General features: G+C 49.0%; 6 protein-coding genes across 11 annotated transcripts; 3 read left to right on the top strand and 3 right to left on the bottom strand.

Moving 5' to 3' along the window:
- Positions 1-3,028: 3,028 nt before the first annotated feature.
- sstr2a (somatostatin receptor 2a) lies at positions 3,029-5,695 on the bottom strand. The gene is made up of 5 exons (XM_061265090.1): positions 5,574-5,695; positions 4,783-4,892; positions 3,978-4,441; positions 3,529-3,854; positions 3,029-3,460 (listed from the first exon to the last, which is right to left on the bottom strand). Exons 3-5 carry the CDS (start codon positions 4,378-4,380, stop codon positions 3,029-3,031), a joined length of 1,161 nt encoding a protein of 386 aa, XP_061121074.1. The 5' UTR covers positions 4,381-4,441; positions 4,783-4,892; positions 5,574-5,695.
- Positions 5,696-11,995: 6,300 nt separating this feature from the next.
- Positions 11,996-14,329, bottom strand: LOC133143238 (somatostatin receptor type 5). Its single transcript, XM_061265081.1, has one exon. It carries the CDS (start codon positions 13,860-13,862, stop codon positions 12,855-12,857), a length of 1,008 nt encoding a protein of 335 aa, XP_061121065.1. The 5' UTR covers positions 13,863-14,329; the 3' UTR covers positions 11,996-12,854.
- Positions 14,330-17,484: 3,155 nt separating this feature from the next.
- Positions 17,485-32,198, top strand: slc39a11 (solute carrier family 39, member 11). Of its 3 annotated transcripts, none has more exons than XM_061304358.1 (10): positions 17,485-17,591; positions 18,119-18,244; positions 18,328-18,366; positions 22,062-22,220; positions 25,682-25,814; positions 28,701-28,859; positions 29,972-30,041; positions 30,657-30,755; positions 30,830-30,988; positions 32,060-32,198. In XM_061304358.1, exons 2-10 carry the CDS (start codon positions 18,137-18,139, stop codon positions 32,061-32,063), a joined length of 930 nt encoding a protein of 309 aa, XP_061160342.1. In that variant the 5' UTR covers positions 17,485-17,591; positions 18,119-18,136; the 3' UTR covers positions 32,064-32,198. The 3 variants fall into 3 exon arrangements, with proteins under 3 accessions (XP_061160342.1, XP_061160340.1, XP_061160339.1); XM_061304356.1 differs by lacking the exon at positions 32,060-32,198 and adding an exon at positions 31,217-32,013 and having other exon boundaries at positions 25,682-25,793; XM_061304355.1 differs by lacking the exon at positions 32,060-32,198 and adding an exon at positions 31,217-32,013.
- Positions 32,199-32,258: 60 nt separating this feature from the next.
- Positions 32,259-33,464, bottom strand: LOC133171211 (ankyrin repeat and SOCS box protein 12-like). Its single transcript, XM_061304359.1, has 2 exons — positions 32,687-33,464; positions 32,259-32,599 (listed from the first exon to the last, which is right to left on the bottom strand). Exons 1-2 carry the CDS (start codon positions 33,462-33,464, stop codon positions 32,448-32,450), a joined length of 930 nt encoding a protein of 309 aa, XP_061160343.1. The 3' UTR covers positions 32,259-32,447.
- Positions 33,465-34,038: 574 nt separating this feature from the next.
- Positions 34,039-49,372, top strand: pkd1b (polycystic kidney disease 1b). 2 transcript variants are annotated; one of them, XM_061304351.1, is made up of 42 exons: positions 34,039-34,725; positions 34,790-34,973; positions 35,046-35,260; positions 35,330-35,448; positions 35,534-35,681; positions 35,761-36,029; positions 36,118-36,540; positions 36,599-36,730; positions 36,793-36,968; positions 37,356-37,465; positions 37,548-40,000; positions 40,113-40,247; positions 40,396-40,509; positions 40,571-40,853; positions 40,917-41,013; positions 41,083-41,211; positions 41,283-41,424; positions 41,562-41,699; positions 41,792-41,946; positions 42,043-42,698; positions 42,922-43,060; positions 43,159-43,411; positions 43,497-43,692; positions 43,762-43,929; positions 44,006-44,146; positions 44,214-44,424; positions 44,501-44,624; positions 44,698-44,841; positions 44,917-45,208; positions 45,276-45,393; positions 45,457-45,671; positions 45,740-45,942; positions 46,001-46,228; positions 46,314-46,468; positions 46,542-46,739; positions 46,831-46,999; positions 47,070-47,252; positions 47,335-47,439; positions 47,502-47,636; positions 47,703-47,911; positions 47,997-48,108; positions 48,248-49,372. In XM_061304351.1, the coding sequence occupies exons 1-42, from the start codon at positions 34,629-34,631 to the stop codon at positions 49,079-49,081; spliced, it is 10,707 nt and encodes a 3,568-aa protein (XP_061160335.1). In that variant the 5' UTR covers positions 34,039-34,628; the 3' UTR covers positions 49,082-49,372. The 2 variants fall into 2 exon arrangements, with proteins under 2 accessions (XP_061160335.1, XP_061160334.1); XM_061304350.1 differs by lacking the exons at positions 34,039-34,725; positions 34,790-34,973; positions 35,046-35,260; ... (3 more) ...; positions 36,118-36,540; positions 36,599-36,730 and having other exon boundaries at positions 36,771-36,968; positions 42,043-42,662.
- A 345-nt stretch (positions 49,373-49,717) lies between these two features.
- On the top strand, positions 49,718-59,951 carry spata20 (spermatogenesis associated 20). Of its 3 annotated transcripts, none has more exons than XM_061304352.1 (16): positions 49,718-49,930; positions 50,375-50,485; positions 50,552-50,616; positions 50,723-50,877; positions 50,948-51,091; positions 51,168-51,369; positions 51,436-51,566; positions 51,631-51,735; positions 52,057-52,131; positions 52,513-52,728; positions 52,813-53,032; positions 53,188-53,356; positions 54,795-55,003; positions 55,944-56,143; positions 56,572-56,652; positions 59,445-59,951. In XM_061304352.1, the coding sequence occupies exons 1-16, from the start codon at positions 49,797-49,799 to the stop codon at positions 59,637-59,639; spliced, it is 2,412 nt and encodes an 803-aa protein (XP_061160336.1). In that variant the 5' UTR covers positions 49,718-49,796; the 3' UTR covers positions 59,640-59,951. The 3 variants fall into 3 exon arrangements, with proteins under 3 accessions (XP_061160336.1, XP_061160337.1, XP_061160338.1); XM_061304353.1 differs by having other exon boundaries at positions 49,719-49,930; positions 52,840-53,032; XM_061304354.1 differs by lacking the exon at positions 50,552-50,616 and having other exon boundaries at positions 49,784-49,930.
- Positions 59,952-60,880: the final 929 nt, after the last annotated feature.

Raw genomic sequence — 60,880 nt, 5'->3', positions numbered from 1 at the left:
AGCTTGTCTTTTTTTCTTCTTTTTTTCCCCCTCCCTCCCTCCCTCCTTCCCACGTGAAGTGAAGTGAGACACCAATGTGGGCGACATAAGTGTCGCTGGTCAGCGCAGTGTCGATTTTGATGCTAATGAGAACGCTCGAGGTTATTGGCAGTCGCAAAGACGAGCCAGAGTTGCATCACTGGTCGGATTAAGTTCAGACTGGACAGTCCGGCCGGAAAATGAATGGCGAGAGTGCACTTTGATTACCACTGAGACCACTTTGATGACAGTGGACATGTTATGCGCACTCAAAGGTAGCGTTGAGTCAAAGTGGCCACTGCAAAGCAACATTGCCACTCAATTTGCGTCAAGTGTTGTGGCTTTTTGGACATTTGTCATTCATCACGGTATTCATGATTGGCCGTGGGGGCAAGTGCGTCGTTGCTGAGTCCTGTTCAGGCCGCAGTTTGCCTGCCTGCCTGCCATGCATTGTGGAGCACCTTTGTGGTCCTGCAGACATCCCTACGTATGTGGCATTTCATTTAGCTTTCCAACTGACAAGTAGTATGTGAATGTCTGCTTCCATCGGCCTCATGTCATTGATTGCAGCTCATCTGCTTGCTGATGGCTGGCCCAACCCTATCTGCTTTTCCATGGAGTGACATGTGCCACTTTCATCTCATCTCCATCCCTCACCTGCTACAATGGAATAGCATGACCGCATCGTTTGCGGCAGGAAGAGTCGTGAGTCATATTCGTCGGGGCAGTGACCCAGCAGGCGAGGAAAGAGAACGAGGTTCACTCGTGCATGTAAAGCGTCAAAGCGACTCGACTTCACGTCGGCCGATGAGACCATCTTAAGCGTGCGTGCGTGCGTCGAAGCGTGCATAACATCTGATGTTTATCATTTCATTCATCTCGTGTCTCTTATGGTGTCCAATAGAATCACTTTGTACAAACGAATGTCATAATATGACATGTGAGTTTCAGTAATTAGGATATTTTAGAAAATGAACGTATTTCATTCAATTGGAAAAAAAAATGTCTGTGCGTTAAGCTGATTTATTATTCATAGTGCCCGTGACACGTGAATGGACCGGAAAGTAAATCAAATACACCACGAGAAGAGTAAATGGCCTTCTTTTAATCGCAGAACAGGACATTCCATTGTCCAACACGTACAATCAATAACTTGCTCACATATTTTAGGGCAACAATGTGATCACAAATACTTACATGAATTCACCAACAGAAGCAATGGAGGAAAAGGAGGTGGCACACCGATCGATGTTTTGCTCATCAGGCCTTTGGTTGGGAACACGCCGGCCGGCCCTTGCTTGCTTGATGTACACGCATACGTTAGGATGAGTTACAAGGCACGCTGCGTGGAAAATGACGGTGGAAAGTTGATCCGTTTGTTCTGCGACGCTGGTTGACCTTTTGTCATTTCCAAACCGATTCTTGCCACAGCAAATCAATGAAGGAGACATCATTGACACGAACGAGGCTGGTATCCAAAGGATCACCACCGACCCCGTTCATGTGATGGCAAAATCACCTATTTACAAATATCACCAGCGTAACACTTGACAAGCTTCACAAACGATATAAATAAATATTTAGTTGCGTGTGTGTGTGTGCGTGGTCCGAGCAGGCGTATTGTCCGCTTGCTCCGAGACCGTTCTGCACTGCGAGCAATGCGCTGACACCAAATGGGAATCTGCCGCCGTCTATGAAAATGGAGCTCATAGGGCTCCCTCCATCTTCTCCCCCTTCCCATGCAAGATTCAGCCACCCCCCCCCCCACATAGAATACAGACTTAACATTAAACAGTGCATCCTCTGTGCACATTGTAGCCCTTCGCAAATCATCTTTATTAAAGAAAAGAAACAATTGCGGGTGAGCGAGATGGCCTTTAGCTCACGTTTGTACATCGCTAAGCAGCAGACATCTCCACAAACAACCCTTGACATGATGTTGAATTGTGCAAGCGTGAGCCACATGTAGATGGAATGGCATGCACGCAACACGACTTGACCCCCCAAAAAAGAAAAAGCCCTAGGTGTCTACGAGCAACATACGTACGTATATCATTGCGCTACATTCACATTGGTTTTGGTTCCAAGTGCCTTGTGAAAGTCCTTCATAATTGAGATCCAAGAGATGCAAAGGTGCGGCAAAGAATACTTTGCGAGTATCTGGCCATTTTGTTTTGGACAAAACGTAGATTACAGGTGTCAGGAAGGGCATCCGGCTGTAAAAGGTTTTGCTCCAAAAATTCTCAGTATGGCTAGCACTGCATAAAAATGCGACATGTGCAACATGATAAGAAGCAGGATTTTGCAAAATGCCAAGTACGTAGTGAGAGCTACCGTCAAATATTTGACTCGGCCATGTTTGCGGCCATGTTTGCACCGTCCGCCACCTTTGTATTTACAAGTACGAGCTGTTTTGAATGGGGCAAGTTTGCCAACAATTTCTTTGGCCATCAGAGCGTTTACAGATGAGTGCGGTGTTCCTCGGCAAGCCGCCGCCGGCGTCCTTCATCATTGTGCCATTTGTTTCTCTCATCGTCTTTTCAAGTCAGGCAGGGAACGGATCATGACTCCTTTTTTCTGGGCTCGACTTTTGTCTTGAGGGTGGCTCCACTCAATTGTTTGCCTGCCTGCCTGCCTGCCTTCCCTTTTCTGAAAACAGTGCTTAATGGCATCTTGTTTCCTAAGCCACAAGAACGGGGTCTCTTCCTCCCACGTAGCCCTGGCAGATCCTCCCTCCAAGCGGGCCTAGTGACGTAAGCGTCCAACTTGTGTTTGATGTTAGTCAGGGGGCTTATTGAGTGTTCAGGGTCACTGAGAGCAGGTTGCCTCAAAGAGTTGGGTCAATGTACCTACCGTCTCTGTTGCGAAACTGCTCAGACCGGCTTACTTCATAGAGCAGAGTCCATAGAACGGCGGGTGGCCTATTGCATCAGTAGCCAACAGTTGCTTGGTTGACTTGTGTTCCTCAGCCAGCCCTGTCCCTCCATCCCTCCCTCCCTCCCTCCCTCCCTCAAATGCTGGTCTGAAGCTCTCCGTTGAGCAGCGCCGCATTATGCGCCTCCAAGTTGGCGTTGATGATGAGCGCGTGATTGGCCATCCTGCTCCTGTCCGCCCGGCTGTCACTGCGGTCCATTTCATCCAGGCCCGTCACCTTTTTGAGACACAGCACCTTCTGGAAACTCTTCTTGAAGTTGTCCGACAGGAAGGCGTAGAGAACGGGGTTAGCGCAGCTGTTGGCGTAGCCCAGCACCACCACAAAGTCAAAGGTGCTTTTCACCGCCGACGTGGGGTTGATGGAGCCGGTGACCGAGGTGACGTTGAAAACGTAGAAGGGCAGCCAGCAGAGGACGAAGACGGCCACCACCACCGAGACCATGCGGGTCACTTTACGTTCCGATCGTTTGCGTTTGCTCGAGCCCACTCGCATGCCTGACGATTTGACCTGCAAAAAGGCCACAAGTTCACAAGCAAAGCGGAATTGGACCGCTCGTCCACTAAGCCGCTTCTCACCTTGACTATGATGAACAGGTAACACAGGCAGATGACGGCCAGGGGAAGGAAGAATCCAATGAAGAAGGTGTAAAAGATGAAGGCGGTGTAATAGGCGTCCTGGGGCTCGGGCCAAACGATCCCGCAGACCGGTACCTTGTCCAGACCGCTGAAGATCATCGTCGGCAGGATGACTAACAGCGACACGCCCCACACTGTCAAGTTGATGAACTTGGCAACCCGGGGCTTCCGCCATTTTGTCGACTTAATAGGGTGAACCACGGCCAGGTAGCGATCGACGCTCATCACCGTGAGGCAAAATATGCTGGTGAACTGATTGAGAGAGTCTGGGGGGGAGCAGATAGAGGGGTGGGGGGGAGAAGCAGATAGAGTCAGGAGTTGCTTTTGATCAAGTGATTCTACAAATTAGAGATGGCAGATCATGACTCTTAGAGTCGTTGTCTACCTACCCACAGTCAAAATGACTTTGCACAGCGCCTCGCCAAAGGGCCAATGCACCAATGCCAGCTGTAAGGCGATGAACGGCAGGCTCATCATGCACAGCACGTCGGCCACGGCCAGGTTGAGGATGTAGATGTTGGTCACCGTCTTCATTTTGGCGTAGCGTAAGATGACGTAAATGACCAGGGCGTTGCCGCAGAGCCCCACCGCGCACACCAGGAAGTAAATCAAAGAGATGACCACTGAGCTGGTCTTGTCCTGGTGGGGTTCCTTGCTTTCTCCCGTCAGGTTCAGGTCCAGGTCCAGGCCCAGGCCCGACCCGTTCCCTTGAAGGTAGCTGTCGTACAGGAGCGGCTCGGGGATAGTCATGTTTGGTGGAGGCGAGAGGAATGACCATTGATCCAGCGCCATCGTCACAAAGTTAGCTCAAACGGGTGTCGCCGTCACATCGCAGATGACCACAAGAACGCATCTAGGAGGACATGGGGAGAGAAGGCTATTAGGAGTGACGCTATGGCAACAGTTAGCGGATATAGTAACTACTACTTTCAGGGCGAAGGTCAGATCTCGGTGAACATTGGAGCTGCCATTTGGTGGCATTTTCCAACCACTTAGGTATGTCCCAAATCATTGAGTGATTTCTTTCCGCCGTCAATGTTCTTGACCTACGTCCATCCGTCCCGCCGTCCCTCCCCCCCTCCCTCCCTCCCCCCCTCCCTCCCTCCCTCCCTCCCTCCCTCCCTCCCTCCCTCCCTCCCTCCCTCCCTCCCTCCATCCATCCATCCAACCAACCAACCAAAAGCATCAACTCACCACCGTGGGTCAAATGATGTAGGCGGGGAGGGCAGGCTCCATGTCGTCCGTCGTGTGCATACATGCAATAAGCCAGTTTCGAGAGATGATCGAGGGAGGGCATTGTGCCGCTAGCGGAGACAAATGTTTATTCAATCGATCTTGGGAACAAACAGCTCGGACGCTGTCGAGAGGGAGGGAGGGAGGGAGGATCTGTCATTTGAGTTGAGGGACAAGTCCCAATTTTGCTCACGTCTATTGAATAGTCACCTCACCTTTGGTTAACTCATTTATAACAGATTTCATATTGATGGACAGCTCAGTTCAAAACATCATGACCTACAGCTGTTTGAGAATATATATATATATTTTTTCTTCATGTCAATAATGAATGACCTTTGCGAGAAGGTAAAAGTAGAGTTGCAAAATAAAAGCATGTGGGAATGTGCAATGTGACATAACATGACTCAACCTAACCTCACCTTGGCAGACATGAATCCATTCTTCATGCAAATTTAGGGGGACATTTCAATGATCCCTTTTTTAGCTCATAGTACGTTGTATATGAAATCTGTGCTTCTATATTTTCAAAGCCGGCCAGTGGTAGTGCGCTGTAACTGGGACCTCAGCCCATTCCTTCGACATCGTTAAATGAACAGTCGAGCCATAATGTTATTTTCATCTTTTCTAACCCACAAAGCATTGGAATCGTGTCACATTTGAGTCCGTGTAAATGTCCATGAAAATCTGTCCAGCACTTCCTTTCAACTCAAAAGACTTTTAAGACCTGTTTTGTATATTTGAAGACTTACTTTTCAATAGAAAATGTCCTCCTTGTGTCAAATCCATCGTGCCGATTGCCAAGATGTCTTTACAGAGTGCGCGGGTCCATCTAGCCTTCCTTCCGTGCATCCCTCCCTCCCTCCATCCATCCACCTGCTCCGTCTCAGTTACGCGCAGCTCCAGCGGTTCAGGCACCCTCGTCACGGCCCGTGCCAGCAGTAGCTCAGGTCTTTTCTTTTTTTTTTTTCCCGTTTGGTTAGCGGCTGCTGCAAATGTTTTCTTTATGGCAAAATAAACCAAAGTGAGCAAAGTGTCGGCGACGAGCGCGTCACCTTGACTGGGTGCGCTTGAGACTGCGGCTGAGGTTGAGAGGCAGGGAGAGCGAGAGAGAGAGCGAGGAGGGGGGAGAGACAGGGAGGGAGAAAGAGAGAGAGAGCGAGAGACATTCCCCATAGGAATAAAATGGAGATCATTTCATCTAGGGTCAAATTGCCATGAGAAAAACCTTAACTGTACGTGCATGCGTTATGATGGACTATGATTTCAGTCCTGACATCTTAATTTGCAAGTTGAATTCATTAGCAAACGTTGAATTCAATATATATATATATGATAACTGAAAACAAATGAAATACAAGTTCCCTCATTTCCAGACTATTGAGTCATAATTTGGCTCTTGACTTGTGATTATTGTGCTTCCAATACCTAATGAGTCGATTTGTCCCTTATTTTGCTCCCTACATCTAAAAACCAATGTGTTTTTCTTTGTCAAAAGAGCCACGCTATTTGAAGCCGGACGTAGAGAGAGGCAAAGTCGACGGCGGTTGACATTGGGATTGATTGCCATCTGGGCGCCCACCTTATAAAGTGGGAGACGGCGGGGAGGTCGGGAGGTCGGTCGGATATGCCGTCGGGTCACGACCGCATTCCTATGGTCACCTTTGATCTTTTTGTTTTCTAGCCAATAAATGTTTGGGCTTGTCTGTCGCCCCCAGTGACCAACATACGTAGCTATTTGCTTTTGTGTGCTCGAGCCCAAACAAGCCGTGTGGGAGAAAAATAAGAAAAGGTGCAAAGGCCTTTCTCCTCAACAGGTTCTACTCGACGAGAGCCCTTTCCTAGCAGAAGGTAGCAGGAGAATGGCATGGCAAGACAAATGAGATGGATGCGGCACTTTCAAGGAGGTATGCGTCACAATCAATGTGTTGGCAAAAGATCTTTTCCCAAGAGGAAATGCATGTCAAGGGTGTCTGCATGAGAAAATCTTCAAGTCTGGCTTAAGTGCTGCTATTTCCAACCTTCTATCCAAGTGGCATGCTTTATTGATGCTGGATATGAATTGATTTCAATCCACTGGGGACTGCCAATAGTCACCCCGTAGATGTTGAAGGCTTCTGCTAGCCAGCACTGTCAATCAGTAGCCACGTTATTAGTTCTGGGTCAAGCGAGGGCATCCGTCGGAGAAACAGCCGACAAGCTGCAACCGTTCGTTCACCTTTGATTGAAGTAGCTTCCGACTCCCGGGCGCACATTCGCTACTTGTAGGAGCGGTTGACTTCCCACTATGTATTATTTTCTTGCTTTTTAGCTTTTACACGTGCAGATCCAAATACCGTATCGTTTAGCCTGTAGTTGCTCGTTCATGTCTGTTCTCGGTGTTGGATAGTGTCGAATAAATTGCCCCCATAAAATGCGACTTATACTCCGGAGCGACTTCTATACGTTTGGGCATTTTAAGGCTGGTGCGACTTTTAGTCTGGAAATGACGGTACTTGTCATTTCCTTTGGCGGGTTGAACGCTATTAGGACTTTTTGGATCCAAATACGAGCGTACGTACAGCATGTGCTCCGTAGAAACGGTTTGACTGTCACGTATAACTGTGAATAAATGGTTTGACTGGACAACGCGTAATCGGATGACTTGACTGGTAAAAGATTTGGCGTCATTGTTAAATGTGTGCATTTTTTATTTTTTTTTTTCTCGTCATGTCTCGCACATTTTCTCACAGTAACGGTGTCTTTTTAGCTACCTTACGGCATGAGTTGTTCTGACTGGAAAGATCCTCTCCATAAGTCAGCCATCATCAAGCATCATGATCTGATACCAAGTGAGTGTCATTTTTGCAGTGCACTAGACTTGTTTTGATATGGGCCATCCATCCGTTGATTTTTCTATGCCACTTCTCTTTTTTAAGCTCGCGTGTGAATGGAAAAGCACACGGCGTTGTTGGTCGGTCTGCAAAAAAAACAAAAGAATTAGAAAGCCTGGAAATCTTCCAAAAATGCTGATTAAGTTTCATGATACGTTCCCTACAGGGGGTGGGTGGAAATATTGAGCGAGAAAAAAAAAAAAGGGAATGATTTGGCCTGGTACCCCCACCCGCCGCCGCCTCTAGCTCCGCCCATGACCAAGAGGCAAACATTTCAATCAAAATAACCAAGATGGATAACCAACACAGCATGCTAGCAACCTTTATAGTCCAGCCTGCTGACAGAGGCCATGAAAAGAGAAGTTAGCTGTCTCGATGATGTGTTGTCAAAGTGACACGCTCAGCGGGATGTCTCTGACACTTTCTTCTCGGCCCAAATTTGGCCCTGGACTTTTGGAAAGAATTAGACGAGAAGAAAGGCAGCAAAGTGTCAGATAGTCCATGTGGGATAATCAGAATGAAAGGCTGACTTCATCAAACTTTCCTTCTGAAGATGACAGTGGAGCAGAAAGTCCAAATGCTGACAGCATGGTGGCAAAGAATCCCAAATGACATTTGGAGTTTGCTTTTCTTGCTCTCCTTTGGATCTTCATTCCTTTGAATGGGAGCGGCTTGTAATTGTCGTGACAAACGACGGGCCAAAGGTGTTTGCAGCGTGCCGCCGAGTGGCATGTGTTTCTCCAGCTCCTTGACTGCGCCCGCCTCTTGTGCGCATTTCACGGCTCTTGGCAAACCAAGCACAAGTGCGGGCCGGGCTCATAGTGTGACTGATACGATGCTGCTGCTGCTGCTGCTGCTGCAAGACATTCACACCATGATTGTTGTGCAGCGTGCGAGACAGAGAGAGAGAGCGAGCGAGCGAGCGAGAGCTCACTGGGATGATTCATCTCCAGTTTAGCACCTTTGCGCCAGACAATAAGTCCAACCAAAAAATCGCTTGATGCTCGGCACGTCTTTTTCCAACGCTAGATAAGGCGCTTCTGGGTGCTATCAAATGGCGAAATGTTCTTTTGCTGCGCCTCAGTTGCTTCGAATGAACCTTGAGCGCCAATTATGAGCTGCAGATTCAAAACCAGAACCAGACCGAATCGAAATGAGTCAGTGGTCAAATGGAAGATGTGAATCAAAGCGAGATACAAATTGATCAATTGTAGTTTTAACAAACAAACGCTTCATATTACCGATGGGGCCAAAACAATTTAGGGTTAGTAACTCGCTTTATCTTCAATTGTCTTTATTTTAGGATGTTATGTCTGGTTGCAACTCTCCTAATGTAAGCCCCAATGTGAATTTATCTTCACGTATGATTCGTTGACGTAAAGCGCAAATAAAGGCGTGATCTCTGATGATTGGATTTCATTTCTTTTTGAGGTTGATTTCATCCCCGTTGTAAATGACAACAGGAATGAAATGAAGCCAACTTTGACGAGCAAAGGGAAAAAAACGCATTGTCTGTATTGCAGAGCGGAGCGCATTCCAAATGTTCCTTCCGAGCACCGCCGTGCATCGATGCTATACTAAAGTCCAAACGTCAAGTCAACAGTCCCAGCATACCGTTGAATAATGAGCAAAATACTTGGCTAGCGCTACAAAAAATGGAAAGGAAAATGGCCCCAGCCATTTTGGCTGACAGATGAAAATAGCTCTGATCCACAGCAGCCTTTTACGCCTCATTTCATCACACTGACAGCTGTGTAAGATCCAACCTTTTTTTTTTCTTTCTTTCTTTCCTTCTTTCCTTCTTTCTTTTCTTCTTTTCTTTCTTTCTCTCTTTCTTGTTGCCTTTGTGTGTAATCTCCAGTTTATTCTCGAGTACATCGCAGGAGGCTTGCAGGGCACATGAGCAAAAGAAAGGCATTTCTCTTTTGTGGCCGCAGGCCAAAAAGAAACGATTTTGCTTGTAAACCATTTGAGATGGTTCCGTGGTTCAATATTGTCCGTGTGAGACGAATTACAGAGGTGCTGCACTTATTAATGATGTTCAAAATCATTAGACTGACTCAGCCTTTTCCTCACATGATGCTTTGGGTACACAAATTACAAAGTGAGTCTAAATTGTAATGAGAATAAATTCTTTGGGACTTTTTTTTTTTTTGTGAAACACATTGGCTAAAATAAACATCCGCCGGATTAGCTTTTCCGTATACAGCATGAACTCGACACAACCCCAGACTAATAATAATAATAATACAGTATAGTGGAAATTCCCCCTCAGCTTGATTGTATTGATTAATGATGTTGTTGTTGTTTTTACAGCTATTTGAATGTTGCAGCAGTAGCATTTACACAATCCAATTTGAAGTCGTGTTTTATGGTCACGTACATAAAGACAAAAAGATCTTTCCCATAAAGCAATCCAATTACAAATGATGAACTGGAGTCTTCGTCCAGGCATTCTCATTTATCCTCCTCCTCCTCCTCTATAACAATACAACGGCGAGCCAGACCTTTGAAATGTTATGATGGGGCCAGCTGTCGGCGGCGGCGGCGGCGGCGGCACATTGCACAATGGGAATGTTGATTTTGTTTGGGTTAGGGTTTGGGAAGAAAAGAAAGGGAGGAGGAGATTGAACCACCAACTGGAGGAAAGGCTCAACGCTCGAGGATCATGACCTTTAACGCTGTGCCGCTCGCTCGCTAATCACGTGATGGGCAACTAAAGACATTTCTATGCGCTACTAGATGCGCCCATTTTACTATGTCATGCGCCTCATCAATTTTCTTGATTGAGGGAGGAGCCACTGGGATCCATTCCACCCACCAGGTTCTTCTTCCCCAAAGCGTGCGCAGAATACAGCCACGACGGAATCCATAGCCGTAAATAGGGTCCGGTCGACGCGTTGGAAGCTCCGCAGCGGGGCAATACATCACGGCTCCCGTCCCGGATGTTTAATCCAAGGAGCACAAAACACCGTGATGTGCTTTTTCTTTCTTTCTTTTTCTCTCTTTTTTCACCTGGTTGACTCAACTTTGTTGGCCGCTAGTCAGTCAGTTTTCACCAGTGAGTGTTGAATGTTGCCATGATTTCTGGATTGATTCATCGAATCCTCACATTCAGTGATGGATGTCCTTTTGTTTGTCTGACAGGACATCTAGGTCATTATTTGGAATCCCGTTGGTTGGTTGGTTCCCGCCCATCTGCAGTCGTATAAAAAGACAGCCGCACGTCTGGCCTGCTCGGTCATCTTTGTGCCTCTTCTGATTGCCAAAAGAAGCAATTCACACTTGGGAAAGATAACAACAGATGATCAAAGTCTATCGGGTTTGTTTGTTTGCTGAGCAGGAGTGAAGGGCATTGTAAGCTCAGAGGCATTTTGGTGGAATCGAATGAACCGTCACTTCCACTTGCCAGAGTTTGTGACGGGATTGATCATGGAAAAACGGATGTATTGTGGATCAGGGGATGTTTTTTTTCGTCTCTTCATGCTCTTTAAGACGTCGAGATGCGAAAGCAAGGTTTCTTGACGCCACGAAAGAATGAGCAGCGCTGCACCGAGTGGCTCTCAGCTCACACTTTTTCCACTTGAGGGAATGTCAATGCGAGAGCCGCTCGCTCACTCGCTCACTCGCTCACTCGCTCACTCGCTCACTCATCCTGTCAGAGGGCCAAAGCTACTACGTAGCTTTACCTTTGACTTTAGTCTGTCACTTTTGAGGAGTGATAGGAGTGGTGGAATGTGGCAAGCACGTGGTGGCGGTGCTGGCGGACCACACACACTTTGTGGTAGTAGCATTTCCGCCAACGCCTGACTGTATGTGGAGGCTTTTCTTCCAGCCCAATGATGCGATTACATCATGCATGAATATTTATGACAACACGATGAAGGTACACGTTTTGCCTTCGGCTAGTGACCGTGAGTCGACTAACCGTGTCAGAGGCGAATGAAGTCTTTCTCTTTGGGCATGCCGTTTAATTATACTTCAATCTATTCCGTCCAAAAGCTCTTTTTTCATGGTAACAGATTGATTGGCTTACTATGGGGAGAAAGGTTTCCTTCATTTATACCCAATGCTTTTGAATTCAGATTTAAAATGACAAAAAAAAAAAAAAAAAGGTGTGTTGGATTGCATGCAACCACTTGATGAAATCAAACTGACTTGTAATCTTGCCTTTGCTCTTTTTCTTTTGTTTGACCTTTGACCTTGACTGACAGACCGATAGACAGGCAGGCAGCCAGGCAGGCAGGCAGGCAGGCAGCCACGCAGGCAGCCACGCAGGCAGACAGACAGACGGACGGACGTTTGCTTTACAAGAAACAATCTTTACTTACAGAACATTTAAAAACACAATGGCAGGCAGGAAAAGCAATCAATATCCCACATATATTTCTTCACATCTAAATCAAATTTCATCAGATAGCCACAGCAAACATTCTTACAACAGTCTCATCATTGGATTGCTACAGATTGCCACGCACATTTCTTTTCATTCGTTCTTTTCATGACCTACATGCTTTGGCTAAAACGTATGAATGGATATGTCACTTTGTTTGTCCCAATGAGACGTGCGTGCGTGCGGAACGTATGCGAGACGAGTCCCACTTGTCCACTCCGCTTTAGCGTCGAGCAACTAGGTCACATTCATTTGTTCACACAACCGGCTGTGGGCCAAAAATGCAGCATTACACCAGACGTAGCCCAAAGCGCTGCCCCCGGTGGATGGAATCATCAGAAGAATTTTTAGCAAGTCTATATTATACAAGTTCAACGGCGCTCGAGGGAGGGAGGGAGGGAGGGAGGGAGGGAGGCATTAGGTATACAGATAAAAGGCTTAGGAATTCCTCAAAGTCAAATTGGGACGCAGTTTGACGTATGCTGCTCAATTGTAGTGAAATATACGTGAATAGAAATATTCCAATCATATGTACATCCTGCTGATTCTTTTGCTGTGTAAGCCAAGCCCTACAATTCCTATTTGTGATATGAAGGTTTATTTCAAAACGGATCTGTTCTTGTTTTGCCGCATCGTGCTATCTGTAGCGGTGACCACTCCAGAGAGAAATCATACCGCTGGTCGGTCGGTCAGACATGTTAACACCATTTAAAACTTGGCAACAAATCAAATGAACAAGCAAATCATCTCTGTTCCTCTTGCTCTCTCTATGCCACAATGGTGACATCCTGCACTCCTGTCACATACCGCTGCTCGGTGTCGCACGGCACGCTGCTTGAAGACTTGGCGGCGGCGGCGGCTGAACACAGGAGCGCCCGGAAGTGCCTCCTGAAGGTGTCCGAGAAGCAGGCGTAGAGGATGGGGTTGGCGCAGCTCCACGAGTACGACAGCAAAACCGACAACTCAAAGACCCGGGCCAAGGTGGGGTTGGCGTGAAACGTGGAGCAGAAGTTGACGGTGTAAAACGGCAGCCAGCAAACACCAAACACCGCCACCACGGCCACCACCATTCTGGTGAGCTGCCGCTCCGGACGCTGGCTCTCGCTAGATTGGAGTCGTTGCCGCTGCCGGCGCCGCCGCCGCCTGAGGGTGAGCAGCAACGCCGTGTAGGAGGAGGTCATGATGACAAAGGGCAAGGCGAAACCCAAGACAAAGGTGTAAGACAGGACGCCCAGCCACCACATTTCCGAAAGCAGGTCGGGCACGCACTGGCCTCCGTCGGCCGAGAAGTGAAGCGCCATGGGAAGGATGGTCAGGATGGAAAAAAGCCAGAGGAAGGCCGAAACCACCTTGGCGCAGCGCGGCGTCCTCCAGGAGGCGAACCTCAGCGGCTCGGCCAGCGCCATATAACGGTCCACGCTCATGGCCGTCAGACAGAAGACGCTGGTGAACTGGTTGATGCCGTCCAACACCATGACGGCTTTGCAGGCCGCGTCGCCGAACCACCAACGCTTCAGCAAGTTCTGGCTGGCGATGAACGGGAGCCCCACCATGAAGAGTCCGTCGGCCAGCGCCAGGTTGAAAATATACACCGTGGTGGCCGATGACATTTTGTCCACTTTCAAAACGGCCGCCATGACCAGAGAGTTCCCGGCGAGTCCCACCGCGCACACGGCGAGGTAGAGGACGGCCACGAGGACGCCCAAGCCGTCCACGTGCTCCTTGAAGTCAAAGTGTTCATCCGCAAAAGTCCAGTTGTCCAGATCCACGTCCATTCTGCCCCCCAAAACACGACTGTTTGACTGGCTTCTCAAACGACACCACACTCGGTGGGAAGGTGAAAAGAAAAGAAGAATTTTGGCCACTCTTCAAGCGCTCGATGCTTTGCTTTTAAAGTCGATTGTCCTCTCCGGCACCCATGGGCGGGCCTTTGCGGCGTCGACAAACGCCCTTGAAGTGAACGCCACGGATTCTTTCTCCCTGGGAGCCCTTTTTACATAGCTTCCCCCCGCGGTGTGTGACGAGCGAGCGAGCGAGTGCTGGCTGGCTGGCTGGCTGGCTGGCTGGCTGGTGTGTGCCTGGAAGTCCACCACCCCCTAGTTCATCAGTCTCCAGAGGCTGGCTGTGATAGTCCAGCTTGGCTGACGCCCCTCCTGAGTCAAAGTCAAAGGTTCTCTGCTTGTTTCCAAGGTAAAGCCAATCTGCTCCCATCCACTTGTTTTCATAACTTTCCCCCTCTCCTCCCCTCCCCTCCCCTCCCCTCCCTCCGCTTCTGTTGACTTCACACATAGCCTCCCTTCTTCTTCACCCCTCAAGCCAGGGGGTCATACAAATCCCCCCCCACACACGCACGCACGTCTGTTTTCTCAGGATTGTGTTGTTGCGACATTTGACATGGGATTGTGTTTTGCTTGGGGTGTTGGAAAATGCAGCAGGATGGCACAAGCAGAGGAAGTCAAGGCTCAGGCACAAGACGCTTCAGGACCACGGATGAGCGATGACCTCCATCCTGTTGCCACTCTGACACGCATAGCTGGAATAGCTGTCCAGCCCCTTTCAAGTCCACCGTTATTTCCCATGCCGTAAGTGTTTATCCAGAATGAGAATGTGATGCCATTCCAAAAATACTTAACACTTCTCTCAATTGTCTCGGGGCTCATTCATCACAAGATTTATGGGGGAATATTTCCATTCCGGCAGCACGTTCCAGGGGGCCCAGGGGGGGGGGGGGGATGCTGATTAGGCTGTGGCTCTGCCGCCAACACTTCATGCATGCAACATGGCCCACCTCTACATCCCTCCATTAATCATCCGTGGGGCGGGCTTGCTTCGTATTTCACGGGCAATATTTCACTTTGCTGTCATTTTGGCATTCACTTTTACAACAGTCTGCCGCTAAGAAGCAAACGCTAAGATCAAGTCTTAAAGTATTATTCATCAAAGGAGCAAAATCCTTCCTTCCTTCCTTCCTTCCTTCCTTCCTTCCTTCCTTCCTTCCTTCCTTCCTTCCTTCCTTCCTTCCTTCCTTCCTTCCTTCCTTCCTTCCTTCCTTCCTTCCTTCCTTCCTTCCTTCCTTCCTTCCTTCCTTCCTTCCTTCCTTCCTTCCTTCCTTCCTTCCTTGCTTCCTTCCTTCCTTCCTTCCCTCCTTGCTTCCTTGCTTCCTTGCTTCCTTGCTTCCTTGCTTTCTTCCTTGCTTTCTTCCTTGCTTTCTTCCTTGCTTTCTTCCTTGCTTTCTTCCTTGCTTTCTTCCTTGCTTCCTTGCTTCCTTGCTTCCTTGCTTTCTTCCTTGCTTTCTTCCTTGCTTTCTTCCTTGCTTTCTTCCTTGCTTTCTTCCTTGCTTTCTTCCTTCCTTCCTTCCTTCCTTGCTTCCTTCCTTGCTTTCTTCCTTGCTTTCTTCTTTGCTTTCTTCCTTGCTTTCTTCCTTGCTTTCTTCCTTGCTTCCTTCCTTCCTTGCTTCCTTCCTTCCTTGCTTCCTTGCTTCCTTCCTTGCTTTCTTCCTTGCTTTCTTCCTTGCTTTCTTCCTTGCTTTCTTCCTTCCTTCCTTCCTTCCTTCCTTGCTTTCTTCCTTGCTTTCTTCCTTGCTTTCTTCCTTGCTTTCTTCCTTGCTTTCTTCCTTCCTTCCTTCCTTCCTTCCTTCCTTCCTTCCTTCCTTCCTTCCTTCCTTCCTTCCTTCCTTCCTTGCTTCCTTGCTTCCTTGCTTCTTCCCTCCCTCCCTCCCTCCCTCCCTCCCTCCCTCCCCTGCTTTCCATTGTTGCGACATCTCGGAATCCTAAACAGATGAGTCAATCATGAATGCAATACGTGTGTTTCTATGTGGAAAGAGATGGAAAAGCAGCCTTTTGGAGATAGCAGCAAAGAATACAACTTTTTCTACATGACAGTACTAGTTCTCAATTCTGGAGTCGTCACCATTTCCGACTTTCAACGCCTAAAATGACAGATGAGCTCATTTGTCAAGGCCAAATGAGCATTCAGTAGAAGTGGCAGGCGATCTGGGGAAGGTCAACAGGCGAGATGGACTTCTCCAGCTCTCTTTTGTATGGGAAAACACTAGTTGTCGCCAGACAAGTATTTGATAGGCCGTTCCGTGGCGGATGATGCAGGCAGTGACGTTGCAATGCGTCTCATTAAGAAGGTGGCGGGGAATCTGCGTCAGCGTCTGATATAACACAAAGACGCAGGCAGCAACGTCGCGCTTGGCTGGGCTCTGTGTGAAAGACGACAGGCGGATAAAAAGCGCAGGGCTTGATTAAGCTTCCAACACGCCCAGTCCCACCCTCTCAAAGGTCTCCTACTGGACATACTCCTCTTTTCTCAAAGCCAACTTCATCTTTGGTGCTTTTCATTGTTTGCTTTCTTGGCGAATGTGCAAAAAGCATCCACACAAAAGTCCATCTTGTGTTTTGCCCAATCGAATTGACTGGCTAATGCCATTTTCCTGCAATATGTAACCAAGGGGAACATTTGAAACCTGTAGGAGAAATAGAGAAGGCATCTAATGCAATGAAAGGAGGGAGACATGCAGTTTTGTCTCATGATGCACCTGGCATCCCCCAACAACTACAGACATCTCGTTTTGTCTCCCAGAAGATTGATAATGCAATATCCGACAGAGAGGAACAACGTCTTCCTTCTTATCCTCACGCAATTCGATGAAATTACCACGAATAACCATTGTTTTTATTTTACTCCAATAGTTGACTGAAGGAGAAATGTGTTTGCTTCAAGACGATGCCAAACCAAAATTCACTATGTTGCGTGTGTGACTGCAGTAAAGGAAACACAAGAGGTTTGCTAGCTCCTTGTGGAGTCATCCATCCCCCATTAAAAGGTAAACATTGACATTGCACTTTATGAACTATGTTCCAAACAGACAATCTACAGAACAAATGAAATGATGAAGACCAAGGCACACTGCAAGAAATGTTGATTTATGTCTCGTCAGCTTTGCATGTCAAGTCAAGTTGATTTGTATAGCCCTAAATCACAAGCAGTCTCAAAGGGCTTCACGTGGACAAAAATGGACAATTCCTCTCAAAGCATCCCCTGATCTTAAGCTCCCAAGCATCACACTAATAACAAACAAATAATAAAAATAAAACATATTTAAATATATACTGTTTTGTGCAAAGACGCACTTCTCGACTTTGTGATGGCACCAAAATGCATCTGACTTTGTGATCGTGGTGAACACATCTCACTCAGTCAAGTGGTCAATTTAAACTGGGGTTGGATAAAGCAGAGCTTACATAGAAAGCACTTCATTTACATCCATCCATCCATCCCTCCCTCCATCCATCCATCCATCCCTCCATCCGTCGATGTGGTGACTCCGTCAGTGTCGCTTTCCCTTTAAAAATGGTGAGATCGTTAGCGATGACGTCACATGCATCTGGCGAATCAAATGCATTAAAAGGCGGGGCTAAATCGTCGTAGACACGTGTACCGGGAAGTAGGAAGTGAATACAGTACAGGGGAGATCAAGTCAAATCGGAGGCCAGGAGGTGAGATATGGTCATCTAGATGTTTTTAAGACAAAAACAAAGAAAAAGCAGCTATTGCATGCGTTTCGGAATGAAGACCTAATAGGAATAGTATGAGGAAGTCGAGTTGTGACCGTTGAAACTATATGCGGTAACGCTGTGTACAAGTTGACTTACTAGCCAGGAGCCACGTTGAAAAAGCAAAAAATAGGTTACTTATTAAGCCAGGCATTCTATGCATTTGCAAAGGACTGCAGTGTTAAAGCGTACGTGTTGTTTACTTTGCAAGAGTATGAACGAAAGACCTAGACGTAGTGTGCAAGCTACTGAAAGAAATGTGCAGATAGAATAGCCTCTGCATATTTGACACTTGTGCTTTTCGGAGTCACGCAAATGCAAATGAACAAATAAGGCAAACAGGGTTGCTTCGACAGCCTTTAGTTGTGCTGTGTTGACTTAAGGGGCTGACATCTTCCCAGGTCAGTGCTGAAGTCTGAAAAGTTGCTTTGCCTGCTTTCAATTCATGCCCTTTTTGCGTCCGGGTGCAGGTGCGGCCGGCCGGCACAATGATTGAAGGCTACTCCCCTGTGGCCCAGGCGCTGATGGGGACTCTTCTGACCTGGGCTCTAACGGCTGCCGGGGCTGCCATGGTGTTTGTTTTCCCCGCTCGACAGGTTTGTTCAGTGGAAGGAAGGAAGGAAGGAAGCCCTTTCTGCGAATGAACTTGATTTCAATGCCACTCCTCTGCCTTGTACAGAAGCACGTCTTGGATGCAAGTTTAGGATTTGCAGCAGGGGTGAGTGGCCTTCTCTTCTCTTCAATATTGGTGGGAAAATGAAGCTTCAAATATGGCTTCATAAACCAGTTTTCCACTCTGTCTTTGAACTTCAGAACTCTATGTGCAGGAATTTCCTATTTAGAATAAATCAAAATGTGAACTAGAATAATTCAAGTCATTAATATAAACCACGGTATAATGACCACATAATTGTTTAATGAAGTCAGAATGCAACTATGATTAGCATATGAAGTAGAAGAGCCAGGCTAATATTGGTGCGCTGCTCCGTTTCAAGCCCTTTGGTCCCATTTAACGAGAGCAGAGGAAATATTTGAAGCTTTGTGCTTCTTATATTTTCTCTGCAGACATCGTGAAACCAACGGTGACCTTTTCCCAGCTAAAGAGCAATGGTGCCGAGTCGGTCCCCGTAACCGCGAGGGCACCTCGGCAGATGTTGCGTCGTTCATCGGGTTCGCTCAGTCATGCATTTGTGACAGGTCGTTCATTGTAAGAGCGGTCGGTGATGGGTGAAAAAGGGAAAATGACTTTTGAATTGCTTTGTATACAACGACTAATCGTTACAGGGCTTGCTTGCTCGCTCAGTCATTAAATGTGATCTCACTGCAGGGCTTGCTTACTCATGAAGTGTGAAATGAAGACAAGCAAGTGAATGTTGTCCAAATGTCGTCTATTTCCCAAAAGATCTTTTGCCCCTCCACAATTGTTGCTGTTCTTTCCAACAAGTATCTGTTTAGTTCAGGGGTGGGCAAACTTTTTGACTCGCGGGCCGAACTGGGTTCTAAATTTGGACCGGAGGGCCGGACCAAGAGCAGATGGACGTAGGCGTTGTGTGAAGTCATATAAGCGACCTGTAAAGGTCATTGCATAAAAGATCTTGGCCTTTAGTAGGTAGTAAAGCATGGATATTCCAAACAAGTTTTTTGAAAACAAATGCATTTATTAACAGCATTAAAAAAATAATAATTCACTAAAACACTGCTATCAGTGATTCTCGTAAAATACGACACTGTTATTATGAATAACAATCTCCATCACTTCAGTGCCTGCAGGTCAGATTAATGTTTATCTTATGAGATCACATCAAACGGCAAACATTCTGACCAAATATATCATCTTGAAGAATCGGTGAAAGCATACATCCAAATAAAGTAATCAAAACAGCAACACGGTGAGGGGTATCTGAAAATCAGAGCAGAGTTTTAACTCGCAAACACCTGGTAACAGAGGTGAGGAAACGGGAAACACTTCCTTAAAGTAAGCCTTAAGAACTTTACAGGTTAAGATTAGTCGCAAATAGGTGGTGCATCAATGTCCTTGAGCATCCTGCATTGTTTGAAAATGAGAATGGTCGCTAGTTTCAATCCCTGCTATGTGTACAAATCATATTCAAAATGCATTTTTTTACAATAAACTTGAGAGCCTCCCGTTCATTTTCAGTGGGAACAGTGTTGTTGGTCTCCCTTTTTTGCTAGTGCGTCATAGTCTGGAGTAAAATTTGTTGTGGCAATTCTTAGGCGAGATCCGAGGTGTTGGTCCGTTTACCTTGATCTGTGACGGGTTGATGTTGATGTGGCTGAACGTCACGTCGCGTACGTCGAGCCAAATTGGCCACTCTTTTTTAACATTCGGCACTCACTTCTTTTTTTCGGGCCACTCATTTTAATGGAAGGATTCCAGGGGAAGGTTTGTGGGTGGCTTTAGCGCAAAACTGCATCTGAAAGCTCAGCACACGAATTATAAGAATGCGTCGTCAAAGCCCACGCTCTAAATTCGGGACTGATACGAATAGAGCGAGAGTGCGCCAAGTCCGTACTACTGAGTACGTACACGCACTTGTGAGTGTGCACCGAGCTTTCTGACACGGCTTCCGGTAGTAAATGCGCAGGCGAGCGCTTCGCCATCTACTGGGAAGACGCAGTCATTGCAGGCAAAATGACCAAAAAAAAAAAGTTTAATAATACAATTTGTTCAGGGTTGGCGGGCCGGATTAAATGGTCCCGTGGGCCGGATGTGGCCCGCGGGCCGTAGTTTGCCCACCCCTGGTTTAGTTCCTGTCAAGGCCGCGACTGGTCGGTCGCTTGAGGTTTCCCTCCAGAGATGATGTCATTTGCATGGAACCTCTTCAAAGAGTGTGTTGTGGAGAATCTCGGATTGCAATTGCTCCCTCTGGATCTGATGTGCAGTAATTATCCTGATTTTTGAATATCGGCCCTGATTACCGGTAATTGAATGATAATGACGTTCAGAGAGTAGCTCTTAGTCAAATCTTAATGAACCGGATAATGACCACTTCTGATGACATCTTTGAAGATGTTCGATACACATCCATGTATGTCGGAAGAATATGAAGTCTCATCACATTTGAAAGAGAGTGGCGGGATTTATTCAAAGTGACAAACTCAACTGTGGTGAATAACCATTATTATGGCAAGGCCCTTGCCTTTTCTTCTTTTAGGATGTCACATGCATATTGAAATCACGCCAGTTTGGATTCCGTTGAGCAGTCGCATTGATGTTGTGGCAAAGTATTGCATTCCCTGGCCTCTCGCACTCTCCGCCTACAACTCGACTTAAGCTAATAAATGTGTTTAATCAACCTGCGTTGCCCATGGTGGCATATCGCTTTATGTCACTTCATGTTGCGTAAGAGCGAGAGAGCGAGAGAGAGAGAGAGACGTGTTCTGTCCCCCTGAACACGCTAGGCAATTGGTAAGTGGCCTGGCTCTTTTATCTATGTGTTCTAGTTCAAGAGATGGATTTAGGAATTCTATGATAGTCAATTTCCACCATTTCCAGACATCAGATATCATTCGTACCTTTTTCTTTTCTTCGTCTTTCTTCAACATATATTGTAGGGCGGACTGGATCGGAATCGAATGTGTTCTTACGGACTCCTCAGGGGATACGGGAAACATTAAGTCTCGTGGTAGTTCAAGATAAGCAGGGAAGGAAAGCAAATTGTCTTCTGAGAGAACGTTTGACTGAATGAATTGCCACTTCAGAGTTGAGCTAAAAAAAACAACAACCCAGCAATATGTTGTCATTTGGTTGAATCCATCAATTGAATTGCCCCTTGTCCGAGTGCTTCTTCTCTGTCTGTCGACCGTTCGTTTCGATTCGAACCAACTTGCTTATCGAGGAATTAAGTCCAACTTCTACAACTGAGTGAGCACAAATCAATCTTTGTTCTCCTGTTCAAGGTTAGGGAGCGTGCACATTGCAATAGATGCATACTTGAAAAGATAGCCAAGTAGAATTCAATAATGGAGTCACTTTTGCCATTGACTCTTTGAGCTTGAGAAGAAAGAAAGATGGAACAGTTGAAGTGAAAAAAGTATTTGTACAACACCAAGCTATTGGGAATAAATGACTGCGTGGGTGGACATCCACTTCAGACGAAAGGTGCAAAGAGAACCGACGGTAGGTACGTCCAGCTTGACTGCTTCCAGGTCAAGATGAAGTGCAGTGACCCCATTTTGTTCTCTATCTATCCATTGCTGTTGGAAACGATTGGCATCACATGCTACCGTCATCCGTACGTACGCTTGGAGGAGAGACGGAGAGACACGGATGCAAGATGGATTGCGCAATGCTCACCATGCAGGCCCATCCGTGATTGGTGGCAAAACAAAGAAAGAAAGAAACCCCAAAACTTGAATTCTTTTGACTTGACCTTTTTTGTCATTGCCCAGGTGATGTTGGCCGCCTCCTATTGGTCATTGCTGGCGCCGGCAATCGACATGGCCGAGGATTCTGGGAAGTACGGCTCATTTGCTTTCCTGCCCGTGGCCGTTGGCTTCGCACTCGGGGCGGCTTTTGTTTACTTGGCCGATGTGGCCTTGCCCTTCTTGGTAAGAATCTCATCTCCTCTCATAAGTGATGCATGGACTGACTGAGTTTAGCTTCAAATAAAACTACAGTAAAGTACTGCAAATCGATTTCTTATTATTATAAAAAAAAGACCTCTTTTCATAAAAGTGTCTCCTTGAAAAGAATCTTTGGATTGACTTGTTTCCAAACCAGTATTGTTTTTGAATTTCAGAGTGGAGCTTCTGCTCAAGAGCGGGCTTCCCCAAAATGACAAATGCGCATGTAGCGGAGAACAGCTGTTGCCTTGAGCTTCTCTGCTCCGTCACATTAGGACACAAGCAATGACACAAATTGTATACGAAGGAGTGTCTGACACGTCACTTGTCACGCACTTTTATGAAATATGACGTACACTCGCGTCCACACAGCACACGCAAACGCTTTACACTGGCTGGCTGGCGGAGGAAAATCCCATTGCTTATACACTGCAGAACCATTCTTGCCCTCCCTCGCTATGTATGCTTACTTCTCTCTCTCTCTCGTTCTTTCTTTCTTCCTTTGTTTTGACACGCACTTGCAGGCGCTACCACAAATGAGCCCTCTGGTCGTTTGGATACTTTGAAATGGGTTCCTCCGCTCCCAGAAAGTCTCATTGATAACCTTCAGATTCACCTGCAGCCAAGCAGGCCGGCCGCACGTCGTTTTCCAATTTCCGAATTATGTTCCGTCCAATGTCATTGACACCGGCCATTGAATGGATCAAGAGCCGTCGGTGGCATGCTGTTAGTTGAACGATGGAGTGTGTGTGTGTGTGTAGAAGGAACGAGGAGCCGCGCGCTACGTGGGAGCTGCTTAGGCTTGAAGCAAATTGCAGATGGAACTGAATGCAACTCTATTGTGTGGACTCCCAATGGATGGCATTGAATAGAAATGGGGGCTTTTCTTGAGATTTGCTTGCTTGGAGTTGCTTCTTAGTAAATGGCTTTCTGCCGCCATAGACTCATAGGAACTCTTCTTGACGGATGCTTTCTCCTCGTCACATCATGAGGCGCAGTCCTCTCGGTATTCTTCTTTTTCTCTTCCGTCTGCCCTTTCTTGATCTGCTTCCATGGTGACTGTAAGGGCAACGTTGAGCTGCGCTAATAGCAAGCATGAAATCATTGGGGGGGGGGGGGGGGGGCAATTGGTGTTTGGACAGCTGCTGGTGGCCTCTTTTTTAACACTTCCTCCATAAACACCAAAGACGGATGAAAAGGAGGAAGGAGAAAAAGAGCCATCGTCCATAAGCTTAGGAGTTGGGGGTGAAAAGGTGAGGGAGGGCGTGATGGATGGATGGATGGATGGATCGATTGGTTGATGACTTCCGCTTAGCTGCACTTTGTCGTACCTCCCTCTTCCTTGTCCGTCTCCTGCCGTACAGAAAATTCAAATTATTTTCATGCATCGCTGTCCTTTGCATTTCACCCGACAAGAACTTTGCTCACCAAATGGAGCATGATGTCATTTGGCCAACTGCACAGAATGACCAATGAGCGAGCAGTGCTTGCTGCGTTGCGTCTGACTTGTTTTATTCCAGTGTGAGCAAATTCAATATTTGGCCATGGTTACTCAGGCTCAAAGTTGACGCTGTGTCACAAGAGGAGGTTTTGTGCAATCTTTGCACATGATTGATGTCACGCTTGCGGTCCAATTAACAGCCGGAGCAGCAAATTGATACAATCAATGCTCGGGACTTCCTGTCCCACAGCATGAATGCTTCCATTTAAAGACACACTTTTGTCACGCTACTTAAGACAGCACAGCAGAGCAGAGCAGAGCAGAGCAGAGCAGAACTTCCAGGTAGTGGCAGTCCGTCCGGTATAAGCCTCCCTATGATTCATGCAGCCGGCAGTCTTTCTCCACCTCATTTATTCACAACATGGACACGGAGCTCACGCTCCATGTTGAATATCACTTTACAAAAGACGGCGTGTGTGCGCGCGGGCGCTAGCTGGCTCGCTCGCTGTGTTTTTCCTTTCGCGCTGGCTGTCGTCTGCCTTTGTTGAATAATCATTGTTGTCTGAAATGTCAACGTGCAAACTCGGTGGCCTTCAGAGACACAATGGAAATTGGGCAGGGCTTCCGCATGTCTCTTTTAGTCACGCCACATGGGTGTCAAACTCCTTTTTGAGACGTTTGAAAATGATTGCACGCAATATCTGTCGTTTTTAAACGTGACCTTTTAGTATTGACACGTGAACTTGATGCAGAATTCGGAAATCACCTTTCTTTTCATGGCTGTTGGAGCCAAAGACGCCATCATTATTGGGGTGCCGATATACATATAGTTCAAATCAATGTTTTGCTCCTAATCACCTGACATTGCATAAGAAATAGAAAGCCAAAAAGAAAAAGACTCTTAATGTCTTGACATCAATGCTGTTGACTGCTCATTTGTGTACGCTTCAATATTCTTCAGGTCAGGTCAGGTCAGGGCATCTGTCAGTGTCAACACGCCTCCCATCTTCCCCTGGCAATAGAAACATTGCTTGACTTTTGATGGAACGTCTCATAACGCAACAGAAATAAACCCACCTTCATCTAGTGAGCGAGGGGGGGGGGGGGGGCGCAAAATCGCTGCTGCTTTATAGTGAACGATTTCTTCCAGATGCTATCTCACTCATTAACCTCGCCCGCCTTTGTGCCTTTGTGCCTTTGCCTCAATTCATTTGCACGTGCTTATTTCAGCCTCACGCATTTGTCTTTAAAGCTTTTCCTTCAAAAACATGCTCGCGCTTTGTAATGATTCTTTCTTCTTTTTTCAGGATCCTGCTCCATCCTAATTATCTCCAATATTGATGTCAACGGGACTTCCACCCTATTACACACACACACATTATATTATATAATATATATATAATAATAATGCGTTGTGCTGCGCCGCACATTCAAAATTCATCTGTGTCCATTTAAAAGCTCATTAATTAGGAGAGTGGCATGTTTGAATACCTGGCAGGGAGGGCGCCATTTGCATTAGCGTTTGCCATGCCCACGCCACGCCACGCGGACCGGTGCTGTCTGTCATCGATGACGAGGCCATGTTAAATGATTGATTCCAAAAATGACACGTGGGGCTCTTCAATCAAAAGTACCGAAAAGAGAAACGGATGACAATTTGCAATCTTTGAATTGCCTCTTTTCCATTGTATTGTAACTTTGAACCCAGGGAAAGAAAGAAGAAAGGCAGTTGAGTTGCATTCATGTGTCATCATAAGCTTTTGCAAGGCCGTCAACTGTTTGTAACCATTGAGTCACTCTTAGTCGCTTACCAAGAGGACCGACCGCGTAACTAATCATTTGCTCAAGGAAACAGCGTGTTCCTCCTTTTTATTTTTTATTATTTATTTTTTTTCCATTGGATTGCTGTTTTGCAAAAATTTGGAGAGGAGATGAAATGAAATGTTGCTTTTCTAATGTATGAGGCTCTTTTGTCCTTCATGTCCACTTTGCTCCCCCTCCGCAGGGTGCGTCCGCCGACCCCAACATGGCCTTGGCTCTTGCGTCGGAATCCAAGATTGGAAAAGACAAGGAGGAGGTTTCTCCATTTTCCGAATCTCAAGCCGCCATCAAGTTAGGTAGAGCTGGACTTCTTACAGGCAAGCCCAATTCCTTCATATACCCACCATCTTCCCCCCCCCCAAAAAAAAGCCGCATCGTCACGAGCATGCTTCTGTGATGGCTTCTTTCCTTTCATCTCGTCGTAACTTTTGAATTCCGCTACATGTTCTGAATTGCGTACCGACTGGGTGGGCTGCTGTATGAAAGCTCCCTCCCTGCAAAATCAAGCCAAGTGGCAGGCCAGCCAGCCAGCCAGCCAGCGCTAGCGCTGATGATCGAGCCCCTTTGCCGTCAACACAATTGGAATGGCGGTAGACAGACGAGGTGTTTTATAGCTCAGCGTCTTCTATAGAATATATGCTGCCATCCACAAGAAGAAGGGCTCATTAGACACACCCTCAGGGCTCCCATTGTCGACAAGCATCCATTTGGTTCACCCACTTGGGGAAGCCAGTCATCCATTTGGCCCTGCAGAATGATGCCATATTGTTCCGCTTCATGATGACCTTTAATCACTTCTTGCACTTCCCACAATGAGCTTAGTTCTGTTGCTGGAAAGATGAAAACAATGCACGAGTGAATTTTGTTCCAAATAACATGCACGACGCTCTTCATACATCATCAATTTGAGTGCTTTCCAAACTATCATTTCATAAATTCACATATTCATGCCTGAAGCAAAACACTGCCTCCTCTGTACGCTTTGGTTTATGAACGGCTCCATTTTTTTTTTTTCTCTCGCTCTTCCATTGCTTTCAAATCTTCCTAAACTTGTACTCCTCCATTTCTTCTGCTCAAGCGCTTCTTTGTTGCGTTTGATTTCTGGCGAGATGGTGGCTGGTGGGTGGGTGGGTGACGCCCGCCTGCCCGCCCGCCTCATTTCACCGCTTCTGACTTTGGCTGTATTTCTAACCTCGTAGTATTCTCCTCTTAACTCTGCCATCACAGAAGAAGAAGCAAATCCGCGGCCATTTTCTTATCCAATGTGTGGTATATGAATGTGGATGGCTTGGATTGCCTTTTTACGACTTTTCCTCTTTGACCGGAGTGACCCTCCGAGTAATAAGGCTTTTACGATGCCAACCGTTTGCCCCTGAAATGTGTCATTTCCTGTGGGGCAAATAGGACTTTACAACTCAACAAATCAAACTTCCCAAGTGCTGCTGCTGCTGCTGCTGCTGCTGCTGCAGCATCATCCAATGACATGCCATGGCCAAATATGCATGACTTGCTTCTGCATTTGAAAAGAGTTACTATAGAACAAGACAATGCAGCATATGAATAACCCTAATTCTTCTTTTTTTTTTTTTTTTTTTCCTTTCCCCGTTTTGTACATAGACTGTATCTCACGGCTTCGTTGCCTGGCAACATTGGTGGAAAAGCACACGGAGGGAGTATAGGTGATTTAGTGGCACCATTAGCTCTCCTCTAATACTTGTCGATTTGTCTCTGTCTGTCTGTCTGTCACCAAAGCAGGTGATGTGTCATTTTCCACCATTTTGCTCAGCATTATTGGGAGAGTTCAACAATTCACTTGAGGTGAAGGGTTAGGGTGAAACAAATGAGCCTTCAGTTGCAGCCTGGACTGGAGCAAGCTGAGTGAGGTTCCCATCCTTGCTTCAATTTGTGGATGTTTCATGCCTCCGTCCGAGCGACGGATGCCTTTGCCCCTTTGCTCTTGGACGGTTGATGAGAAAGTCAGCTCAGCTCAGCTTTGGCTCATCTCCCGATCCTTTTGTCTCCTTTGCGTATTTATCACCGTAGCGTTACTAGGGTTTGTTTCATTAGTTTCCCCCCTATATCTTATTTCTTCAGCTCACAGAGGCGTTTTAGACAGTTTGCATGAGAAGGTTTTTTTTGGGGGGACCACCACAGTCCCGTGGTGAACAATACAAGGTCCGTCTTCACTGGGACGAGACGTTGGCTCACTCTTAAGGCATCCATCCATCCTCCTAGTTTCACATGCCCTGTGCTCCATGTTCTTCTGGAGGAATCGATGAATGGGGGAAGGAAAACGATTGATGGCAGAAAGTCAAACGACTTGCTTGTCCAATTTGGATGGATTGGGCAGACTGATTCCCACAAAAGCTTGCAGTTTGTTTGGCAGCGTGACTAAAGCAAACATTTCAAGTCAAGTGTTTGAGTCAAAGCGAGGGACGGACGCATGTCTGTGCATTTACTTTGATTGTCGGGATGGCACTCCAGCCAATACAGTCAGGGTTAGGCTTTCTCCGAGGGCTTTTGAAGGATTGATAGGATATGATATGATATGATTTGTTGTCTGGCTGGCTGGCTGGCCGGCCTTCTTTCCGTGCCCTGCCCTGCCGTGCCGTGCCGTGTCGTGTCGTGTCCCACCTCTCTCTCTCTCTCTCTCGCATGGATTGCATTTGGAACTTTGAGCTGCAAGTTGAGCTTGTTGTTGGCCACACCTTGGAAGCAACGGAGTGAGAATGGATCGGCCAGCGCTAGGAGATGCTGTTTATTATCGTGCATTATGGATGTTGAGAAAATCGTTTCATGAATCATTCAAACTACAAAGATTTCAGGCACACACAGTATAAGAGTAGCAGCAGCAGCAGGAGCAGCGACCGCCTCACATGGGTGGGAGGACGGACATTGATTCCAACAAATCTTGATATCTTTTCCAGCTCATTTTTGAAGTGACGACAGATAGCCTGTATAGGTCGATCCCAAATGAAATCCTATTCCACCAAAGCAGTGGTCGGCAGTGGACTTGCTTCTTGGTTCTAATGGTGCTCCGTTGGCTTGGCCAAAACCCCTGCTTATGACCGCATGAAGACATTTCTTTCTTTATTTCATATTTCAGGTTATTGCCAATGTTTCATCCTCATCTATTTGGATCATTGTGCTATTCCGATCAGAGCCTGCTTGCTCTACGATACTCTTTTTGTTTCCCCAAACAGAGGAGGGCCTTCAATTCCCCCGGAAGAGAGCATCTCATTGGGGTAACTCAAATGATGAAGAAAGTGAAAACACACATGTGGAAGTGAGGAGCCATTCAGGAAGCAGCTGGAGACGCATCCTTCTCCTCATCCTCGCCATCACTATCCACAACATTCCAGGTGGGAAGATGTGATTTCTGTCCATTGACACTGCTTCTTATGCGATTGCCTCTGCAGTTATGCTAGTCTTCGGACTTCACTAAAGCTGAAGCTTAGATGATGATGATAAAGAGGTCCCTTGTGAAATTTGGATCCTGTTGGATGCGCCCTTCACAAATGTCATGTGCCTGCCTTCATTTAAGAGGCTATTTGTTCAGCAACTTGCTACATTTTGCTCGGTGGGTGGTCCCATTCCTCGTCAATGTCCAATGCCCTAAATAGATTATCGACCGCTTCCAGCCGGCTGCGGCCCCCCCCATGTGTCATCGGTAACCGCAGGAACAAAAGGGGGAGTTATGTCAGGAAGGCTCTGGAGTCTGCCGATGTGACATCTTGAGTCACTGAAAATCACTCCAAACAAGTCTGTGTCAAAGTCTTCCAGTCGCTGTTTAGGGCCTCTCACTCAAAGCAAAAAAGGAAAAAGGCAACGCATGCCACGGCGGGCGCTGACGTTTGAGCTCGCTCGCTCGCTCGCTCGCTTGCTCACATTGCTTCCGTGAGCTGAAAAGGTAAAAAGGCTGGCTCCTTGGCATTAGTGCTCCTCATTCAGCGTTTGATGAAGCTGGTGACTTGACAGCCTGCGGGTGACACCGCCACAGCCGCCGCTATAGCGACCGACTGAAATGAACCCGGGTTATCCTTCCAATTAGGCATATGTTATGCTTTCTTTTTTCTTCCCGTTCTCTCATGTGCCTGTCGGTTTAGATGGTTCAATGCCAACGGGGGAATTGCTGTATCCAAATCATTTCGCTCCAAAGCATGGATTGAGCCATTGGTGTCAAACACCGCAAGGCCCGGCCGGCCACATGGTTTTATGTGGCCCGCAAAGACAAACTGTGCGTGGACTTGATGCGTCGTCGATACAACCTTTACAAATGGTGTTCACTTTTGAAAAATGAGCTTGACACCCCTGGATGAAGCCATCCATGAACATGGCTTGAATAATTCCTAGCTCATTTGCACATTTTGTAAATTGCCCTCCTGCTGTCTGATTCTTTGAATAATTTGCCTTGCTACACTTTTGGAAATGGGCATGAGCTTAAAAGGGAAAGATGTCCTACTTGTTTGTGCAGAGGGCTTGGCTGTGGGAGTCGGATTTGGGGCCATTGGGAAGACTTCGTCCGCAACGCTTGAGAGTGCCAGGTAGGGCCACTTCAATCGGGTCAAGTCGGCAACATCTCACTTCTGCCAACGTTGACCAATGTAACTAACTGGGAAGAAATCAGCGTTACATCATGAAAATAATATTCTGCTCGTTTCTTAGTCTGAGCCATTCAAAAAATGATAGTTGTATTTTTTCAATCGGGCTGATTTGACTTTTTTATTTTTTTTGCTTTTGTATTAAGATGTGTGCAAGAAAGATTCTTTTTTTTCATCCTTTTTTTTTTTTATGTCACCAAGTTTTCACTATACTGGTTTTGGTTAAAAAGTCTGTTAGAAAAATCCCCAGCTGTCTACTTGTTTCTTGGCGCCGCCCTGTGCACGGCCGTGGTACTGCAAAGCGCCGTTCTTTCTGTGACGTCAATTCTCCTGCACTTGTCGACTTTCTTTTCTAGTATCCTTCTGAATACACGCACCGAGCTCTCTTAACTCTCCATAAACATCTTCCTAATCTTGCCAGCTGGACCTTGATGTTCTGTGCTTGTTCAGCTGCTTGTTCAGCTGCGTCTCGCTCGCTCGGTGGCAAAAGCAAGCGCTTTGGCATCCTGTAGTAGGAGACCAAATCTCCTCTCGTCTACGTTGTCCTAATCCCTGCAGGAATTTGGCCATTGGTATCGGCATCCAGAATTTCCCAGAAGGCCTGGCGGTAAGCTTGCCCCTTCGCGGCGCAGGCGTCTCCACGTGGACAGCCTTCTGGTAGAACCAAATTGTACCATCTTCACGCGTCCATCACTCAGACAAAGTCAATCATGAGTCATGGCAATCTGCAGGTACGGCCAGCTCAGCGGCATGGTGGAGCCCGTCGCCGGAACGCTGGGCGCCGTCGCCGTGGTGTTGGCCGAACCTCTGCTGCCGTACGCCTTGGCGTTTGCCGCCGGGGCCATGGTTTACGTGGTGGTGGACGACATCATACCCGAGGCTCAAGTCAGGTGAGCCGATTGAGGAGGATGCCATTCCGGCCGGCCGTCCGTCCGTCCCAATGGCTCTCCCATTAGAAACGCGTGAGCGACCGAGCGTACCCAAAGCAAAGGCAGATGAAGAGTCAAAACGACAAGAATCAAAACGGAGGAGGCGCAGCCGTCCGACTCGGTTTGCAAATTCGGTCCGACGGGCGGGAAAAAGCGACACGACTCACTTTCCACCCTTGTCGCCCGTAGCGGTAACGGAAAGCTGGCATCCTGGACGGCAATCTTGGGCTTTATCGTGATGATGTCGCTAGACGTGGGACTGGGCTGAATCGCCGTGGCGACCGGGAGCACGTCAACAAACAGCCTCCGTCGCCGGCCGTCTGTCCGTCCGTCATTACATGCCAGACCTCAGTGTCAAAGGAGGGGGAGCGACGGTATTTTGTTGAAATGTCAATCATTAGTCTCCCGCAGTGCAACCCGTTGCCTGCCATAGAACTCCAAAATGGGACGTCACACTCTTGTTATGTTTTAAAAGCAGGCAAATTGATTGTTGCCTTTTGGACGTGAATTTAGCTCTCAAGTCTGCATCTTCCGGGTGATTCTTTATCTTGCTGTGAAGTCGAGGTTGTAGGTCTGGACTCCTCACAAATGGATTGTGTCATGGCCACTTCTCCAAACTTGCCGAAATCAGAAAGCCTCTGTGGCTGTCCAAATACATCAAGATCTATTTTTCCAGTGGCTCGTACTAGTCCAGCTTTTTCAACGGACTTTTTGGGTCAAGAAATGGTCCAGTCTTAAAAGTGACATTTATCTCAACTTTGATTTGTTTTAGTTTGGGCTTCTGATTTTGTTGCGATGACCTCATGGCGGGGGTGGCATGACTTGAACTCGCTGACCTATTGGATTTTCTTCCTTTTTCTGCGGAAGGCCTGAAAAGAAGCAGCTGATTATTTCTTTCAAAAGTCTACAGACACGCCGTAAAGCCCCTTTTTTACAGTATGCTGAAATATGCCAATTAAAATGGGAGGGTAACTAACGTCCAACAATTGTCTGTGTCTGTCTGTCTGTCTGTCTGCTGTGATGCTGCTGCAGATGAAAACCAGTTGAAAAGGCCAGTTGAATAGTCGTGCCTTCTTTTCCGCTCGTCTACTGCCACCTGCTGGCCAGAATTGCCAACAGTTGATGCCGATTTACATGTGAATCGTTTCTTTCAATAAACAGCCGGTTTCCATAGGAGTGATTGATGTACGTATGCGATTGAATGTACACGCTTGACGTATTATGTCCAATGTGTATTTGAAGCGTTTATTGTCAATTTCGGTTTTGAATGCAAGTTCCTCCGGCCTTTCATTCTCAAGCCTTATAGTCGGTGACCTTTGACACATCAATGCGTTCGTTGAATATTCAGCATTAGCTTTTTGATCACAAAGCACAAGTATATATAATGGGGTCCTTTCCAAAAAGCAGACTTCTTTTGGAGCTAGAGAATCCAAAGTGGGAGCGGCTTGTACTGCAAGAAGCCAATGACGCTCGTCGGCATGTCCAGCTGCTCCACGCAATGGAGCTTGTCGATCTTCTTGAGGTATCTCCGCAGCGCCAGTCGGCACAGTGAAGTCAAGGCCTTGGGAGTTCCTGAGAAGTGAGAGGAGAGCAATTATTCTTTGTGAGTAGCACGCGCCTCATTTGCATCTGGGCCAGAGCCCGCTGCTCAACGGCCACCTCTCTCCTGCAGAAGCAGCTCCACGGCCTCGTTCTGCTTGGTGGACTTCTCGATGATGAGCGTGGGAAGGTAGACGTTTGCGCCAAAGTCGATGAGGAGCCGGACGTACTCCACGCCGCAGCCGTGCCTCAGACACATCTCCAGGACCGTTTTGGGGCGCTGGACGGAGCTGAGCAGTCTGGCGTAGGCACAGTTGTAATCGGGATCGGCGCCGTAGAGGAGGAGCAGCCGGAAGCACTCCATGTGCCCGTACACGGCCGCCAGATAGAGCGGGCCGCTCGACACTCTGGCGCTTGAGGTCCACAGCAGGACTTTGGAGCGCGAGTTGGCCTCTGCGCCGTGTTCAAGCAGTTCCCGCAGGATCCGGACGTCGCCTTCGCGAGCGGCCGTCAGGACAGGCGAGCAGATGTTGTAGGAGCTTCCGTTGGGGTCGGCGCCGGAGCGGAGGAGGGCCAGCACGCATTCCAGGTACTTCCCGCGCACGGCGGCGAAAAGCGGCGTCTGGGCTTTGACGTCCACGCAATCCACCAGGGCGCCGTGAGTCAGCAGCACCTGCAGGCAGCCCAGGTGGCCCTTGGACACGGCAGCGTGGAGAGGGGTGCCGGCGATGCCCCAGCCGCCTCGGTAGTTGATGACCTTCTTGTAGATTTCCTGGGACAGCATCTCATCCAGGAGTCTTTCATTGTTTTGCAGCACGGCTTGTCGGAGCTGGGAGATCTCACGATTGCTTTCCTCTTCTGCGCTTCGGAATCGGAGCATAGAACCTGCACACATCATGTCCACATCTTCATACACGCGACGCGGTACGTCTTCCAATCGATAGCGGATCAAATCGGGTGCCGCTCGCTCGCTCGCTCGTCCTGTTCAATTGAAACTTGGCTTCAACGTTATTGACTCGGATCGATGATTGCGGAAATGATCTGAAAAGAAAGGGAAGCTCGGCAGCTCCAAGTAAACATCGGGGGGGGGGGGGGGGGGCGGAGGAGAGGTAGGTAAGCAGCCCACCCACCCATCACGCTCCTCCGCGCGGCCGGCTTCCATTTGCGAAATAACAACCGCAGCTGTCACAAATACAAACTATGACTTTTGGACAACATGCGCTCGGTCGTTGATCGGCCAAATATTGCTTTTACCTGCTGCGATGAAATGTGATGTTTCTCTACGGGCCGTCCGTTTCCTGGTTAATTCTTCGTCGTGATTGCCTTGACGGACAAATTCCGTTTGGAATGCGCGCGACTGCCCCCTCCGTCTCCATGTAGCGTTACATCTTCCTTGAAATGATTCTTCCAAGAAAAACGCAAAGCACCTGTCTGTAGAAAGTGTAAGACTCTTCACGCCTCCCTTTGGGCTTGAAAAAAAAACAAAAAAAAACACGAATTGGAATGAGAATGGCAAATATTCCTTGCACCAAAAGAAAACAGTTGTTTCCATGACGCTGACCTGAAACAACCCGGCTTCGGTTTGCGCCATCACCCCCATGCCGTCTGTCTGTCTCTCTCTGTGTGTCTCTCTCTCCCAGCAACAGGGATGGCCTTCTTTCTTTTTCAAAGCATTCCCATGCACGTGCGTCACAATGTCTTTGTTCAAGTTCAAAATGACCAGCGAGTGCAATATCCAACACAATGCTCTTGTCCAATAAATGGATGCCTTTTTATTATAGGTCTAATTCAATAGTACATGAAAAGCTTGGTGTTTCTTTTCCCCCTCTTTCCACATTGCCAATGAGGATTTAAGAGTTGCCGATGAGCCGGGCGGGCCTCCTCTGTCCGCGCCGCTTTTTTCTCGAGCTGTTGCCGGGAGACAAAGTTCAAGTCACCCTGGCTGGCTGGCTGGCTGGCCAAGAGGCCTTGTGAACTCACCAACGCAACTGGCTGTGGGAGGGAGTGAAAAAAGATAGAGCAAATAGAAGATGAGGAGAAGCAACATCATTGTTCCTCTCAAATGGCACTGAAGATGTCACGGAAGTGGAGACTGCTTCTTAAGATGAGAGCCAAGCAAGCGTGGAGGATTCTTTTCCTGTTTTGGATCACCACATTAGGTGAGAACGTTGCAATTGAAGCCGCTTTTCATTCATCATAACCTTGGATTTGTCACTGGCTCAGCCCAAGTCAGCTCCTGTCCAGACGGCGCTCCCGTCCACCTGGCCAGCCTGCGATGCTTCTGGCTTTCTGAGAAGACGTCCACGTGGTCTGAGGCTTCAGCTTCCTGTCAGCAGAACGACGGAGGACGCATTGCGGCTGCCGACACCGCCGAGCTGCAAAACTTCCTTGGCCGCTCCTTCCCGGTGTGAGTTGATCAAGGCCATCCACCCTCGTATGCATGCCACTTGCTGTCTGTCATAGGTTTTGGGGGCTCTAGGAAAGGTACTTTGTGGGTTTGGATTCATGGAGCAAACGAAGAGAACGCAGACAAGATTGACTTTTGGGAGTCAGCGAGTCCTCCGCGGCCAGACGGAGGCAGCGACGACGACAAAGGAGAAGTGTGCACTCAGATGGCTTTGGGGACGCCTGGACAATGGAGGAGCGCCCCCTGTGTGAAAGCAGACCGCTTTTTATGTCAAAAGATCTTAAATGGTAAGAGTTGAAGCTCGAGTATGTAACCATCCATCCATGTTTGGACCAATATTTTGCCGCTTCCTTCAGAGTCTTTACCAGCGCCGGACACTTATGTGGTGGGAGTGCTTGTGATGACGGCCATCTACCGACGGCTTCAGATAGAGCCCTTAGCGAGCGTCCCTGATGTTGAGCAACTAGCGGTGGAGGTCGGTCGGTCGGTCGGTCGGTCGATCGATCCAATATTTGGGATGATCATTCAGTCAGTCAAGCGTGAGTGTTTGTTGTCCCCAGATGCAGTTGTTCCCTGGCCTGTGGTTCAGTCGCGCAGGCAGAGTGACCTCACTGGAAGCGGTGGTCCAGCCCAGCATGAGCCCTTGTCTGGCCCGCTTTCAAATCCTTCGACCCTACTGCAGCCCCAATTCCCACCTAGTCCCTCCAGGTACAATGGCTCTTTTTGCTCTCCTCGTATGTCCACATGACATGGCAACATCCCAATGGCAATGTCTTTGCTTCTTGAGGTTGCCCTTCTCTGATGAATCCATTCAGCTGCTGCTCCACACTTGCACTGTGCAACACGACAGGGGGGTGCGGCACGGGCCGCTACTGGTGTCCTATTCTGGAAGCCTGCCTTTCCAACAACCTTCCCTGCTCCCCTTACACCTTGGCGGCAGGAGGTGGCTTTGCGTTCCCGCCCAGATCCTCCGGGGCCGCCAGAGCGCCTTTCTACCACTTGGTTGCCGAGCTGGCCTTGGAAATAAGCCCCAGCTCGCAAATGCAAACGTTAAGCGTGAGTAGCCAAAGTCAGTGCATCCATTTTGGCCGACAATTGGAGCGTGTCCATCTGGATGGCTTTTTGAATAAGTGCCACTTTTCAGGTTCTTCTCCCAGAAGAAGCCATTACCGTGTACCCCGACGACGTCGTCGCCATCCAACACACTCGCGAGCCCGGAGCTTTTCTGCGCTGCCTCGCCGGCCAAGCTGCTCTCAATTCTCCGTGGCGACAGAGTTATTTGTCTCTTCGGGGTACAAAGCGGGGGGGCTGGTGGGAAGGCGGCCTGGCTTTTCCGCCACCCCAAGGCGAGCGCTGGGTGGACGAGGTGGTGTGTGATCTGCGATGGCTTTATGAAGACCCTGCTCCTCGTGGAGCTACCGAGCGAGCGCCCACGCTTGAAACAAGCGCAACCTCCGCCATCAAGTCGCCATCTCCAAGCACGCTGACACCGTGCGGCTACGAGGCAGTGGCGGGACTGGACGTGGAGCCGCGCGGACGCCGCAGGATGCTCGTGGACGTTCCTCAGGTGGGAGTACAAACAATGACCGATTCCTTTGCGTCTTCTCCTCACATTGTATTCACAGTCATTTACAGCCCAAGTGGAACGTGGCTCATCTGTGACATTCTCGTGGGTGATGGACAACCTGGAGGCATTTGCGTACAAAGGACAATCCTACAGTGTGCTCTTCAAGAAACCTGCTGAGCACAAACTAAAGGCAAGTGGCAAATCTTTGAATTGTACTCTTTGAATCATTGATGGAAACAACAACAACAACAGGTAACAGCGTCTAACCCGGTGAGCTCCCAGAGCAAGCAGCTTCTCCTGACTGTAGACAAAATGAAGCCACTGGGCGAACCCCAGTTCATGTCTGCCAAGCGGCTTGTAGCCGCGGGTGCTACGCACCTCTTTACCGTCGGGGTCAAAGTGGACGGCGCCCTGACGACCACCTTCAGGTATCAGAAAGATGACAAACTCTTGCACTATACCGTCATTTTCCGACTATAAGTCGCATTTTCTTTTTCATAGTTTGGGGGGGGGCGACTTATACTCAGGAGCGACTTATATACATATATATGTTGGGCATTTTATGGCTGGTGCGACTTATACTCCGGTGCGACTTATAGTCCGGAAATTACGGTACTTTTTATTTGTGTGGAGTGGCCAAATATGAGATCTCACAACAGGTTGTTGTTGTTGTTTTTGAATAAATCAATAAAATATGGACAAAAGTCATTTACCTGACCTGTCCAAGCATATATTTGTTGTACTATAAACAGAATGACAATATCCAGGCAAAAGCCAATGCCATCCATTCATGTGGCCTAAATTGTCTGATCTAGATGGGATTTTGGCGATGGCAGCAGTCATGTGACTCAGACTCTTCCCGCTTCAAATGGAGAAACACAAATGTTTGTGGAGCATTCGGTCAACGTGACCTACACATCACCTGGTAAAGCCTTGTATCTTTTCATGCTGGAATATTTTGAAAATCAAATGGATGTTTTTTTTTTCCTTTCCTTTGTTGACTGCAGGTAACTATCATCTTCGAGTGGGAGTTTCCAACCAGTTTGAACAAAGAGACAAATCTATCAAGATAAGCGTCCGGCACGTGTTAAAACGTCTCTTCGTCAATTCCTCCGCTCCGGTGGCCGTTGTTCATCAAGCGTATGGTCTGGAAGCCTTCACCGATCCTGCCGCTGACGGCGTCGTCTACACTTGGAACTTTGGCGATGAATCCAAAGCCGTCCGACGTGCGGAGCGAAAAGTCCAGCGCACCTTCACGTCGGCGGGAGATTACAACGTCACGCTGTGTGCCGACAACACTCTTTCCATACTTCACGCTTGGCTGCTGGTGGAAGTTGTGGAGAAAAGGAGCGGACCAAGTGTCAGTTGCAACGGACCTGTCCGACCTGTCAACAATGTCTCTTTGGCGTGCGGCTTTGAGCCATTGGAGGCCCTTCACATTGATTCTCCCAGCTTGATCAACAGGACCTACTTGGCCACCCGTGAAGACGTGATGTTTGTGGCGTCCATGGCAAAAGGCTCCAACGTGACCTACGAGTGGCTCGTCACTCCCGATAACATCCAACGTCGGACCGCGGCGGCCGACGGAGAACGTTTTCACTTCCGAGTCGAGTCTCCTGCTCGTTTTACAATCAGAGTCGACGCTTCCAACAAGTTGGGGGAACGCACTAGCCTTCTTTCCGTTGTGGCTTTGGAACGCGTGAGTAGCGCGCGAATAAGGACGCCGAGGCAAACCCTGCCGGCGGGGAAGTCCTGCAATCTTTCCGTCTCGGTCCTGACCGGTTCGGACTTGAACTACGTCTGGCACGTGGATAGCACTCTGGTCCAAACAGATGCCCCTTTTATTCTTCACAACTTCACAAAGTCTGGCAAGTTTCTCGTTCAGGTTGTCGTCCGCAACGCCATCAGTCAAAGCCATGACAGTCAAAATGTGACCGTCCAAGAGGAAGTCGAAGAGGCGCATTTTACAATCGCTGGCAAGAGCTTTCCGTTTGCTGTGAGCACCAATACTCTCGTGTCATTCCAAGGCTTTGTCCGCAAAGGGAGCCATCTCCGCTGGGAGTGGAAAATGAGCGATGGCGCCGCCGCCAAGCCATTTTGCCAAAGTCACCACACCCTGAACTACACTTTTCCCCTTGAAGGGATTTACAGCGTGTCTTTGAATGTCTCCAATGCAATGACGTGGCAGGAAGTCACGCACGACGTGATCGTCCAGGATCCAATCGAAGGTCTCGCTCTAAACATGAGCAAAGGTTGGCTCTGTACTGAGGAGGAAGTTACCTTTGTGCCAACCATCACCAAAGGAACCAATGCCACTTTTGTTTTGATGTTTGAAACCGGAGGCCGGATGCATCGTCACGATGTGCTTGAGGGATCCTTCAGCACGTCCGAGGTTCCAGCAGGACTGCACAAAGTTCAAGTGACAGCTTGGAATCAGGTGAGCAGTGCACAGATGTCAACCCAAGTTGAGATCTTGGAGAAGATCAAAGGCATCCGATTGTTGAGCCCTCGCCATCATGCCGTCGAAGCGCTGAAGGAGATTCGTTTCGAGGTGGATGAGCCAAATGAATTTGCAGACAACTACACTTGGATTTTTCACTTTGAAGATGCTCAACCTTTGCGGCTGAAAGGGAAGGAAGTCATCTTCACTCCACCCACAAACGGTTCCTTGTCGTTGAGCGTGCTAGCAAACGACGGCATCTGCTCCGAGATGCTAAACAAGACTCTGACGGTGGAATGGCCCGTTCGGGAGGTCCAGCTCGTCTGTCAGTCAGAAGCCATCTTCGCTGGACACGCCGCGTTCTTTTCCGCTACGACGCTTGGATTCCGGAGCAACTTGACATATGTGTGGACATTTGGAAACACCCTCAAGAAATGGCCTCCACACGTCACTTGGGTTAATCATACGTTTGGGAGGGCCGGCCAATACCTGGTCAGGGTCAACGTGTCCAACCACGTCAGCCGCACGTCTGCCCAACTACGCGTGGACGTGCTGGAGTTGGAGTGCGCCGAGCCGCAGGCCTCGCTCGTCCAGAGCCGGCCGACTGTCTTCCGATCTCGAGCCAATTTCTTTGAAGCGCGCGTGGACCTGAACTGCTCTGCCTACGAGACCACGTATCGGTGGGAGATGTTCCGAGCGCCGGATTGTACCCGCGAGAGCGGGAACAGAGTCCTTCTCAATGGAAGCGCGTCACCTTTTCTCCATCTCGCAAAGAACTCTCTGGATGCGGGACGCTACTGCCTTTGGTTTAGCGTTTGGCTCCAAGGGACACCCCTGCGGGTGCGACGAAAAACCCAAGTCACGGTGCTCTGCTCCCCGTTGGTGGCTGTCATCAAGGGAGGCTCGCGTAGACTGTGGCCAAGCACCCGTGACCTGGTTCTGGACGGAAGGGGGTCACGAGATCCCGACGCAAAGCAAGGAGAGGATGCGCTACGCTATCGATGGACCTTCACCATAAAGGTGCGTCCCTCTTGATCCGAGCATTATTCATGGGGCTATTGGATCGCAAAATGAGTATTGGACTTTGCTCTTACTCCTTTGCCTGCCTTCCTCTGTGCTCTGTGCTTTTCAGAATTCCACCATCCCCATTGAGAGCAAGAGCGCTATCGTGACCATAGCCAGCAAACAGTTACATCCAGAAACCCTTTATACTTTCACCCTGACCGTAACTAAGGCGGGAAGGACAGCGGTATCCGTCACGCAGACAGTCAGTTTTCACTCTACCAATGTCATTTGTATTTCCCATTTCATACGACCTGGATGTACGTTGACCTCACTCTCACTGTAATCTGGTCATTCGGATGATGATTTGATATGAGGTGGTGTAGCAGCACTTTCTTCCACCCTTTGTTTAGGTGAGTGTGTGCGAAGCAGCCCAACTTGCTGTATTTGTGGAGTGTGTTTCCTGCCCAGGCCACGCCCCCCTCATCCTGTCCGGCCATTGCGGAGAGTGTGACGAGCGAGCTCAGGTAAGAGTCGATGTCGGAAGAGCATCTTCAATGGACTGTAGTCTCCCCCCCACCCCCACAGCACAGTTGGAGCGCCCAGGATGGCGAGTCAGGCGCGACACTCGACCTGCTCCAGGCCGCCACGTCTACAGGAAGAGGCTCCGCATCCAGACTGGTGTTGCGTCGGCACGCTCTTCTTCCGGGGAACGTTTATACCTTCACTCTTAATGTGAGTGTGGCTGGAAGGTGGGGCAGTGCCAGTCAGACGCTTGTACTCAATCAAGCCCCTTCTGGGGGTGTGTGCCAACTGGAGGCCGAGTCCCGCGTCCACCCGCTGGGGACGGTGGTTGGCTTCAACTGCTCGGGTAAACACTGTCACGCGTCTATTGTGGATGACATTCTCCTCACGTACGCGCTTGGATGTTCAGGATGGAGAGATGAAGGCAACCCATCCTCTGAGCTCATCTATACCTTCCAGGTTGCACCGTGCCGTCCCGTCATGTGCCCTCTTCTAACTCTTTACAGGTAAGTCACTGAAGGTCAAAGAAGGTCCTCCTTTCTTCCTTTCCTCCCTTCTCTCGCTTCTCTCCCAAGGGGCACTCAAGCCACGTTCAGCAGCCCGGTTCCAGCGGGGAGTCGCGTACGAGGGCAAAACAAGTCCGTGATCACAGTTACTTTGCTCATCGAAGACAATTTGGGCTCAAGCGTGGTTGCTCTTAACAGGTGAAAGGCGGCACGGCACGAGTGCCATTTCCATTGTCGTCTACGTCTTTTGACTTTGCCTTACTTTTCAGAACGCTGAGCGTCCAGTCTCACGTCAACACCAGCGAGTGGCTGGGAACAAAGAGTCAGAAAGATATGTGGGCCTTAGTCCAACATGGCAACCCTCAGGAAATCATCCCATATTCCATTGCGCTCACCAGTCAGCTCAACCAGGTAAAATCCAAGATGGAGCATCAAGCTATGTTTGTGTGCGAAAGGCTTCCTCAGTCCAATCCAATCCCATCCCATCCCATCCCATCCCATCTCCATCCAATAACCCTAACCCATCTTTTCCATCCTTTGAGCCGCAGATGGAGTCGGGACCAAATAGCAGAGAGCTCCCAATGAAGAAGGAGATAAGAGAAAATGTGACCAGAGCTTTGGTCTCCCTTCCCATTTCCTCCATGATGGATGTTGATCAAATCAGCTCAGCTCTAGCCCAGTCCACTGTAAGAATGCAGCAGCGTTTGGTGTCCATCCCAACCTTCATTTCATCAATCATTTCCCAGTTTCTAACCCCTCTTTTTATTCCATTCCCCAGGCTTTTCCTGACGAGTTCACGTGTGCAAAGTGTCAGGAGAAGGTTCTGGAAGCTGCTGAGAAGATGATTGGTATACTGGAGGATCACAAACGCTCTGGTGGTGGCCGGCTTTCAGCATTTGACACCGGGAGGAACATCCTTAGCGTTGTAGGTAGGTAGGGCTGCCAAATCCTCTTTGCCTTACTTCATCAAACGTTTGGATGACAGGAACGGGACATCGTAATCAACATTCTGCGATTATTTACAGGTAGCTCTCTGGCTTCAGCCTCAGCCTCAGGTTCCCAACACGACGACTCCGCAACTCAGCAGTTCCTCTCGGCGCTTAGCCAAGCAGGAGCCTTAATGCGCTCCCTGATGCGCTCCCCCGATCCTTGGGAGATGCCCCTTTCGTTGGTCACACCTTATATCAGTGCGAGTGGTTTCTACGGCGACCCCGCCGAGCTTCTCTGCTCCGTGCGGTCCGAGCAACCTTCCAGGCTTCCTTCAACTCGGCCGCCGTGCCCGTTTCAAATTCCAACCTCACTCAGCACTCACCTTAAGAGTCAACGTTCAGAGCTGGTGCAGGTGCTTTTAGCTCTGGATGCATCTCATTCTCTGCTAGCTGCAGCGGCCCCTCCAATTTCCACCGCTCTGGTCGCCATGGAGATCAGCACCCCTGAGGGCGAGCCGCTAGCCGTCCAGGATCTGGAGCCGGAGCAGGCTATTCGAGTCACCCTGCTGCGTAGCAATGGCGGGCTACCCACCGAGATGAGAAGTTCGGATGAGAGCGCGGACGGACACGCTAACGGTACATGTCCGACTGTTCCGCTTCCGCTCGAGGGCCGTCTGAACTTCACAATACAAAGGGTGGCTGGCCTGGCTGAAAATGCAGGTTTATACATCTCCTTCAACTTCAGCCTGTTAGCAGGTAAATCCATGTGTCGCTTTTGTGGTCATTCTCACACTCCTAATGATCAAGTGAGTCATCAATAATCTGATGTCATTTGAAAGAAAATGGATCCATGGAATATACCGTGCAGGTTCAACTTCAAAATGACGGGGACATTTTCTGTGTCCAGCGCGATCAGTGACTCGAGTCACCATTTGACTACTCCTGCCACTGTCTGAATCCTGCACCTATGTACCTCTAGGAGTTCCCCCTTCCGAGACTGTGGGCCGTGTTCAAATGGAAATAACAAATGGATTTCAGGATTCCTTCACTGAAGAGTGGCTTATCGATCATTCGCCTTTGAATACCTTCACTGAGAAAACCGTATTTCTTTCTCCGCTGTGAGTACGCTCCTCCTCTCCTCTGACCTGATCATGCATTCCTGTCTTAAATGGACTTGATGGATTTTTCTCCTTCTCTCTCTCTCTCTCCGTGACAGTTTCAATGACACAGCAAAGACTCTGCGTGTCAGTCTGAGCTCCTTTGTGGAAGGCGCTCCCGTTGCGGTGTCCTTATGTGTCTTCAGCTCTCTGTGCCAGTACTTCAGCCTCAAGGAGATGACTTGGAGTAGTGAGGGGCTCAAGTCGCTGGAGGGCACCACACTCCAAACGGTGCATTGCCTGACGCACCACCTTACCATGTTCGGGGCCTCTTTGTTTCTTCATCCCGGGGCTGTTGTGCTACTGCCGCCTGTACGTGGTCAGCGCGCGCACTCCCTCACTCCCTCACACTCAGTGGCTCAAGAGAAGCCTTTGGAACGACGTCCACTCTTTGCAGGCAAGCGGTCCCGGCCTTAATGCGGTGGTGGGGATTGTATGCGTGGCTCTGCTCCTGCTTCACCTGCTGGTGGGACTCATTGCCCATAAAATGGACCTCCTGGACAGCCTGAGAGCGAGCCAAGTGCCCCTGTGCGGTCCAGCCGGACTCTATCAATACAGAGTGCTGGTCAAGACGGGCTGGAGGCGTGGAGCAGGTGAGCCAAATGGATCAGAAGTCTGGATGGCAAATTCCAACGCAGCCAGACAGAGCTTTATTCCGTCAGGCACCACGGCGCACGTCGCCATCGCTTTGTACGGCGTCAACAAGAGCGGCCCCCGTCATCTGCAAAGGCCTGGCGCTTTTCAACGTGGCAGCCTGGACCACTTTCACTTGGAAACCGACGTCAGCTTAGGGGAACTTTGGAAAATTCGCATCTGGCATGACAACACAGGTTGAATGGGTTTTGCAGATTGAGCTTTTTGACCCACATTTTTTACATTTCCGTCTCGCTCTTTTTTCATTCCAAGGCTCGGATCCATCCTGGTATGTTCAACACGTGGTTGTCTGGGACCCCGTAACAGACCACATGTTCTTCTTCTTAGTCGATGATTGGCTCTCTGTGGAAAATCCAAAGAATGGGACGGTGGAGAAAGAAATCCTGGCCTCATGTAAGCTGATTCAACTTCCTAGCGACTGAGAATAACATCAAGTCAAAGCGTGACTCCTTCCTGCCAGGTCCTGAAGAGCTTTCCCAATTTTGGCGAATCCTGCGCTCGCAGTTGCTTTTTGGAATGGTGGAGCGCCACCTGTGGCTGTCGCTATGGCAACGCCCCATCCACAGTCTTTTTCCTCGAGCGCAGAGAGTTACCTGTAGCGCTCTGACGCTGCATCTCTACCTGGCATCGGGCGCGCTGTGGTACGGGGCCGTGGCTTCCCAGGGGCACAGGTAAAAGCGGCAAAGCTTCAAAGTTCCAATTCCGCAACAGCGTCGCTTCAAGCAGTTCATGTGTTCCTCCTGCAAGTGGGCCAGTGTCAGCCAAAGTGCCGGTCACGATGGAAACGCTTGCTGTGGGAATGGCGGTTGCAGTTGCGCTCTTTCCGCTCCAGTGTTTCATCTGCTTTTTGTTTGGAAAAAGCCACAATCAGGTCCGACCGATGATTGCTCCCTCTTTCTTCTGCAACCGTCTTCCTGGTGGATTCAATGCGCTTCGCCATACAGGTCTTTGTGGACACGTCACTTCCTCCTTCCCCGGTTTGTCATTCCGTGGAGATGGACGTCCACCTCGGCCGATCGCAACTTTCCGGGCCGTCTTTCTTATCCTTATTTGGAGCCTCCAGCCGACTTCAAGATAGTCCCTCATCCGTGAGAATACACAAGCGCGCTTTGCGGCGGTGGCGTGACGCCTTACTCATGGTCCATCGCATATTTTTGTGTCAGTTATTGGAGAGCAAAGCTTTTGACTCGAGCATGGTGGAGTTCTGGGCCGCTTCCGGTTTGGTGCCCCAGAGCGACGAGGCCGACGACACGTGCCAGGAGGAGACTGCGGCTTCCTGGGCTTCGTGCGACAGTCTGCTCACAGAGCCCCCCGAGGATTTGGACCAATGCGAGGCCTCGCTTGCTTTGCGCGCAACAGGCCAGCTGAGGAGGAAAAAAGCTCACGTGCAGCTCCACCTGACCCCCGCTGGGCAAAAGGATCAAGAAAGTGCCAAAACCTGTTGGACTCTGTCTGGTAAGGAAGAACATACTACGTATTGGAGAAGCGTGAGCAAGTCAATGAATGTCACTGTGGCTTTCAGAGGAGAATCTCCTGATGTCAATCGAAGAAGCGGCAACAGACGACACTTTGCGTTTGGCCCAAAACAACTCAGACAGCGGGCGGGACTCGCCTACGACAAACTCCTCATGCTCAAACACGTAAGACTTGACTGAACATTTGGATTGGATTGTTGGGTTTCTTTCTTTCGGGTGTTTTCTTAGCCAGAGCACCTCCTGCAGCAGTTGGTCAGATAACTCGGATGATAAATACCTCCATGAGGCAGAGCGGCTTCAATTGGAGGCACATTCAGCTCCTTCTCAATGCCAGACAAAAGTCTTCAGATGCCCATCTGTACTTTCCGCGGACTCGGTGGCCAGCACCTTCCTGCCGAGTCCTTCTCCCGACTTGACGAGATGTTCCTCCACCACACGCATTGGTAGAAAAAAACCAATTGAAAGCATTTTTAGGTACATCAATCATTTGGACTTAGGTCCTTGTCTTTAGGCATCGCTCGAGGTCGGCCCGGCTGGCTTTTTCCTCCCTGGATGTTTTGCGTGATCTACCCTCTGGTGGCCACGTTGACGGGAGCATGTCTTGCTCTTGTCGCAATCTACGGCCGCTTCTTCTCCAGAACAGTGGTCCTCATGTGGCTCATCTCCACACTCTCCGCCTTCCTCACGTCTCTTCTCCTGCTGGAACCTCTCAAGGTCAGTTTCCTCACGGTCGTGGCCTTTTTGAACTGGAGTCCATATTCTATTCCCTTAGGTGTGCCTTCAAGCCTTGATCTACACTGTCGTTTGGCGGCCCGTGGATCCGGAAGTGGAGGACCAACTAGGCCTGGAGACCACCACCACCACCACCACCACCACCACCACCACCACCACGAGAGCATTTGGAGAAGACGGCGGGAAGGTTCGACCGCCGTGCGGCTACGGACTGCTGCGGGCTAAAGAGGAAGCTCGGAAAGTCCGTGCGCTCGGCTCGCTTATGAGGGTAAGAAAAGAAAGGCTTGCGGCCCGTTTGTTTTTGTACTAAGGACGTCTCTCTCTGTCTCAATCTCTGTCTCTTCTGGAAGCAGCATTGCGTGTTCCAGCTGCTCTTTCTGTTGCTGGTGCTCATGGTGAACTACCAGGACAGCGCGGAGAAAAGCCAAGGGAGGCTTTTGCGCTCTGCTGTCCGACGCCAGCTTCACAGGGCTCCCTCGGCGGGCCCGAGCTTAACATTCATCCGAAAGTGAGCACGCAATTGCAAAGGTTTGCGTCCTAGCTCGGCCTGGCCAAAGACCTCCGGTCGTCATGGTTCACAGCTGCTTGGATGCCGAGCGATGGATCAACGGCACCTTGGTGACCTACCTGCACCGAAACGCTCTCCTCCGTCTGGCGGGCTCGCCGCGGCTCCTCTACGCGCACTCAGGGGGTCAGGGGGAGGTCATTCTGGGCAACTCTAGCGCGGCGACACATCAAGTCCTGGCCGACCTTCGTACGGGAGGCTTTTGCATTCATCGGTCAGATCCCTTCCTTGACTGCAAAATAGAAAGGCTCTCCTTTCTCTCCTTTGATTGGAATTGTGCTCCATGTCATTTTCTCCTCCGTTAGGTTCCAAACACTCTTTGTGGATTTGACACAGTACCACAGAGAGTCTGGTTTATTTCTCTGTCTATCCATCCAACTGGATTGGACGCAACAATCCACCTCCTTCCTCTCCATCTACCCGCTCCTCATTCCATCACGGCACGACGGCTTGGACCTCCATCTGGTCCTAATGGTAAAAGCCAGCCTTACCTTCATCACGGCCAACGTCAGTACGAGAACACTGCGTCTTCTTCATTTGACAGCTTTTCCTTTTGGCCTGCGCTCTGCTCATGTTGATTGGGGAATGTCGCTGGATGGCGAGCGAGCGTGCGGCCTATGTGCGCGGAGGCAAACACTGGCTGCAGCTCCTGTCGGTTGCCTTGTCGTTGGCGGCGAGCGTGCTTCACCTCTCTTTTCGCTCCCAGGCCGCTTCCTGTGTTTCCCAGGTACCATATGGGGCAAAAAATGACCAGAAGGCAATTTGGACTTGATATATGACTTTGCTTGATGTCATTCAATGTGAGTTAGCTGAAATCCCAAGCTGAGCGTTTCATCAACTTCCACGGCTGTGCTGAACTGGCTCAAAGGTCTTCTCAATGTGCCGCTGTCTTACTCACTTTACTGGTCCTAAAGGTAAGCTCGTCCAAGCGGCCTGTGCTTTTGCGTTCCACGAAACATTCGCCCATTCTCTGCAGCTGTTGGGAACATTACGATTTGGACGCAGATGGGTTGTGATCATCAGAGTGCTGAACAGAGCTTGGGAGGAGTTGTGGACCTTAAGTTTCCTCTCGCTGCTCCTGCTTTTGTTCATGACCCATCTCGGGAATACGGTAGGAAAGGAAACGATCGTCCCCCATCCAAACAAATTGGATTTGACATCTCTGCTCCGGTTTCAGCTTTTCTCGCAGTCAGCCGAAGGCTTTTTGTCCACGCGTGACATTTTGCCGTCGCTGATGTCCGTTGTGCGCGGCGGCGGCCGCATCGGTCTGCAAAGACTACGCAGGGTCCACCCAGTCCTCGGCCCTTTGTACGGAATACTGCTGATGGGGGCGAGTGTCTGGCTCTTGGCCAAACTCTTTGGGGCCGTCCTCATTCGTGCGTACAGGTGCGGACTAGTTCTCTTTGCTTTAGTGTGTTTTATCCACCGTGACCTCAAAATGATGGATTGATATGCCCCCACCTTTGCAAAGGGCTGAGAAAGCAGACATTTATCGTCCAACAACAGAACCTCAAGATTATGAGATGGTGGACTTCTTCATCAAGAGACTCAAGTTATGGATTGGACTCACCAAAGCCAAAGAAGTGAGCAGTGGATATGTGTTAGCCATGCTTGTGTGATTGGTGGGAAATGATTGGAGAATATTTTCCCCATAGAACTTGTTTAGATATGTCCGTCCAAAAAAAGTTGTGATTTTGTGTAACCAATGCATTTGCGTTGTAGTTCAGGCACAGGGTGAAGTTCGACGGCATGGACGTTCCTTCCAGAGCCTCCCAGGAATCCCGCCTTTCCACTCTCTTTTCCTCCCTTCCATCTTCTCATTCACCGTCCACCATTCCATCTCCACGCCCTTTGTCCGTTCTATCGGAGGACTCGACGCTTTCCGAAGCGGGATTTGACGTCCGGCCCTTCCTGGAGCACCTGCTGCCGTGCGTAAACGCGTTGCTTTCTCAATTGGATCGGGTCACTCGGATAAGTGAGGATTCCAAGCGCCTGGAGATTGAACTTGAAGACATCCTGTCCAGGAGAACGAAAAGTCCAATCAGTAACAAGGAGAAATATCAGGAGAGATCATCCAATCCGGAGCCTGATGGGAGAACTAGACGCAGGAGGACAGGTCTGCTTTACAGCAATCGGCCAAGATCCATTACGCCAGTGTTCCCTTTCACTCCTTCCACAATTCAGCGGCCTTCAGCGCCACCGGTCCACCTCTTCCCACGTACACGGAGCTCCTACTCAGAATCCGGGTGGCCATATCCACTGTCGCGTATGCCTCGTGACGCAACTGAAGCGCCGCCGCCGCCTAGGACAGGAAGCTCCAGTTTGCGTCCCATCAATTCTCCTGGTTTTCCCAAGAGGAGAGCGTGGCACTCTGGAAGTTCACACTCGGCCGATGCAGCTCAAAGACTGTGGCTAAAACAAGGTGGAGTTGCACCATATGGGAATTTTGCCTTGAGCGCTTTCGTCAGACCAAATAGCGAAGAGGGCGGCGGGAGACGTATTAGTGGAGGGGCGCCGAAAAAAAGGAAGGCTTGGATCTCTGAGGGACCTTTGTGAACATTTGTCCTTTCCAATGACCTGGGTCTTTCTTTGAACATCTCTAATGGCTTTATAGGACACCATTTTCAAGAGGGTGTCGTGCATTTCACGTTTGGAGAGATTCCACGGCTAGGCATACAAATTCATGCTGAGAAAAGACGAGAGATAACAGGGTCTCAAATTAGTAGCTTATATTTTGGCGGGAATCTTTTCCCTTCTTCAGTAGCTTGCTTAACGCATATTTGCTCATTTTTGCTAGCATTCACTTAGTCAGACAATATTAAAATAGGACATGGAGTAATACTGAAATATTATTGCTTTATTTCATATTCAAAAATGTTCTTTTCATTAAAAAAAAGTAGGGTGGAACTTTTGAACTAAACACATTCGAAAATTCGGGAGAATGACTATTTTGATTGATTATATTTCAGTGCTTTTAAATGGAAATAATTAATAATGTGTATCTGGTTTTTGTTGCCAAATAATACGTTGATCGTTTTTTTAAATATTGAATTTTCAATGACAGTTTAAGACAAAAGTACTCCAAGTTATTATTATTTCCATAAAATGTAAAAACAAGTTTTACTTTTATAAAAGGTAAACAAAATGTTGATGTTGCAAGCGCAAAGACTGCTATTGCGCGACACCCCGTGTCCGTTGACGGTATTACAACAACATTGATCGGCTAGCTTGCCACACACGCACACATTGTGGCCGGCCGTTCGGCCGGACGATGTTGCTCAGACTGGCGTGCAAATCGAAGCCCGTGGATCAAGCGCGTCTTGTCACTGCAGCAGCGTTCAAGTGCACAGTCCTGCCGCCATCGCCATCGCCAAACGTCAGGTCAACACCGTGCTGCTTCCTCAGGTAAAAGAAAAAAGACGCGTAACACGTTCAGCGTTCATCTCAGTGCCTTGTAGTTTGATTGGGGATAACCAAATTGTTGTCATGAACAACCAACCAAAATCGAGTGGGTTGCATTATCGGGTTGTTGTCAAGATATGCCAAGTCACGGTGACGGACGGGACAGCTGTCGCAAAGGCCCAAAACAAGAACAACGTGGCCGAATGAAGAGCAACGATCGGAGGAAGCGCTATCATCCAATTGGCCGTTCACTGTGAAGGAAGAAGGATTCGAAGATGGCCAATGACTCCATGGGAATCCGGTCTCTGAGCTGCTCGCTCACTTTGCACTTTGGGCTGGCTGCTTGCCATATCCCAGACTTCCTTGACTTCAAGGCCTTTTCCTCCTCGCAAGTTGTGCCTGTGTAGTCTAGAAAATGGAGAAATGCTGAGCAATTCCTTTTCCCAGCATGGCATCAGGGGGAGAAGGGCCACCAGCGACACCTCCCAGACACAGCAACAGGCTAGCCAAGGAAAGGTCACCCTACCTGCTGCAACATGCACACAACCCCGTTGACTGGTAAGTACCACCACCACCATTTGGGATGGCTTTTTAATACGGACTCGCCCGCCCGCCCGCCCGCAGGTATCCGTGGGGACAAGATGCCTTCGAGCAAGCACGGATTCAGGACAAACCTATATTTTTATCAGGTGGCTTGTTTTTAACTGAAAAGAAAATCCAATACAATCAAATGATTGCTTTTTTTGTGTCTGTTTTGAAAATGCAAATACCGGTGGGGAACCTTTTTCCCATCAGTGGGCTACTCAACATGCCACTGGTGCCATGTCATGGAGAGGGAGACTTTTGAGGACGAGGAAATCGCCCAACTGCTCAACGTCAACTTTGTCTGCGTTAAAGTCGACCGAGAAGAGAGACCCGATGTGGATCGAGTATACATGACCTTTGTGCAGGTATCCCGACACACGGACAGGCTTGTCTTTGTTCTTGTCAACGCCGTTGACGGGGCTCCGCTGTCTCCAGGCGACAAGCGGAGGTGGAGGATGGCCGATGAGCGTGTGGCTAACTCCCGATCTCCGCCCTTTCATCGGTGGCACCTACTTCCCGCCCAGAGACCAAGGGAGACGACCTGGCTTCAAAACGATCCTCGGCCGAATCACGCAGCAGGTGCGCTCGCTCGCTCGGTCGGGTGTCCTTTTCCAACGCTCAACCTGCTGCCACGTGGCTCGTTGTTTGTTCTCAGTGGCAGAATAACCGTTCCGACTTGGAGTCAAGCGGGAAGCGGATTCTGGAGGCGCTGAAAAAAGCCAGCGCTGTGGCTGGGGAAGCAGGAGCCGGTCCTCCTTTGGCTCCGAGTGTGGCTCGACGCTGTTTTCAAGAGCTGGCCCAGTCTTATGAGGAAGAGTACGGAGGCTTCAGGGATGCGCCCAAGTTCCCCACACCGGGTAACCACCACCTATGACACGGAGTCCTTCTTATTTTCTCTCACCTGCCTCTTCTTGTTCTTCCAGTGAATCTGATGTTCCTCATGTCTTACTGGTCTGTGAACGGCTCCACCTCGGAGGGTCCGGAGGCTCTGCGAATGGCTTTGCATACGCTGCGCATGATGGCGCGCGGTGGCATCCACGACCACGTTGGCCAGGTGCCGTCACCGAGCTTTGAAAAGGCTTGAACGCAAAGGAACCCTGACAAAGGTTTTGCGGCAGGGCTTCCATCGCTACTCCACCGATTCTTCTTGGCACCTTCCGCATTTTGAGAAAATGCTGTACGACCAGGCCCAGCTTGCCGTGGCCTACGTCACTGCCTTTCAGGTGCGTGAGCCTTTTTGTCAATGGTGGAAATGGATTTGAAGAAGCGAAAGAAAGAAGGCTTTGAAACGAAGCATCCTTTTGACACGGTAGCTGCTTTGCCCTCATTTCCCCGGCGTGCAAATCAAAAGTGAATTAGGGCGCACGTATATGAAGCCACTCGCACATGGCCGTCCGAGGCTCCAGCTACCAGCTCAGCATTCCCAGCATTGCCTATAAATCACCTGACAGCAGCTGGAAGGTTACCTTCATGCCGAATCACGACTCTGAGCATCTGCGGGTTGTTTGCTTTTTCTTTCCCCTCTTCCCTTTCTTTCTCCACAGGTATCGGGCGAGCGGATTTTTGCCGATGTGGCCAAGGACATACTGCTTTATGTCTCCAGAGACTTGAGCGACAAGGTGAACCATGGCTAGTTGGTCTCATTCTCAGGGGGCTTCTAAAGTATGCGTGTTACGGAACATGCTTTGCGCCAAATGGTTTCTTTTTGTCGAAATTCTGCTGATGAAGCTACCAAATCACCCGTCGGGAGTCGCATCCAAACCATGCGACCATACAAATATCCTCAGAGAGGAAGGGGTTAACCTTTTCTTTTCTGCTCTTTTCTTTTGTCTCCTCTCTTCTTGATCAATGAGTTTACAAGCAATAGAGTAGGAAATGAAGCCCACACCTGCTGCTGTAATAATTAGGTTGGCCAATATTAATGAGGAAACAAGCGCGCAACACCAAAGTCGATGGCGTCTATGATTGAGTCGGCGGCTGACTTTGACTTCTTTCAACAGTCCGGCGGCTTTTACAGTGCCGAGGATGCCGACTCCGTCCCGACATCAGGCGGCGCTGGAAAACGCGAGGGCGCTTTTTACGTGTGGACGGCCTCGGAGGTTAGACGACTGTTGGGCGACGTGGCAGTGGGTGCGAGCGGCTCCGCCGCCACGCTAGCGGAGGTCTTCATGCACCATTATGGAGTGAAAGAGCAAGGCAATGTTGCCCCTGAACAGGTGATGCTATTTCCAATTGCTCCTCTTCTTTTTCCATTTGGAGCGCCCCTTGTGCCAACTTTTGAATGCAAATGAGGTCAGCAGTGGGTCTTCACTTTGGTCTTTTGCCAGGACCCTCACGGGGAGCTGCGGGGCCAAAATGTGCTGATTGTGCGCTATTCCGCAGAGTTAACAGCTGCGCGCTTTGGCATTAGCGTGGAGACGCTCAATGAGCTTTTGGCTTGGGCGCGAGCCAAAATGGCCGAAGTGAGGAAGCTTCGGCCACGGCCGCATCTGGACACCAAGATGCTGGCCTCCTGGAACGGTGACCACATCATACATACGTGTATCCCAACTGCGTAGCCATTTTTCAAAAAGTCAAATACCTTCTCCGTATTCTGCCACACTAAATACGTACGTGGTGGTGGGACAAAATTGCGTCAGACTCATTTCCTCCTTTTTTTGTCATCACGGCGGCAGGTCTGATGGTGTCGGCCTACGCCCGTGTCGGAGCCGCGCTTGGGGACGAGGCCCTGCTGGAGAGGGCGCTGCGGGCCGGCCGCTTCCTCAAGGAACACCTGTGGGATGCGGAGAGGCGGACCCTTCTGCGATCTTGTTACCGCGGAGACCAGATGGAGGTGCAGCAGATGTAAGTGTGTGTTGGTTCCAGCCCCCAAAATTGCTTATGCATAAATGAGAAAGGGAAAGTCCTATATTGGCAGAAATCAAATCAGTCATGGGAAATCCCAACACAATAACCTGATTACAGTCAACTGTGCATTTGCACGGAGCAGCCCGTAACGACGTTAGCTCTCGGCAGTCTCGTCATAGCGCACCGTTGAAACGAGGTTGCCCGTTTTTTAAACGGATTATGTAAGCCTGTTGCACCAATATGATCTCCAGGACATTTTCAGGTCAGAGCCTTTTTTTTTTTCTTTCTCTTACAATGCATCATTTTCCAAAGCAAGCAAAGATGAAGATGTTTTTGCGTGACTCTTCTACGGCCAGCGCCGCCGCCGCCTCCGCAGCAGGTGTCCTGGTTCTGTTGCCCAGCTCTGTGCCCTAGTTAACGTGAATGACTGAGTGAGTGTGGAAAGCAAGCGCCTCAGCAGAAAAACAAATATGTCCCACAACGCCCAAGATGAAAGGCATTCATTTTTAAGCACACATGAAGAGCTACACGCATGCACGCACGCACGCCGGCGAGCACCGGAACACTCTGGCCTTGATCCCGACCCACTCATTCGTAATCGTCATCTTGGCTTGCTTGTGTGTCAGCACGGAGAATGCATCTTATCGTGGCCATCATGGCTCCATGCAGCTTTTCTATATGAGGCACGTACTAATTTAGCAGGAGCAATGGTTGCCACCATGGCCATCATATGTCATTTGATGAGCTGATGCTATAGATTTGGGAAGGACCTCACATTTCCTGCTTCTAGAGGTTTGGCAGTATATTTGGCCAACAAGGAGGAGATGAGGAGTACCTTCTTATCTCTCGCTGTGTGTGTGAGTAGCACTCAAGTGTTGAAGTAGAGACAAGCAACACAACTGACTGCCCTGCCTCTTCCTCTTTGTTTGTTTTCCAAATTCTGCTTTCAAGTAGAAGGGTGCCTGCGTGGCTGCCTGCCTGCCTGCCTGCCTGCCAATAAAAAGCCCAGGCAGCCCCTTGAATGTTTCCATCCCGCTTTAATCTCTTAAGGGCCCGTCGTCCATTTAACTGGTCACCTCGACCAACTGACGGGCCGGGCCGTCGTGCGAAGGAGACACGATTATCCGAGGGCAACTGCCATTGTGACGTGGTCGCTGATAATGTGGGGTCATTTTCAGGATCATTTCGAATGGCTCTACGAGGCCACCCACCCCGCACTGCTGTCCTTTTCGTCCAATGTTGTACATTTCTTCCAAATGGGGATGCAATATTTCTTTCCCAATACAACGCTATCTTGACCCCCTTGTCATTGTCCATCTGTTTGCACTCACCCACACATGGTGTCACTGAGGGAGGGAGGGAGGGAGGGAGGACGTCAATTAGTCCGGAGCCATTTTACAATGCATGACAATCCATCCAAATTCCCCTTTTACAGATCGACGCCGATTTCCGGCTTCCTGGACGATTACGCGTTCATCGTTTGCGGCTTGCTGGATCTCTACGAGGCCACGCTGCAGATAGAGTGGCTGCGATGGGCCGAGGAGCTTCAGCTCAGACAGGATGTGCTCTTCTGGGATTGGGCGGGCGGAGGCTACTTTTCTTGTGATCCAAGCGACACCACTGTTCTACTGCAACTCAAAGAAGGTGAGAAGGAGTAGAATACTGACACTCGGCTTCAAACGAAAAGGCTTTCATCGTATACTAGCTCAGTTGAAATGTTTTATGCATTGCCAGTTGGAGTTGCCAAACAAAGCAAATGGTTTTCTCCCAAAAAAAATCAATGCTGTTGGTGGCTGTGACGTGACAAATTGAATGACTGTTTGAGCAAACGCCTGCAAGGGTGCTGGAGTGAGTCCCTTTTGATGAAAACACTTTTTTTTTTTCAATAATTAACTGGCAAACCAAATAGTCATTAATAAACGGAGAGGCTAACGTCATGAAATACACATTGATTTTCCATTCAATGTCAAATAATGCTTTGTGGTTTTCGCAAAGTTTGAAAGCCGTGTCGAAGGTTTGCATTAGCCATTTCAAATGACCTTTATATTTCTGTCTAGCCCGACATTTTTCTTACAGCAGCTTTTTAGCTCTAGTCGGTGGTCGAGGGCTCTAATCTCCACTGACAAATGAGGAAAAGCTGATGGTTGAAAAAAGGTTGCGAACTGCTGTCACATCAGTGATGGAATTGCGCTTGCTCGGGGTCGCTCAGTAACACCTGCATGTCTGTGTTATGGATCGAAGTGGACATCTGAAAGAATTGAGTGTGACCGTAGCGGAATGCGCCGGAGTCCGTCGGCGAGGCTACGGCAGCGCCTGCGCCTGCCCACCTGGGCCTGCCCGCCTGCGTCTGCAAGACGGATTGCCTCTCTGCCAGCCGCAATTGACAGCCCTCCTTTTGTCCGCTCCGCTCTTTGCTTTTCTTTGACCTTTCGATGTCAGGTTTAGGCAGTCCGCTGTCTTTGGACACTGACTGATGAAAGAGAAGAAGCCATCACCATCGAAAGCATTGGGATTTTGCAGCCCACCCACAGCAGGATGCAATATCATGTATGTATCTTCTCTTCTTCCCTTTGGCGTCTTTCAGATCAGGATGGAGCTGAGCCCAGCGCTAACTCGGTGTCAGCATGGAATGTGTTGCGTCTGTCTCAGTATACGGGAAGGCAGGAATGGCTCCAGCGCTGCCAAAAGCTACTGGCGGCCTTCTCTGAGCGTCTTACCAAGCTCCCCATCGCTCTACCCGAGATGGTCCGGGCCCTCATGGCGCAGCATCACACGCTTAAGCAGGTTGGTTGTTTTGTAGCCCCCAAAAATGCTTTTCAAAAAGTCATTTGAAGACCATGGTCGTTTGTCCCAGTTTCCCCTGACAAACTTTCCTTGAACAAACTCGACGCAAAGAGTAGCAAGTCTAGTCAAGTTTCTCTCGAGCATACTGACGCACGCGACCTGCGGAGGATGCCGCTTGCCGGGCGGGCGGGCAAGCGTAACGAGCTCAAAGGGCGAGACGGCGCCACCGACAACACCTGCCTTCCTCGTTACGGCTGCAAATCCGCTGACACCCAGCCCGCCCGGGACCTCAACCCCTTCGAACTCCCTCTTGACGTATCACCTGCCCCCTTGTATTTCATTTTAATCATGCCTTCTCATTTTGTTTTCTCTCCCCTTTGCATTGACTCCCTTTTCTATTTGTCTGACGTCACCCCTTTTTTTCTCAGATTGTCATCTGTGGCCAAAAAGATTCCCCGGATACAAAAGCTCTTTTAGAAGCGGTCAACTCCCTCTTTCTACCACACAGGGTAAGTATTGTCGCTTGCACTTAGGTTTGCATCTATTTGGAGTCCACATTTTGGACAAACAAACACCCACCGGCGTGGCGTTGAGCATCATCGACCGATCACGCCTCTGCTCGCTGATGTCACGTAACCAAAGTCGACCAAAGAACAGGCCAGTTAGCTGCCTCATTTGCTTTCCATACGTGAAATAATAACCAGCATACTGTTCAAAGATGATTTTTTTTTGAATCATTTTCACCATGAGACTGTCTCTTGGCAAAACATTAGAGTCTTGCAATTATCACCAAATATTCCAGTAAAAATGCGCTCAGCAAGATCACATTCTAATGTCTTTGTACACCTTGGGCATAGTTTAAGAAAAAAGAAATACAAACACACACACACACACACATTATGCTGTTAGATTTAGTGCGTTTTTATCTTGTTGTTGTTGTTGTTGTTTTATCTGGAGTGTCTCCTTGTTCCCATTTTCTTTCCTCAGCTAATGACTGTTTGGCTATTCTTAAATCAACACATTTTCTGTGTGATTAACAAAGGCAAACACAAAAGGAACTTTCTCCTAAATGAACCAAAACAAAAGAAGTCGAAAAACATGCAGCCACAGCAAATGCCACAAAAGCAAATTAAAAGTTCATATTAGGTCATCCCACAGCCGCAATGAGATCACCAAATGAAAGTACGTGTTCTATTCTCACCACCCAAAGACATGCGCGCAAAGTCGACGGGGCTCGGAATGTCATAGAAGTCACTTGTACGTAGGGCCAGAGCCAGAGCCAGAGCCAGAGCCAGAGCCAGAGCCAGAGCCAGAGCCAGAGTCAGAGCCAGAGCCAGAGCCAGAGCCAGAGCCAGAGCCAGAGCCAGGATCATGACATGCACCGGATAGATAGCCTATCACACACCTGGCCGGCTCGAGCCAGTCACACGCTGAGCGTTGTTTCTGTCAAGCTCTGGCACAAGTCATCTGTACAATTGTGACAGTCTATATTTGATCCCATGCGAACATTTGTTTGATGTGGAAATCAGCAAGCATGTAGGCTACTCTACAGTCTGTCCACATGTTGGCTGAGCTGAGCTGAGCTGAGCTGAGCTGAGCTGAGCTGAGCTGAGCTGCTTCCAAGCCACGCTCAAACATGATGATGAGATCCCCTCTTCCCAGCGGATTAGCACAACACACTTAACGATATGCCACGCTTAGAGCAGCGGGTGTGTCAACAACCTCTCAAATCCCCAAACGAGTTTCTTCACCAAAGGCTCATTCTCATCTACCAATCCGAATTTCTGATCGGTGACCTTTGACTGCTCTGGAATGGATATGACGATACTAATAATTAATAGGGCTGAAGGGCTGGCAAAAAAGGGGATAACTGGATGAGTTAACGGCTCGTGCGGGCCATTCTGTTTCACGTTACATTAGGAAGCTGTGAGCCGAGGAACATGCCTAATTTAAATCCAATTACTCCTCGCTTGCGTGCTGAATGAGCTGGAGAAAGCCCCGGGCGGGCACTTGACACACATGCCCGCATTCTGACATAGTTATGGGGAGCGCTTGTCACTTTTTTCTCCAGAACAACGAGGAACGCTTTTAGATATGCATGGTGTCTCAATCAACACAATAGAATGAGCCTTTACAAACCTTCCCAATATTTTCTTCGAGAAATGACCTTCCTTTAAGAAAAAAAAAAACCCTCCTGATGCGCAATTCCCAATTCCCTGAGGAAGAAGAAAGTGGGATAAAAAAGAAAAACAAATGATGCAATGGCCTGTAAAAGGAAAGATGGTCCTTATAGCAGCCACCTTTTAAACGCTGGAGGGAAACATCAGGATATCCCTAACAAGTCCGCAGAGACTCAGACAGGCTTGGAAGTAGGAGGAAAGAAGATGTCATGGCGGGTAGAATTAAAGGACCTAGCCACAAGGAAAGGCGCACATGTAAGAAACCGAGCAGAAGAGGATTACAGCAATGTCAGGACTCACAAGCCTTTTCTGTCTTGTTGCTACCCTCCATCACCAATCAGAGAGAATGTGTGTGTGTGTGGCTTTTATTTCTTTTCATGATGTCTGTTTAAAAACACTCCATATTCTTTGATAACGTGAGCCAATGGCCAACATATTCAAACTTGACTTTTCTGACCCGACCAAAAAAAGGAGCATTTGCTTTTCATCACGAACGTAGTACGAGCTCGTGAAATTTCGGGGTCAGCGGCTGGCTGGCTGGCTGGCTGGCTGGCTGGCTGGCTGATGGCTGGCTGGCTGGCTGGCTGGCTGGCTGGCTGGCTGGCTGGCTGATGGCTGGCTGGCTGGCTGGCTGGCTGGCTGGCTGGCTGGCTGGCTGGCTGGCTGGCTGGCTGGCTGGCTGGCTGGCTGGCTGATGGCTGGCTGGCTGGCTGGCTGGCTGGCTGGCTGGCTGGCTGGCTGGCTGGCTCATTCATTCCGAGGTGTTGTTGCCCCCATGGGCATAGCGTGACCTTTTAGCTTGCTCCAACATGATGCTGACGAGCAAAACGAAGAAAGAAAGTCAGGACAAAGAAGCAAAGGTTCCACTGGGCACGGCAAGCCTCATCTTGTCTCCTTAGCAACAGTCACACGGTCGGTCCGTCGCCAACGCATTCCATCACATCCTTCTGTGTGTCGGCCAGATGTTTACAGCCGTGGTCAATAGCGCCCGCCCAGTGTGAATCTATCCTTTCCTCTTTACGCTCGCCATCATTTATAAAGAGTGCAGCATAAATATTGCATTTTTGATTGGTGACTGCATGGACGTAATTAGCCCCCCTTTTTTGTTTCTCCTCTGGCAGGTCCTGATGCTTTTAGACGGCAGTTCGGACGCTTTCCTCCGCGAGCTTCTGCCCGCGCTCTCGTCCATGCGTACGCAGGGCGGAGTGGCCAGCGCCTACGTGTGCCAGGACTTGACCTGCTCGCTGCCCGTTACCGAGCCCCAAGAACTACGCCGCCTGCTTCTGGACGGGATTGCGGCCACGCAAGCAGAATGAGATGGGTTGATTTGATGTTCTTTTTTGAATGAGCTGGATTTATTAGCAAACCTGGCGAGCCTAGCCTTTTTTTTTTTTTTTTTCCATTTGGCTAGTTCAATTAGTTCTACCATGAAAGTGGCCTCCGCGTAGCACTTCCTTCCCAGCTTAAATATATATGTGAAGAAGAAGAAGAAAAGAACAAAAGTGTATTTTATAAGCTTGATTTGACTGTAACCAAATAGAAATGTATTTTCAGTCAAATAATGTTCCTGATCTAAATGATGATGATGATGATGGACCTTACTCTAGCTAATAAATGATCTGACTGGAGGAGAGTGATGCCCAGTGTCCCTTTCTTCTTTTTTTCTATTTTTTAATTCCTATTTCTACTTGTGCAGAGAAATCCCCTCTCGCTCTGTGGAATGCCAGAAGGCTGAATGAAGGTAACGTCAACTCGGTATGACTTGTGTAGTGTTGTACGGAAGGAGAAGGCCCACGTGGGAATGCGTGTGTTTCCATGTGAGTGGATGAAAGGAGACAGATGGGTGGCTGATGGTAAGGCCAAAGACTTTGGCTCCCTGGTTCCTGCTGTGGAAGCCAAATAAGATGAGAGGAAAGTTGCCCGCTATTTTGCTTCTATCCCTCAAACGCCTTCCGTCCTTCTCACTCTTCCTCCCTCCATGTGTCTATTATCTGTTCCTGGATGCATGAAAGAGTTTGGCCCTCCCTCATGGCACACACAAGCCAGAAATACAATCATACAATTGCGTATTTGTCATTTCTTTTTGAATTCAGTACGTGCATCACATCCAACCTTCGTGAAGTTGGGGCTTTGTGCAGTGCTTCAGTTGTTTGGATTAGGCACTTTGCTTTCATCTTTTTGTTGACAGGTCACCCTTCCATGTTGTGTGAGACCATTTGGATGGATGATGGATGGGGGGGGACGAAGGCTGTGCTCGGATGCCTGTTTCCAGATTTGGCTGCCGCCGCTGCTGCGTCTCCTGTTTGCCTGTCTGTCTGTCTGTCTGTCTGTCTGTCTGTCTGTCTGTGGATGTGCTAATGAGGCCACAGGGGGATTTACAACAGTGACACCCTAACTTGAAGAAAGGAAACGCGTTGAGCGAGTTCAAAACATTTCTATTGCTGTCAAAAATAGAGTGATTTTGAAAAGTTTCTTTCCAACTTTGAATGGCTGCGAGAACCAGCGCAATTCACCTCAAATGGCTGGGAAGACGATTGCATTCCTATTTCAATGGTAT

The sequence above is a fragment of the Syngnathus typhle genome, linkage group LG18 (assembly GCF_033458585.1).
Source record: "Syngnathus typhle isolate RoL2023-S1 ecotype Sweden linkage group LG18, RoL_Styp_1.0, whole genome shotgun sequence".
In the NCBI taxonomy this organism is placed as follows: Eukaryota; Metazoa; Chordata; class Actinopteri; order Syngnathiformes; family Syngnathidae; genus Syngnathus; species Syngnathus typhle.
This window is presented reverse-complemented; position numbering and strand designations above follow the sequence as displayed.

What these genes read in the sequence shown, in the direction of transcription:
- sstr2a (XM_061265090.1), bottom strand. Translation starts at nt 4,380, where the DNA reads ATGGCGCTGGATCAATGGTCATTCCTCTCGCCTCCACCAAACATGACT. An exon ending in CAAAGTCATTTTGACTGTGG is followed by an intron (nt 3,855 to 3,977) that starts GTAGGTAGACAA and finishes GCTCCCCCCCAG; the next exon opens with ACTCTCTCAATCAGTTCACC. An exon ending in ACCTGTTCATCATAGTCAAG is followed by an intron (nt 3,461 to 3,528) that starts GTGAGAAGCGGC and finishes GCCTTTTTGCAG; the next exon opens with GTCAAATCGTCAGGCATGCG.
- LOC133143238 (XM_061265081.1), bottom strand. Translation starts at nt 13,862, where the DNA reads ATGGACGTGGATCTGGACAACTGGACTTTTGCGGATGAACACTTTGAC.
- slc39a11 (XM_061304355.1), top strand. Translation starts at nt 18,137, where the DNA reads ATGATTGAAGGCTACTCCCCTGTGGCCCAGGCGCTGATGGGGACTCTT. An exon ending in GTTTAGGATTTGCAGCAGGG is followed by an intron (nt 18,367 to 22,061) that starts GTGAGTGGCCTT and finishes GTCATTGCCCAG; the next exon opens with GTGATGTTGGCCGCCTCCTA. An exon ending in TAGAGCTGGACTTCTTACAG is followed by an intron (nt 25,815 to 28,700) that starts GCAAGCCCAATT and finishes TTCCCCAAACAG; the next exon opens with AGGAGGGCCTTCAATTCCCC.
- LOC133171211 (XM_061304359.1), bottom strand. Translation starts at nt 33,464, where the DNA reads ATGATGTGTGCAGGTTCTATGCTCCGATTCCGAAGCGCAGAAGAGGAA. An exon ending in GCTGCTTCTGCAGGAGAGAG is followed by an intron (nt 32,600 to 32,686) that starts GTGGCCGTTGAG and finishes CTCACTTCTCAG; the next exon opens with GAACTCCCAAGGCCTTGACT.
- pkd1b (XM_061304351.1), top strand. Translation starts at nt 34,629, where the DNA reads ATGGCACTGAAGATGTCACGGAAGTGGAGACTGCTTCTTAAGATGAGA. An exon ending in GCCCTGACGACCACCTTCAG is followed by an intron (nt 36,969 to 37,355) that starts GTATCAGAAAGA and finishes TGTCTGATCTAG; the next exon opens with ATGGGATTTTGGCGATGGCA. An exon ending in ACCGTATTTCTTTCTCCGCT is followed by an intron (nt 43,061 to 43,158) that starts GTGAGTACGCTC and finishes TCTCCGTGACAG; the next exon opens with TTTCAATGACACAGCAAAGA.
- spata20 (XM_061304352.1), top strand. Translation starts at nt 49,797, where the DNA reads ATGTTGCTCAGACTGGCGTGCAAATCGAAGCCCGTGGATCAAGCGCGT. An exon ending in GCACACAACCCCGTTGACTG is followed by an intron (nt 50,486 to 50,551) that starts GTAAGTACCACC and finishes GCCCGCCCGCAG; the next exon opens with GTATCCGTGGGGACAAGATG. An exon ending in CAGATGGAGGTGCAGCAGAT is followed by an intron (nt 53,357 to 54,794) that starts GTAAGTGTGTGT and finishes CCCCTTTTACAG; the next exon opens with ATCGACGCCGATTTCCGGCT.